This window comes from Marmota flaviventris, chromosome 7 (assembly GCF_047511675.1).
Source record: "Marmota flaviventris isolate mMarFla1 chromosome 7, mMarFla1.hap1, whole genome shotgun sequence".
In the NCBI taxonomy this organism is placed as follows: Eukaryota; Metazoa; Chordata; class Mammalia; order Rodentia; family Sciuridae; genus Marmota; species Marmota flaviventris.
In genome coordinates, this window is record NC_092504.1 from 65,315,864 (window position 1) to 65,387,952 (window position 72,089).

Here is a 72,089-nt window from a genome sequence, read left to right on the forward strand (position 1 = left end):
CAGCTTTGTGAGCCATGCAGTCTCTGTCCCAATTATAAGACTGTGACCATAGGCAGAAAACAGCCACAGGAAAACACTTAAGTAAATGAGTGTGGCCATCTTACAATAAAACTTTACTTATGGACATTGATGTTTGAATTTTACATAATTTTTGTGTCATAAAATATTATTCCTCTTCTGATTTTTTTTCAACCCATTACCTTGTAGGTCACACAAAATAGGCAGCTGGCTAGAATTGGCCAGCAGCCCATAGCTTGCTGACCCCTGACTTAGACAGCTGAAGGAACTGCTGTCATCCACCAAAGCAGAGTCCAGGGAAGCCAGTATAAGGGGACTAGAGATGGTATCGTGGGGTTGTATTAATCATGTACTAACATATATTTTGACATGGTAAAAAATCTTGCTGGCCAGTGAGAAAAGGATCCTCTGAGGGCCAGCCAAGACTACAAAAAGACTACAAAGCTCAGGCCAGGAGTATACTCTTTCATTTACAAGCCAAATATCTAGCTTATAACCTCCTCTAATTTTTTTCTTTTTCTTTTTTGGTACTGGGGACTGAACTTAGGAGCACTCAACCACTGAGCCACACCTCCAGCCCTATTTTGTATTTTATTTAGAGACAGGGTCTCACTGAGTTGCTTAGTGCCTCACCAATGATGAGGCTGGCTTTGACCTTGCTATCCCCCTGTCTCAGCCTCCTCAGCTGCTGGGAACCTCCTCTATTTTTCTAACTTTCACATACCAAGGCAGTATTTCCTGTCCTTCATCATCCATCCCAGCCCAGGTATCAGGCACCTAGAGACCACCCCACCAGCCCAGAGCCTGCGGAAATTACTCAAACTTGCCAGTCTTAAATGTGTACCTTGCCCTGCCTTTCCTTTCCTGGGGAAGCCTCAGTAAAGGCCATAGCCTAGGATTTCTTTTCATTCCTGCTGTCTCCTCGCACTGGTGTTTCCTCTGTGGGTCTTTGAGATATATCGTGCCACCTTCTTTTGAGAAATGTCAGTAATATAAGACTTTGAATGGTACTGGTCTGTGTCTTTACTCAGTTACCCCCGTAAATTAAAATCTCCAGGTACAAATGAAACAGGAGTGCCTGTACTCTAAGCTAGATCCAGGACTAGTGACATCAGTGTCACCATCCCCCATCCCCTGCCCCTAGACCTACAGAATCAAAATCTGCGGGTAACAAGATTCCCCAGGATACTTGCAAGGTGCTTTGCTGGTGTGGTTCAAAGCTTGGGCTCTGGAATTAGAAGGCCTAGCTCCAATCCTTGTGCCTTTCTTTAGCAATGCGGCCTTGAACAAATTACTATTCTCAGCAGATCACATACCTGTTTTTATACACTAAAAGTGGGTGTGATGATCACATAATCTTAGAAAGCACCTGGCAAGTATTATTTATTAAATGTTTACTCTGATTCATTTTTAGAGAACAAATGCCCATCCACACACTTTCTCAGCCAGTCACCACAGCTGAGCTACTGTGACTACACGCCCACCCACACCACAACTCCACCCCTATAAGAAAAAAAAGACGCCACAACTCCTGGCAGAGTGTAAAATATATTGATGACTGTAAAGGGACAACTTGGAGCCGGTTTGGGCCTGCTGAGATGATGCGCAGCATACATGCTGTTTCTGGAAGCCATGTCCTAAGGTTTTTCATACATCTGTTTTGAACATGGTGTTTTGATTTTTCATTAGCACAGACTACTACTCTACAGTTTCTCCTAGAGTAAATATATATAATGGTTGTTTGCAGAGCAACTACAGATTATTTAGATGTTTCCCAAGGTGAGCTATTTCACAAGTAGATCAATCATTGAGTTAACAGCAAGGTGTTTTTCATTTGCTTTGTTCACTGCTTGGGGGAGGAGGTAACTTCTCCAATTTATTCTGTTTACATATTTAGTCACCAACAGACTCCAAAAAGTAATGAAAAATCATAGTCTGTTAAAAAAAATTAGAATGTGATTATGCCATGGGTTTTCCTAAGACCCTTTAAATCAGATCATTTAAATTTACAATAAAAAATAAGCATCAACAACAACAACAACAAAAATACTGAAAAAATTTCCCCTCCCACCTGTCGAACACAGTGGTCAACTGTAAACAGCTCAGAAGGGCAAAGAAAACAAAAAGTCCTAGCAAGGTAAGTAGCCCAACGACAACACACTCTGCTTTTTTTCCCCCCTAGTGGCTATTTTCCTACCACAGTGTTGAGCTTCATTATTATATTAAATAACTTATACGGGTAAAAAGGAGTTTGCTAACCAGCAGCCAACTCAAAACCTTGTAGGAAGAGGGAGGAGAGGAATTTATAACACAGCACACGCTAAGGGCAGTGAAGTCCGCAGTCCAACCGGTCTTAGCCTTCTCTGGCAATACTGCTTGAGCTGAGGTCTGGGATCAAAACCAAGGGGGGGCTTTTCCCCTCCCTCCTCTCCCTTTTTAATTTAAATTAACAAAGAAACATGGGCTTCCTAACAGCCAGCGCTCAGCTGGGTAAGTTCCATTAGCAGCAAATGTTCAACCAAATAAAAAACACACACACACACACAAAAGAAAACTCCGTCCAGGTGCAGAGCTGTGATTCACATGGAAATTCCAGGAGATGAATCATGTGCAGAGCCGGGATCTTTAGAGAATTCTTTCTCAAGTGTCTTCAGCGAACATTTCAGTCTCACAGAATCTGAGTCAATCTGTCAGCTGTGGGAATGGAGTTTCCCATCTGCTCTGGAGTGAGCTCCCTTGCTTTGCTGACCAGAGCGCTCTCAGGGCTGTGGGGTCTTCATGAGTTTTCCTAGTACTAGATGCCAGAAAACAAAGGCCAGCCCCTCCAAAATCTGCATGATGCAGCAGCGGCGACAGCAGCAGCAGTGGCAGCAGAGGCAGCAGCAACAGCAGCAGGAGCTTCCGTGTGTTAAACTCTGCCTAAGAGGCTCGACCTGTGCAATAAAGTAAACCATTTAAGTCAGCACCCAGAAGACTATTAGTATTAGGATTAAAACATTGCCTAATATTAATTTTGTCTTTCCTAGGTTTTATTTTTTGTATTGGGAATGGAAACAGGGGTGATTGACCTCTATTCCACTCCTTTTTATTTTTTATTCTGAAACAGGGTCTCTCTTAGTTGCTAAGGCTAGTCTCACACTTGGGATCCTCCTGCCTCAGCCTCCTGAGTTGCTGGGGATACAGGAATGCACCATTGCACCCACCTGTCCTAGGTCTTAGATTCAATTTTATATAACCAAAACCTGTAATAGGATTGTGATCAAACTTTGAAGTCGTCTTTGCCCTTTAGGAAAATTGCTAGTCACTTAAAATAGTTTCTAAGGAAGATAGCAAAAGCTTTGTTTATACATAAGTGTAGATCTTGAGTGGTTTTATATTAAAACAAAAACCAAAAAAGCACAAAGAACATTCAAGATTAAAAGCTTAAAAGGTAGGTGCCAGTCTTATAATAGGAAAGTTTACTTAAGTAGATAAAAGCATCTTCTACAACACATTCTATGACCATTGGGATCATTTAAATAGTAAGTGACAAGAAAAGTGTCTGCCCTCAGAGGTGGATTTGTCATTGCCTTTGATGAATGTGTTTGGAATTAATGACTCTGGGAACAGCAAGAAAAGTGTCTATATACAAATATTTTATGAGTCTCAAAAAAGTTATATACTGAAAAGTTTTCAGGTAAGAACTATCATTCTAGAATATTTAGTATTTGCTTAACATGGAATTTTGTGAACTGTGACAGCCTAGTGTCTACTGTTTATCCTTTTGGTGGGTACTATGCTTTGGCCAATGCAGTAAAACAATGTCATTCACACTGCAGGAGCAGGAGCTGCAAGGCTCCAGGGCTGAGGCAGACATGAGGGGAATGACCTTGTGTTCGCCCTCAAGGGGCCTATCGGGTAGTAGGGAAAAAACACATACACTGCACAAAACCACACATAGCAACCAACAAGAAAAGAAGCCTGCCTCAGGAGTGTATGAGTGCAGGAGGAACTTTTTGGGGAGAGAAGGGCCAAGTAGGAGGGAAGCACTGGATCTAGATCATGACCATGAGAACCGACAGGATGTATAAATGGTGTGTGCAAGGCTTAAGCACAAACATGAAAGGAAGTTGTTCCTCAAGCCTCCTTAGAAAACAATCTTAATATGTAAATTAGTCTTTTATACCAAAGAATATATCTTCAATATTTATACACATATTTCCTCATATACCATTAATTTTGTTTTCGGCTGCTGCCAGTCCGCCCCTCAGTTCTTACAAGAAGTATTATGAGCACTTTGGAGTTGAGTACAACTGCAGATCTATTCCTGGACACAATGTAAGCCTGTACAGTTTCTTTTTCACCTCATACTTCTAAATTCTCCACTAAATTTTCTGGTTGCATTTCAACAAATCAAATGTTCAATGCTATCATGTACTGTGTATATGGCACATGGAGATATGGGAAAGGATTATGCAACTCAATCTTTAGTTTTTACTATCAAACCTTGGACTAATCAATCTTACAACCGATTCACTCATCAGTAGGAAGGTATCATAACAGAGAAACAACTAAACACAAGTGTTGGCAGGTCTGGATTATTTTAATGTCTGGATGCCACAGGTAATGCAGATACCACATATCCATTATGCATAGTCAATCTGTCCCCTGGATAATTTTTTTAAAAATCTTTAAGAAAAGTAATAATAGCTAAGCTATACCCAAGGGCTTTACCAAACTTGAAGTTTTTAAAAGAGAAAGGATGGATTAAGAAGAAAAAGTATGAAAGATGAAATTCACCTTAAAAAGGTTCATTTTTAGAGGAGTTATTTCCACATTTTATCTAGTTAGATTTGTAGACTTTAAAACTCATTTTGCATGTCAAAATATTAAAGAATACCACACATATCTTTTAATTCAAAAACAAAGTAATGCAAAATTTAAATGGAAATGTGACACAGACAGGCACAAAAAAAAAAAAAAAAAAAAAGAACTGGGGCATCAACCTAGCAGGACTATAATGTCCCCAGGACTCATGGCATTAGCCAGCCATTCTTTATGACCCTCTTTATCTGTGTCTGAGGTACAAGAAACATCTTCAGTCCTTTATCTATCACTTCAACTTGTCCTAAAGATAATAATTCCGATACCTCTGTACCTCATCCCTCCTCATTGGGAGGTACAAAGAAGGTGGCCTAAGTTTTCTTTTGAAACACACAAATCAAACATGCACAGAAAAAAACAAGTGTATCTTAGATATCTTGGTTCATGAAATCTAGCCTAATATCAAATATAATGTAAGCTCCCAACTGTCCCTAGGAGAACGAAAGGAAGAAGAGAAAAAGTACTTGTCAGCTCTGGAACATACCCAAAGGCACGCACTCCTGGAGCAGCTTAGTAGAAATACAGTGATAGCAATTTTGATTATATTATATGAGGCCCTGCACTGCTTTTTACCTATTAAAGTATCTCAGATTCTTTTTTGAGGGAGGTGGGGCATACCAGGGATTGAACTCAGGGCCCCTCGACCACTGAGCCACATCCCCAGCCCTGTTTTGTATTTTATTTAGAGACAGGGTCTCACTGAGTTGCTTAGCGCCTCACTAAATTGCTGAGGCTGGCTTTGAACTCGCGATCCTCCTGCCTCTGCCTCCAGAGCCTCTGGGATTACAGGTGTGCTCCACAGTGCCCGGCCATATCTCAAGATTCTTAAAATGCAAATGCTAACACATTTTGTGTGAAAATTCTAATGGGATCGCAACATTTTAAAGTATGAAACTCCTTATTTTATTTAAAGTCCCAGTTTTCTTTCTGAAACCAAAAAGGGGTCTGATATCCAGTTAGTTGATAAGTAATGGCCCCAACATTATCAGTGTTAACTGGTCCAGCATTAAGCAAACCAATATTTTGTTCATTTTTTAATCTCAGATCAAAAAAATATTTCCTGGTTAGAAGAACTACTCAAAGATAAAGTTTGAACTTCTGATTTTTTAGACAAAGAAAAATAGTTGGTGTTTTCTGTACCAATGGATAATTTCAATTCCTCATTCTATTATATTATGGGAGAAAGAAGAACAGAGTCACTGTGTATCTGCCAGTATAAAAAAAAATGTAAAGTAATAAAACTGAATTAGGGCAATGAAAATTCTAAGCCACAAAGATTCAGTTAGCAGGAAATATGGTGTAGAGGACTTGGAACAGGTGAGTGGGGACTTCCCAAAGAACACGTGTGGCTTTCTTCAGGTAAAGCTAACATTTCTTGTAGATTTGTATAGCAATGAGAAGCAATGAGACCCACCTTAAAGACTTCCATCTGTCTTTCTCTATATGATTTTCAGGTCCTTCACTCTCATAAGATGCCAAGTAGAGAGCTACAATCAACCAAAAGAGACCATGTGTCAATACTGGAGCCTGCCACTTATCCACCTCCATCTATCCCCCCTGCAACCGGACCCCATATTGAAGACAACTCTCTCTTTCAGATATCAAATTATGACTGAGAAGGTTCATTATTTCTTGAAGAACATATAACATCATTTTTGACACTCTCAGCAAAAACCTCAGGGCCTCTAAGCTTAAAAGACATTTAATTAACTAAGAATTCATAAGGCAAAAAGGTTTACAAAATGCAAACCACATAATTCTGCCATACACTCAGATTTATGTTCTTTACAATGAAAGGGGTGACAGTTCTTTCCTGGTACCCTCAGTTTTTAAACAACCCTTTACAGGTTTTCTAGGCCAATTTTTCATCCTTCTAATGTGTTTTATTTTTTAAATAAAATAGAATTCTCATCTGAAAACTTGAAAGGTTGTTACTAATCCTATTTATAGAGATTAGAAACAATCAAGTTACACTCTGAAATAGGTAATAGTCACTCGAAATGTTTTTCAGACATTACTGCAAACACTATCAATCTATGATAAGGAACTTCAGCCAATGGGTGCTATTGATTCCTATGATGTTAGGATATTAAAAAAGAATCAATAAAACAAATCCCCAAGTCTTATGAACTCTCTCTCTCTTCTGATAAATCTTTCTATACATATTCATTCACTTTTTCTGCCTTAATGTCCTTATAGTTTAATAGGTCAAGACATTCTTTTACTTCTTGAAATGGCTGGTGATAACAATTTACTGTTTGGGGTTTTTTCCTCCCCCACCCCAAATTACCTTGTCTATTAACAAAACACAAAACACCTCTTTTCCACTGAAGCAAGTCCAAACAAGAAAAAAAAGAAAGAAAGAAAGAAAAACATCCTCCAATAGCTTTCCATTTATGTTCAAAGCTTTGCAGATCAGGGATTTGAAAGGATTTAAATTTGGAAACACACTGGTTATGGATGAATATTAAGTGAAAATTTGTAGGAAGACATCATAAGGTTCTCTGTGCTCTTAAGCTGGGACAGATTAGAGGACTGGCCTCTAGTTTTATGCAGAATCAAGCATGAAACATTTATATGCATGTTTCCTAAATGCAGGATTTGGGGATGCTCAGTGTGGTTACAACTGAATGGCCTCACCATCTTCACTAAAGACTGGCACTGTGAGCAGATACTGCAGGATTTTCCGGTCCCTCTCAAATGGACACTCCACTTGTTTCCATGTCATAAATTCACTCACTTGTTTGGCCAGTTCCCAAAATTTCTGAAAGAGAGCAAAGGAGAAGAATTTTAAAGGTGATCATCAAAAATTATTAAGCCTGCAAGAGACAATTCCCTTTAAAATGCTTCCTTTTGGTTTTTAAGCTTCTGTATTACATACTTAAGAAATCTAATAAAAACTGTATTTGCTAGGTTGGTCCAGGTAAACATTCCCTTAAATAGTGATGATAATAATAATAATAATAATGCAACTATATTCTACTTGGTATTAATAATTTCTTATAAAATAATAGGGAAAGAGAAAGTTTGTTGTAGAACTACAGAGTCAGCTCTTGCAGCCAGGCCTGGGATGCAGTGCTAGAGAGGCCGCACTTCCCTCTGTGCCCTGATTTTTCATCCTACTTTATCATACTCACCTCAAAGTTGACATGGCCATTTGGGAGGCGGTTGGCACAGCCCTCATTGAGGAAATAAATATCTTTGATTAAGAGACTGAAGAATGGTATCACAATCTAGAGAAAATAAAAGATTCTAGTTTGTCTAGGTAAATAAACATTTAGCATCTCATCAAACAGTTCCAAGGATTAATAAACAACATTAACTGTGAGTTGCATGCAAGGCCACAATGAACTAAGATATAGTGCTTTGTACACCTTATGTGACAGCCACTTCCTCCCTTGCATAATTTTGCTTAAGGTGCAAATGTTAATATTAACCAAAACATAGGGAGAATAAGTGGTACTGGGAAATAGATGGGCAAATGCTTTTCCTATAGTTCTTCCTATTTCTCTCAGTGCAGAGTAACAAGTAATAAAATCTGAAAATTCTAGTTATAATGAAAAGAAAAAAATATCTAAATGGCACTCTTGCTTTTCATTCATCAACCTCTTAGTTATGGTAAAATCTTAATAGAAGAATTATCTCTGGAAAGTACTGAGATTTAAGGTGTGTGGCCCATCATTTATATTGCCACATCATTTAGATGTCTACAGTTTAGATAATTTTTTCCCCCTGGATAATTTTATTTGATCCTTGAGGGCATTGCTCAAGATAATGTGAGAGCTTATGGGCAATCATGGCTACACATGCCTATGGGATAAAGAGCCTGCGAATGAGAAAACAAGTTAGCACTTGCTGTCATGGAAAATCACCTCAGAAGTACCTGGTACAATATGTTGTGAGACAGATGTGCCAAAGTGAGGGAGAAATATAAATGTGTGAGTGAAATTCAATAACTCTCTACAATGAACTTTCTTTCTTCTTCTTCTTATATTTTTTTTTCTGATACTAGGGATTGAACTCAGGGGCACTCAACCACTGAGCCACATCCCTATTTGTATTTTATTTAGAGACAGGGATTGCTTAGTGCCTTAATTTTGCTGGGGCTACCTTTGAACTCGTGATCCTCCTACCTCAGCCTTCTGAGCCACTGGGATTACAGGCATGTGCCACAGTGTCCAGCTAGAACTTTCTTTAACAATAATTTCCTGCCTGAATTCTTTGGTTTGATGGAGTGACGTTTTACAATAATTAATCCCAAATAATCTTTAATTAAGTAACCTAAATCTTACTATACCCATTACCAAAAAAAAAAAAAAAAAAGAAAAAGGCTCAGATATAATAACTTCCACTTTCTCTAAAATGCCAACATATTTTTAATGATTCTAAATTTTCTACAATACAAATAATATACCAAACATATATTGTGGGTCTCTTATTTCCTCAAGATCATGGTTTTGAAGTTTCCTAAGCTCATGGCTCATGTGGTACTTCTACACCAAATAAACAGGAAAACATACCCCTGAAGTAATTTTAAAAAGGTGTTCATTATTTTTTTGTTTCACTGATTTCTGAAAATAAGCAAATTGAATCTTCAGTTTTGATAGCTCTCTTGAATATGCTTTTAATCATTTGTTTTTGTCTGTGAAGTTGCTAAGGCTGAATTAGTAAAGATCTCATTACCTTCTCCTTCTAATGTTACTGGCTATTTTTCTATGGTGTTAGAACTAAGACACCATCAGAATAATGATAAAAGTATACTTCAACAATCAACAAAAATTACTTAAGGGTGAGAAGTGTTGGACTCTGTCAGGCATCAGTTAAGAATTTGAAACCACCATTTACTGGTGGTGGTAAGAATTAGAAGTTGGCAAACTGTAGCCCCAATTTTGGATGGTTTAGGAGTCACATATTTTACATTTTTAAGTGGCTGGATAACAATCAAATGAATAATACCTTATGATACATGAAAATTACATGAAATTCTAATTGCAGGGGCGTAATGGAACACAGCGATGCTCATCCATCAAAATATTGTCTATGTTTGCTTTTAAGCTACTACCCAGGTGGGGTATGCCCGAAAATATAATGGAGATACATCATCATATGACAGTCACAGGGAAATGAGAACAAAATTGTGACCAAGATGTAATATTTGTACATTGTAATAGTTCTTAAAGTAAGAACTATATTCCTGTGCTCTATTCTTTGGTGCTGAGCTATGAGAGTCATGGGGTGTTAATCATTTATTTTCTCGCATTAATATATAAAATTTTTCTAAATGCAGGCCATGTGCCTCTAGCTGGATTATAAATTCTGGGTGTTCCTCATGTGAAGTTTGCATGCATGGATGCCTGCATGATTCTCTACTATTGAATGAGTTGCTCTCCCAAGGAATTGGAAACAGCCAATCTCCCTGAGAGTATTTCACTGTTCAGTTCCCTAAGCCCATGTACAATAAAGAAGTTTCACAAGCTTCTTCAACTTCTCATTTACCCAAAGATAATTCCCATCATATCTGTAGCCCTTAAATCTAACATAAAGCTAATGCAGTAAAAGTCAGAATATAAGGACTTTGGATTCCTATGAGCTAAGTGAATATACAGGTTACTAGTAGGAGAGAGAGTTTGGTTTTTAGAAGGTCTTGCCCATGATGCCTTTAGTGGAGGGACTTCTCAAGTTATATTTTCCAATTCCCTTTTTAAATGGTCTTAATTCAGAGAGCCAAAACTGTATTTTAAAGGTACTATTTTTTTTTCTGCTGGCATGCAGAAACAAAAGGTCACAGAAACATAGACAGAAAGGCAAAGGGATTGAAAACCATGTGATCCTATGAGGAATGGTTATAAACCTGGAGACATGATGGAAATGCTGTGAAGTATTATTTTACCTGCCCCCCTTTCCTTTATTTGTTTACTATATAGTTTAAGGTAAAAGAGAGCCAGAATCTAAACGGAAGATAACACCACCAAGCAACCTTCACTAACCATTTACTAAAACGAGGTAAGTACTTCTCAAATAACACCATGGCCAACATTGAGATGACTTGCCTTCCTCTGTAAGGAAATATGACAACAAAATGTGCCAAGAGAGGACCCTTAGATCCAGGGTAGTATTGCTTAAGCATAGACAGGGAGAGGATCATTAATTTCACAGACATCATCCCTGTACTTTTTTCTGCCACCTGCATATCCAATTAGTAACAGCAGGCCTAATGCTATAGCAACTAGCCTACTTTCTGAAAATAAATGACTTAACCATGGGAGGTAAGCTAATTCTTTTAAAAGAAAGGGTTACATTAAGTCAGGCACCTTGTGCAGAGCTTAAATGTCTGTTTTCCATTAAATTAAATTACTCTCTAAGGCTATTAGTCACCTTAACATATGACTTATTATTTAAACACAAGACGCACTACAAAATAAGCACTTTAGTAATGTAACAATAACATAGTACTATGTATTTGCAAAGTTCTTTAGCATTCCTCTTTCTCTATGTGTCAAGTGATAAAATTTCTATGATATGCATCTGTCTTAGTTATGAATAGGTAAAAGAAGCTCAGTAAAGTAGTTCCCATTGCATTCCGGTGTAAAATGTGGTGACTCTATCATAAATTACACACTGCTTTAAGTGCATACCTTTTCTCTGCTACTATGAGCAGTCAAAGACCTTTGTGCTGCCCCGCGAAGAGCTGTTCGATAATTATAGAAATTGCTGGAAGGGTCCATCTGATGCTACAGATAAAAGAGAGAAGAGTATTAACCACTTATTTCTCATCTATAGAAGTTTAAAAAAATCACAACTTAAACTAAACATAAGCAATTCAAAATAAGTTAGGGAACTCATTAGGAATAAGATGTATCCCTCTCATACACATATTTGTACACACAACACATTGGAACACAAATGTTTTCTTTTCTGATGTTTGGTTCAGTTTTACAAGCTAATATCAATTCTGATCATATAAACCTAAACCAATCTGTGTTGCTAACTCTTAATATCAGATTTAAAACTGATAACCAAGAGTCAAACCTCAACATTAGAAAATTTTCCTTTGAGGGTCATTGGGCTAGGTGATGGTTAGCCACTTTGTAGGGAATTTGTTCTTTACATTTGATAACAAAGCATTCAAAATAATTGAAAGCATACATTTTGCAAGAAGGAAAACAAATTTATTAGATAACATGAATAAGGCATCATATGAGATATCTAATGATAATTTCCAATTGGGAAAAAACTTGGGAAAGGATGCTTATATTTCCAAAGACAGTAGACTGAAAGCATCAATACACCAAGGGAATAGATGAATCAATGCGATTCAAATCCACATGCCTTGTGCACAATTCTTATCATCCTCACAATTACATGGGAAGGGCTTTGCACAAGTTAGCTACAAATGTTGAAAGAATGGTGAAAGAATATTCTGTGGGAATGAGGAAATCTTAACTGAGACACTACAGATAAATTAAATAAACAAATAAATCTAGTTTAGGCAAACTGGGACATAAACTCCTCAACTGTTCAGGACCCCAACTCTATTTCCGCATACAATGTGTTGTGATTGACAGTCAGTACTTCTCCAGTTAAACTCAAAATGGACACTCTTTTTATAAAAAGACTAGTCCAAAACCTGATTTATTTTCCTTTTCTGAAATCTGAATCCCTTTCTTTCCTTTTGGTCTGTAAGGCTTTTTCTTGTGCAACACTATCAGAGACGACAGATCGTACAAATGAATCCCACTTTCCAGGTATAAAACATTTAACAGTAAAACATCAGTTTCACTTACCTCAAGAATGTCAAACTTTGCAGTCTTCACTTTGGCCCAAGTTTTTTTTAGTCGAGAGACTGGGCTCATATTCATGCCAGCTTCCCATTTAAAATGCATGGGAGGAAGAGAAAATTGAAATAGAGATATAAGAAAAGCTATTCCAATTTATACTACTGAAAGTGTTCAGTACTAAATGTAAGTAATTGGATTCAACAAATTGTTAGTAAGTGATAAATTCTAGCTTTACAACTTTTTCTTGCAAATTCTCCTCCAGCCCAGAAGCGCATAATGATACCATTTGCTTTGAGTAGAGGTAAGCACATTTTTTTTTTTTTTTTTTTTGGTAAAAGGAAAAGTAGTAAACATCTTAGGCTATGCAGGCAATATGGTCTGCATAGTAAACTACAATACATTGTCATGTTATGGTGCATAAGCAGTCATAGTTAATTATATAAACAAATTTCTATGGCTGTGTTGAATAAAACTTCATTTTTGGATGCTAAAATTTGAATTTATATTATGTTCACATGTTAGAAATATTATATTATTTTGATTTTTTTTCAATCATTTAAAAATATTCAAACTACTCTTAGCTCACTAGTCATAAAGAAAATAGTAGTGGGCCAGATTGGGCCATGAGCTGTAACTTCCTGATCCCTGACTGAGCTTCCATCAGTCAGTGGTTAACTGGACATCCCTGGGAAAATTTTTTTCCTCTGGAACTCAGCTTATTCTTGTAGGAATGTTGAGTGGATTAATAAGATGATAAATGCAAAGCATGGATGACATGCTTTGACATTTTTTTGATGGCAGAAGAGAGAAATTAAGTAATTTTTTTTTAATTAGACTGTGAACCTTTCAGATTTCTGTCTCAGATAATCTTTCAGTTCACTGTTTTCATGGAGTGAGTCAAACAAAAAACAGTTGAAATCTGGCCAATATTTTTATGAGAGCAGCAAAGGGGAAATTATATGCAAACAAAATGGAATAAAGAATTAGAGAAGGGGGTTTTGTCAGTAATTCAGATTACTGAATTAAATTTGATAGATTCTCTAGCATCAAATTGACCCTAACTCCTTTGTTCTTTTATTCATATATCTACTGAGCACCTATAATGTGTAGGATGGCCATATAATTTGTCAAATAAACTAGTACATTTTTCAAAGAAAGGGTCATTATCAATAATAATAGCAAGACAACAGGTATAAACTAGAACACCTAAGACTTGTTATTTCATGTCCTATGTTTATAGAATGAATGGAAAGTAACATGGTCTCTGGCTTTAAAAATCTCCATGATATATAGAGTAGAAGGTTGGTATGCTGGAGTAGTAAGGACTGCAACTTTAAGTACAGGAACACAGGCAATCAGAAAATGATCAGTTCTCAGCTTTTACAGGAGAATATTTAATTGAAGATAAATTAAAAGTATTCCACGAATTCTTGCATACTTAAGAAAGATTAAGTATACTTGCTTGTACCAATTTGGCTATTTAAAACATTTTGAACATTCTAAATTTCAATATTCAAAAGTACATTTTTCATAAATAAAACTATTTGCAGATTTTTGGTGAACACATTTCACAATTTTATACATTTTGCTTTACAGAAATTAAGGACACATATCCACCAGAAAATACTCACAGATTATTGCCATCAAGGAATTAAAGTTGCCAATGTTGAAACATTCTCGAGCTACATCAATGAAATACTCAATCATTCTTGCTCGGTGTTTCTTCTTTACAGGCTAAGTGGAAAAAAGTATGGAAGGCAGTTATCCAACATGCAGGCCCACAAATGTAAAGAAAGTACGAAAAATAATCAAGAGCCAGAAGACAGAGAAAATTCATTTTCTCACCATGCAGATTTCAGTAGCAACCAAGTAGCTCAAGCGATTAAACCATTCCACATAAGCTTCTAAGTTTCGTGTTTTCTTCCGATCACTATAGCAACTCTATGGAGAAACCAAAGTGCGTGGGTAAGTTAGAAAAAAAAAAGACTAGACTGGGCTCTCATTTTGTCCAACATGGGGACTTGATTCTCAGTTTATGGATTAGGAAGGCTTTTTAGGATGACAGGAAGAAGGAGAGGAGGGAAGAGGAGAGGCCACCAGGACCATTAGCATTCTTGATTATTCTTACAGAAATACCAAAATCTCTTAGGTTCTGTGAAACCTGAGGTCTAAAAATATACTCTGATGCATGCATAAAAATACCCCTCCCTACCTGCCCAAGAAATTAAGTTACTTTGGGTAAGATCTGTCCTCAGAAACACAATTCAAAAGAAGGGTTCTGGCTGCATTCAAAAAAAATCTTGCACTGATTAATGGGATACAAATACCAATTGCTATCAACACAGGAAGGAGAGGCCAACAGGACAGAGGCCTCGAAAACCTTCTCCTAAAATTAAGCTGCTGAACAAAATTTTGGATCATCATGTATCAAGAAACAAAATATCTTCCAAAGATGATAAATAGAAGTCTACACTATCCTGGTCTTTAGGAGGGTGAGTGATACACTGTTCAAAGGCAAAAGAAGTTCATCTCATCTTGGAGTTCAAGGCCAAGCTTGAAGAAGTTCATTAACCCCTTTGCATTTTTTTCCAAAAGAAACAAACAAAAAAGTCCACTAGCCTTCGATTGCAAAACATATTCTTCACTTCCCGTACTGAGAGGAACTACTCTAAGGCCGGAAAACAGCTGTTGCCCCTACTCCCAGAGGGGACTTTCATCAGCGGGTGATGCAGTCTTTTTTGCTTTATAATTCAAAATGCTTACGGATGGAGGTTACTGGAAGATAAAATTCTTACATGTGTACACTGATTTTATATTCTGTGTCCAGTATTATTTTCTTAATGTGGGGGCTCCATCATAAACCTGTCATGAGGGAATCTACCTTCAAACAAGAGGCAAAGCAGGGAATATTGAAGATTCGTGCTCAGCAGGCTGGATGTATGTGCATCCTGTGTTTCCTGCCCATGCTATTGTTGAATCATGAGCACAGCATTGTTATTTTTATTTTTTTTCTGGCTTAATCTGCTAAAATCATTATGCTTTTATCTTCTACCTTCATTACCACAAATGCCTGCATCCACTTGCTATAAAGGGCTTATTACATTCCCCAATAAGGATAAAAGACAGGCTAAAAGTTAGTGATGGGGTAAGAATATTGTAAAGGCACTCAGAGATCTGGCTTAAGAAGAACTGCAGTGAATCACACATGGCTAATGAAAGAAAGAAACTAACTAACTAACTTCCTGATTTTAAAACCTAAAACAGAATAGTTTTAGCCTGGATGTCTTATCTATTATCATAAACTAAGGTGTTCCAGTTCTAGTCTTAGAACTGACCTCTAGATGGATAGATTACCTTGTCATTGTCCAAAGGGTCCTTCTGCACAAATGCCTGAACAAATTCTTCTGGCCCGATATAATTAAGCCTCTCCTGAAATGAAAATCCAGCATTATCAATAGCATTAAAGAAAATGAAAAGTCAACTCCTTCCAGTGGCTTTTGGCATCACCCCCATTTCTTAATGCAAATTATAAAATAAGCTTTTAACCCCCAATTGTTTCATTATCTTCAAGGTCTGAACAGAAGCAATTTTCTGCTTAGGTCAACGTTCTATAAGATAGTTGAAGACTGAGCCAGTCATGGAAAAATTAATTAGAGGCAGAAAATTAGGAAGGTCAATAAACTCTGCTTTTCATTTTTGTTTAGTGTTTATTTGCAAGTAAATTCCCAGAATATCAAAAGCATTCATATTCAAATGCCTACAAATCCTACTTCATAGATTATTTCCTATTTGGATTACTCTGACCTCTCTTGTGACATTATTGCTGGCAGATACATTGTCTGGTTGCCAAAGCAAACAAAACCTGTGGTTGCAAAGGGCAAAGATGACCAGGGCCTCACCAGCTCTATGTGAGTCAGCTGCTGGGCCAACGTGTAAGGGTCGCTGCAGACAGTAATGATATCCCTCTGTATGGACTGTGGCTTGGTCTTGAGAACTGTGAGCCGATCAGTAGATGTCGAGCTGATTTTTGCCAGAACTTCCTCATACTGGCTGAGGGCAGCAAGTTTACGGATGAGACACTGCATCATCTGCTGGACATTTTTCCGGTATGTCTGCTAGGGAATAAGCAAAGAATTACAATCTTGCTTTGCATGTCCTTTTTCAGTACTAGGCAGCCTCAGGGACTATGTCTGTGAGTGATTTTACCTTGAGATTGGGCAATCAACTTAGTTCAGCAAACCTACAGGAGGATTCAAATAGTTCTAATAGTTTAAAAGAGACACAAACACATCAAGTATCTTTCCAAACTTGAAGGGTTTAGTCATTGTTCTCAGGTTGCTATGGACAGTCCAATTCAGGTTGGGCCTTGAAAACACTATAGACATTACAGATGAGCTATCAAGGGGATCCAGTGTTAATGAAGACTACACACAACTAACTGCTCTCTGGTAGAAATGCATCTGTTTACTTTTGGAAAGTTAAAATACAGTGACCTCAAGTCAGAGCATCCTTTTTTCTTTCTTTTTTTAAAAAAATTATTCTTATTTGTTATATATGACAGCAGAATGCAATTCAATTCATATTACACAAATAGAGCACAATTCCTCATGTCTCTGGTTGTACACTAACTATAGTCACACCATTCGTGTTTTCATACATGTATTTAGGGTAATGATGTCTGTCTCATTCCACCGTCTTTCCTACACCCAAGAGCATTCTTTTTCTAACATTTTCTTTTAGGCCACTTTCTTTATTTCTCCATTCCTATCATTCAATTTTATCAGCCTGAGGACATGAAAACTACTTGACAGATTACTTCCCACTTGCCCGCCCACCCACCTTCCTGACTTTCACATGCACTGTGGAAGTGGATATTCATTTTTGGTATCTGACCTCCACTTGGCTGCTACCCATTTCTCTGGTGCTCATGAATCAGTAACTAATGTTCACAACCAACTCTTGCACGTGGCAGTTCTCCCCACAACGCTAATACCAGATGCCACTTTGTTTGCAACTTCCTTTTGCTATAGCCACAATACTTAAAGAGAAATTGGTTTAAAAAACACTGCAGGTGTTATAGAGAAGTGTCAACCTCTTCCCTTGAAAATACTTGTTACATCAGAGAAATAACTTCCCTACTCTTTGAGCACACTTATTCTAAGTTATGGAGTTCTTTTGGTCCTCCTTTTCTGGTCCCAAATTGCCAATAGTAATTCTCTTTCTAGTGGATTATGATGCCCATGTCACAGATAGGCATATGGGCTGATTCAATGTAAACTTGGTGCTAAGGTTACCAGCTCTCAAGGATGACAGTCCCAGTAAATCTACAGATGTAGAAAGGCTTGTTTATGCTTTATTGACCTTTTTAAATAATTTTTTAGTTGTAGATTGACAGAATACCTTTATTTTTATTTATTTAGTTTTATGTGGTATTGAGGATCGAACCCAATACCTCAAACGTGCTAGGCAAGCACTCTACCACTGAACCACAATCCCATCCCAGCTTTACTGACTTCTTAAAAGGTATCACAGTATCATTTGCTGAAATTAACTATCTGAAAATTGAGTGGCATTTACTGACAAGTATAAGAGCTACGTGTTTTTTTAAAGAAGTAATTTGGTTTAACAGAGCACATATAAAAACTTAGAGATATTTGCACATAAGGAAGATTACAACACATGGAGAAATGGTTCATGCTTGCATAGTCAAGGATAAAAAGCATGGCCTTCTTTTTCTTCTTCTCTACTTGTCATTATATATTCTGATGAGTTCTTTATGGTTGCCTATTAGATGACCTCATTTTTCTCTGCATTTGCAGATCATCCCCAAATGATGAAATACCTAAGTGTGTAAAGAATGCATCTTCAAAAATCCTATCTTTCAATCAACATTCAGGTTATCAGTTTAGAAGATGCTATTTGTTTGGGAATATATATGTCACTCAAGGAAAATGCCTCTTTCTTTGGCATTCCAAGCAATTTAAGGCTGAGTCATGGGCTATTTTCAATCCCTCATCCTGGCTGCCCTACCTCTTCTACTTTCGTAACATGGAGCTAACATTAAAACTCCAAGAACTCTACCTGAAGATGTTTCCTTTAGTCATCTGTCCCAGATGTCAAAATACACGTCTTCAGGAGAGTTAATACTACTTGTTCAAATTATGCAAACATTTCCCAGCTTATTAAGATAAATAATAAACTTTTTTGAGGTACTTTAGTTACAGCATGTACCATCCAGAGTACAAAACACACGTCATAAAGTTGCAGTTTCAGTCATTAAAGCCCACGTATAAGAGTAACCCACAACTGTCATTACTACTCTACCGAACACAGTTCAGTGTGAATAAGGGACTTATAGTCTTTGTTAAGGCTTTCTAAGAAAAATCATACATTTTCTGCATGAGAAAAAAGTACTTGCTTCCCACAAAGTAGTTTATGAAAAGAAAAACTAATTTTTTGACTACTGTGGAGCAGATGAGAGAGGACACAGATATCTGCACTGACATGGAAAGGTCCCCAGGACACATCACTGAGTGGAAAAGCAGGGTGGCAAACATGAGGCCAACACACACACACGCACACATGAACTATACATGCTGCTTCTATGGATGTGTGTATCTGTGCATGAATACATACACACAAAACTGACACCAGTTGTAGAAGTAGGATTGGTGAAACTTTTGAGTGCTTTGTGTAAATTGTGTTGTCTTTTTAACAATCAGAATGCATTCCTATATTACTTGATTTATTTTAAAAAAAAATTTCCCACAGTGGGATTTCTTGGATAACACAGGTTCAAGATATCTAAGAAAGAACTTTTCTCTCAGAAGACCACACCCACAAAAGAAACCCTCATTTTAAAATAGCATCCGTTATTTGCATCTCAAAAGATATTCCATGGGAATTCTAATTTCTACATCATGCACCTATCCTACTTCCCTTTCTGGGATCCCCATGGAAAACACTTGAATCAGAAATGACCGCCTTTGCTTCAGGTCACCACCTGAGGATATCAGCTGAGAAACAATGAAGCACAAGAAACAGCTGAGGGGGAGAGCCCACAGCTTGGGTCCACCTCCAGAGATTCTGATTGATTGATTTGAGGTACAGTCTGGGGAGCATGATGTAAATGCTCCTCAGGTGATTCTGACACACAGCAATGGGTGAGAACCCATGCTCTACTAGTACATCTGGTGAAAGATTTTGATTCTGCATTAATATTTTAGGTTTCTTTTTTTTTTTTTTTTGGTGGCAGGGGGAGAGGAATTATATATTCAGATTACCAGAGTGAGCAAAAGACACCACCAACACATATAGGGGGAATGTACACAGCAGGGTATAGGAGAAAGATATTCAAGTAACACTGTGGGTCTGTGTGTGCCTGTGTGTGAGCCTGCATGTGTACATAAGAGAGAAAAAGAAGAGAACACAGAAGATGTGTGTGACCTCTTTTAAGTTTCCTGCTTCCATTTGATTCCATTTGAGAAATCAAGCTTTGTGTTATTAAGCATGCTTCCTCACTGAGTCATGCATTGCTAAATATGTACTTATTCTTTTTTATAACTTCAAATGCCAGCGACAGTAATTACCTGGCAAATAAAGATAGAAGTTCTTATTATAAAGACCAGCCCCTTAAGGAAGAGAAAATTGCATTCTAGCCACTACAGTCATTTGTCATGTAATTCAATCATTAGTTCCATTTCATGTTTCTTGCAGGCAAGTCCTAATAAACCACTTCATTTAGGGCAAATCCCCAGGGGAGAAACATATTAAGCCAAATTATGTGGAACTGTCCTAGCAGATACACGAAAACCTGCCTAAATTATATATAGGGCACACCTGGCTTCACTGACTGCCAAAGAAATCCCTGAAGTCAGAGGCAAGAAGCAACAAGTTGCAACTGAAGCCCACACTCCTGCCACAGGAGGGAAATAATGTTTTCCTATTGTGGTAACTGATTTGCCTGTTCATTCATTCATTCATTCATTCATTCATTCACTCAAACACTGAGAGTCTATTAAATGCCATGGTGAACAACGAGGGTACGGCATGGAATCCAGTGAGAGCAAACAGAAAGTCATTACAAGTCACAGAATGCTATGAGGTACTCTGAAGGGAGAGCTGGTGACAACCAGGAATGGGAGTGGGCTAAGAGTGACAAGAGGAAGTCTATCTGAGGAGAGACACTTAAAGATATGACAGATAAAGGACTGCCAAGCAAAGAGCTGGGGAAAGAGCATCCATCACACAATTTGGGAGCTGGAAGGGACATTAACACAGGGCAGTTAATTGCATGATTTATGGAGATGAGAAAGGAGCAAGGAATTTAGGGGATTTGCCAAAGCACACTCAGATCAACCAGCTGCCAAGTGTAGACCTGATTTCTGAATATTGGATAAAAACAACCAAAGAAGCAGCAGGTTCCTGAGACACCCACCAACCTGACAAGGTGGGCACATCTCTCCACTCAACCCCTAGGTCAATCGGCTCCTCAGTTAGACTTGGCTTATTTTCCCATCTCCTCTTTACATGCTCAAATCCTGCTGAATTTCCCAATGTTTATTAAGAATGTATTATTAAAACAAGAGTGCTGACAAGAAGGTGGGTCAGAAGTCTGACTGGCCCTTTTCTTGGTGTTATGAAGCATGCTCTACCCAACTTTTGAATGGCTCAATCTTGTTCTAAAATAGAGACTAGGTTTCATTTGATTACAGATAGAAATGATCTCCCTCTCTGACACTCATGACAAGAAGGACTAAAAGCCATCCACTTAGCATTTTCAAATCACTAACATTTAATCTTAAAAATAAAAAAGGTTTTTAAGATGATTCTTTAAGGAAAAACTAAGTTATAATTTTCATGTTTTAAAAAAGCAATACAGAGAAGGCAGATAAGCTGACTGTCATACAAAGTAGCTACACACACTCACCTATAATGTAGAACTAACTGATCGAGGGCTCAGCCTTCATGAAAGAAAAAGCCCTGTGATGCCACCAATCTTTTGAGCAGACTGTCATAAACCAAGGTCATTGAGCCTGCACTGACCTTGCCAAGCTATCCAAGGGCTAACCCCTCTAACATAAGACTTACTATAAACTGCTCCATGAGGCTTAATGTTTGCCTCTGTGAGTAAGGGACCTATCAATACAAACCTGGCAGAAGCTGAGACAGGCAAACTGGCAAAATGATTACAATAGTCATAACTTTGTGAAATGACTCAGGAAATGACCCATTCAGCCTTGCAGAAAGCTATTGTGAGCACCCGACTTCAATATCATCTCATAAAGTAGAACCTAATGCAGGAAAGCCAAGTTCCAGTTTTTCAAGTGCTAAACTGATACAATTTTAGTTTGACTTCTTTTTTTTTTGCATTAGGGAAATGGCATGAAAACCTCATTATAAGGATTAGAACAGATCAGCGTTTTGTTAATGTTATCTTTACAACACCACTTAAAGAATGAGTCCTGCATGAAGTTTATGTGTGAAGTGAATGTATTTTCAGATGAATGAAACAAGACATCACTGCCACTGCTGAAAGTTTCAGCCACATTCTTCTATGTGAAAGGTTGTATCTTGCTGAAGCAACTTGTTTCCAGAAAGTTTCCAGCAACAACAGACACTACAAAGACATCCTTGCTCGACAAGCCTCAACACTGAATACCAGCCCTCCAGGCCTGCTTCAAAAAGGATAACACTAAATTTGTCACAACTAGTCAGCTCTTATCAAAGGCTCAATTGAGGGAAGTAGAATTTATGGAAGATTATCTAAGAGATTTACTTTCAATCTCCACCTATTCCAGGTCCTAGCCTTAAGTCAACCTCTAGCATCAGAAGACTTGGATTATTTTCTCTGTCTTCCTCTCCCAAAGAATTACCTTTGGTAACTTAGGTGCCAATCTCTGGTCTTAGTTTTATCAAGGAGTAATCATTATAAAGAGTTATATAAAGAATATCTCATTCTAAGACCCCTATACAAAAATCCTTATTGCAAAGTTTTTGTGTATTTATTTATTTATTTTGGTGGTATTGGGGATGGAAGCCAGGGTGTCATACAAGCTAAGCAAGTGCTCTACCACTGAGCTTTATCCCCAGCCCTAGGTTTCTAAATTTTTCCTCTAAAGCGTTGAGGAATTAGTACTTTTTTTTTTCTTCCCTGAAAATGAAAATTATATAACGAGCTGCATTTCCCTTTTATCTGGAACTTAAACACAACCCATAACAGTCCTTTCCAATCCTACTGGCTCTCAACAGTGGCATATTTGTTTTCTCCCTTCCCTGGTCCAGATTGTCTATTTCTATTTATGATTTATTAATATTACTTAACAACTGTTATACTAATATGCTATTTAAATCTATTAGTGCTTATTAGTATGCTATTTATTATCTTGCTAGCTCTGTCAAAACTTTTCAGAAGGAAGAGACATATAAGTAAAGTGAAATCAAAACACACTTGAAACACGAGACCTGGGCATGAATTCACATGAACATATCCCCAATTAATCATAAAACTCTAGATCACATTCCTTTGAAGTGGGATAGAATAATCATCCCCCCTGATATACCAAGAAGGACAATAACACACCATGTAGGGGATCTGCCCAAAGGTAGAAACAAAAGGAAGCATTGAGATTCTGAAGCACCATCTCCCACCCAGCTATGTGCTAAATTCATGTTACTAACCTCCTCACCACTGGCTATTCTGTGAGCCAGATCTTTTAAGTTTCTCATCATTCTTTCATCTCGAAAATCATAAGGAAATGTTTCCGTCCACTCTGTCAAGAGCTGAAGAATTTTAGGTGCAATTTTTCTCATCTGGTTCTAGGGAGAAAAAGCAAATATAGTTCAGTGATATCTTTCATCATAAATTACATCAAATAAATAATACCAGGGTCAGGTTAGTGCAAAAATCTTTAGGGTTGAAGAAGCAGTTCTAACTCCCCCATCCCACAATGTCCCTGCCAAGTGCAATTAACTTATGGCAATATCCAGGGACCCACCATGGCATTAGATTTGTGGTATCCTTTCAACCAATCCCAATTCCTAAGCATAGCCATGATATCACTCATGCTCTTCGTCTTGGGGATAAGCTGGGGTTACTTGAGGTAACCAACTTCACAAAATCTGAGCCATAGAGTTATCATGCCTAAGGAAAAAAAATATGAAGTTCAAAATGTTTCATTACCTTATCACCATCAGGGTCACTTAGCCTCTGGTGCTCAACACATAAGTGGCAGACTTTGGCCATTAGCTCATAAGGATGCATAAATAACCGAGAACTGAGAAGGAAGGTAAATATGTATGTCCTCTGTGGCAAGAGAAAAAAGTCATTGTTACATACTTTCTGAAATTAATATCTTTCTTATACATTATACACCTTATTTCATGAAGTTCTCTTGATCAAAGTCAATGTGCTACAGAGAGTAATGCCTATCGGAGTCAGACAGTAAGACAGTAGAAGATGGATTTCTCTGTTACCTCCGGATGTGTCTTTTCCCTCAAACCATACTAAAAATAACAGAAGTACAGGATAAGTTTGGCTCCTGAAATTATTCAGAGAACATTTTCACATTTATCCTCAGGGAGCTGGGATATCAAGTCACATAATTCACTCTAGTAAAGAATGAAATTCAGCCCAGAGAGAAATCTAACTTAAATATACCACCCATACAAAATATGGTTCTGTGTCCAAATATTATGGTAACTCAATTGAAACCAAAATAAAACAAAAAACAAAACAAAATAAAAAAAACCCACCTCCTCTACCACATTCAGCTCAAGAATTCTCCAGAGTGTATAGTGTGGTACACTGAAGCATTTGTGTCAGAACATTTGAAGGCAGGCTTTTAGGAAACCTATTTACTTGCTCAAGGGCTAAGCAATTTGATAAAGCACAATATTACACTATATACTTTTCTTTAATCACATTGTCTCCCAAGAAGCCAGTAATGAAGTGGTGCTTATTTGTTATAAGAGTTTCAGACTCCCAGTGAAAAGAGAAATTCCATGGGTTTTTTCCCCCCTTAGGCACCTTTAGTAGCTCATAAATGCTTGCAGGGCTGAACAAGGGATTCCTTTTACTTTTGATTACAAGTTTTCCCTGTGTGGTAACATATCTGAAAATGCTATGTAACAATTCACACACAGAGAGATAACTCAGTAAGAAACATCATGATGAATTACAGTGGCATGCACAAACAATTCTTTGCACATCAATGATATTCATTGTATTTATAAAAACTAATGAATGTGGTCTCTAGCTATTTTCGTGAAATCTCCATCAATAACTAGCTGCTGAGTAAATTTCATTGTCCTACTCAAATCAGTTTTATAGAGATAGCTGTTGTACAAAAGAGGGGGGGGGGAATCACTTGCCCCAGAAAGAAAAACCTGCATTTGACTACTGTTGCTGGAGCAAATCCTCAATACTGTGAATTTCAATTTTCCCCCCTTCACTCTTTTGGAATTACTGCAAAGATTGAGATAATATGTAATGAATTCCCTATACTGAAATGTACCATCTATACAAGTGTAGGTTATTAAGGTAAAACAAAAGCAAAAATGCTATCTGATGTCCAACTGATAAATCATTGCATCTTGAGTATATATCATCTTCTCTCTTCCAAATACTTTCCTACTTTTCTCAGATAGTGATGGTATTAGACATAAAAAAGGCATTAAATATCAAATGCTGGGAGCATCTAATGTTCGCTGGCATTTTTTATTAAGGTGTATGCATGAATCAAAACATTATAGATACTTCATTCAGGTGCCTACAATGTAATTCATATCAGGCTGCCTACAATGTAGTACCTCATCTGAAAAGAAACTGAAATGGAGACTACACCAAAATCTGATCCACACTCAGGCTCGATTTGATCTGAAAGCATTCAATAATCAATATGCAATTTCTTATGAGAAAAATCCTTAGTAACCAATATATAATTGTATAGTATATATGGTCCCTACATATTATAATTTCTGCTCAATACCAAGGATAGGTTTCAGAGGAACATGAATACTTACATCTGGATAGTAATCCACATTAGGTACTAAGTGCTGGATAAGTGCTTCCAGAGACCCAGAAAGGAGGTTGTTGTCATGGTAATACAACCCTCCACAGCTGTCTTCTGCAGACTGATAGAGGTTTCGGTTGTAACCACTGCTGTCAAACATTGCTGAAAAGGGAGGAGTCTGAGGCATGCTTTCCTAAAAGGAATAAAAAGAAGAAAACATGGTTTCAGTAACACACAATATCGAGAAATAAAAAGCTTTAATAGACATTAAGCTTTAATAGTAATGAGGACAACAAATTAAAAAAAAATAATTTAGGTTCTGACACAGTATCAGAACCTACCAAGAACCAAGCTGCTGTTTTAGTACCACAAATATGCAAACTTTTGAGTACCAAGTCAATCAATCAAATGCCATAAAATGAATACACCAAAGGATCCAATCTGGACTTAAATCCAAGACTCTGGCTGTCATACTTAGATATCACTCCTTCACATTTGGTGCTGAAGAGGGGCAGGGAAACAGCTTGGATTGCTTTATCCCATCAGGGTATTTTCCTAAGGTAGAAATGTGTAGGCCTTGAAATTTGGCTGGGAAGACTCACACAGTGCTTGAGAGACAGCTGACTAGCACTGGACATACGGGGATGACACCAACACTGAAGCTGAAAAAACTACTGTGCACAAGAGGCTTAGGATCAAAGTGCACAGGGTGTGTGTTGTTTGTGTCTCCCTGTACCAAGAGCTGAATGCTGACTCCCATGTTTCTGAGAAGATCAGATGCTGCTGATTTTCACCCCTTTGTGTCAAATTCTCAGGGTGGGAGGTGTATATAAAGTCTCAGTTCTCAGTAAACATACAGGCTGAGGAGGCACCTGATTTGGGAACAAGGAGGACTGTGACAGTCCTTGAGATAAATTGCTCCTTTCCATCTGTGGGCCTTGTAACTCACAAAGCCCTTGTCAGAGGGCGCTCCATAGAGGCCAGAGGCTATTAAGTTATTACTTGGATTCCTAGGGACACAGCGCTTGGCCCTGACAACAGACTGGGGTTTCTGGCGGCTGCTCTGCACAATGGAGGCATTCAAGAGCTGCCGAACTGGGGGTTTCAGAAAGCAAACAATGAGGGGAAGCCAAACTCCAGGCCTTGGACCGACAGGGACAGGGTGTGTGGAGGCTGAGGGAGGACACAACCTGGGCTAATCCTTCTTTTCAAGATGCTAAAAGATATTTGCATCCAAATGGGGGTGGGGTGTGGGGCTTGGTCTGAGAAGTCACATCCATCACTCCACTAGCATCTGTTCAAGCCACAGTTAATGGAGGACACAGAGCATCACAATGTGTGCACGTGCCTGGGCAGGAGGGGGCCAGGCACAAATATCCACTCTAAAGCCAACCTGGCAGGTGGCAAACAACATCTAGGAAAAGGAACATCAAGAAAAATAAATAGAAAAAAGCTTCCTCCTGCATTCTATCCCATCCATGAATCAGCACTAAGGAAGAATTTAAAGGGATCTATGAAAAAAAAAAAAAAGCTACAAATGGGAAGAAAGTGATTCCTGAGAGCCACCCTGGGGGGATTTGTCACTATACCAGGGTCATGGCTGCCAAGCTCTTAACTTAGGTAGGTAGACATGGTCATCATAGCCAAAGGATCAGGGACAATGGAATGCAATGTTAACACAAATCCCCTTGGTTGGTAAAACTTCCTAACTCAACATTAACATTTTATTTACTTATTTAACTCAACATTAAGAGTGTAAAAGGCAATGGATAGAGTATACTTGTTCCCTCTTTAAATTGCCAGTTTTCATGAGTACCATTCATGTGTAACATACGCATTGCAAATGGGTCATCCTTGGCGGGAAGAAAAAAATCATTCCACCCTTGTCCTGAGAAACTGAGAATGTCCTCAAACTGGGAGGCCTGAACCTGAGAAAAGAGCCATGCCTTAAAGTTACTTCTATAACCTTGAGGGAATCCTGTCTGGATTTGGTTGCCTGTGGCTTAAAAAAAAATAGCTTTCCATGGTTATAACCACAGTGTTCTTCCTATACCGGATGAGAAGTAAAATTCCCTTGAAGTTGGATTTTTTTTTTTTTCTGCCAGGAACCATGAATTTTCCCTGATAGCTTCCCTTAGTTGTTGTTGCACCATTCTAATAAAGTGCTTTGCAGAGATGACTGCCAGGACTTGAGAACTCCAGAAAACCAGAAATTGATAAATTCAAAGAACATTCAAAGAGGCCATAGAAGTCATCTGACCCAGGCTACAGAAAATAGATTTCATTTCACTTTCCAAATGCAATCAGTTACAAGTAGTTCCCTAGGGGGTCTGAGGATGAGCAAGATTTGGAGGCTATAACTCCACAGGGAATAGTATTCCATGATTGGCAATAACTGCCAAATTGTCATGGATGCAGCCAAAGCCAATGTGTCATCATCGTCAGGTCCAAGCTTTTTTCCTCTAAAAATGTGCAAACTGAGACCCAGGAAGGTGAACTGGAATGACCAGGCTAACATGATGCAGCCACATGGTCTAGCACAAAGTGAGCAGAGTGGAACTCCCCTGTCTTGCACCCCTGCTGTCTTGGGATTTTCAGTAGTAAGCACAGACCCACAAGACAGCCACAGTTCACTCAGAGTTCCCTTTCAAAAAATCAGCACCAAAATCTACCAAGCATTTATACTTCTTAATTATTTATTCCTCTAGAGTGGATAAGGCCTCAGATCTGGACAGAATTCAGATTTAATAAAATCCTAACTTTGGCACTCAATAGCTGTAAAATCTTCAGAAAGTTATTTATGCCTGATCTCCAGGTATGTTTTCTATCAGATATTTTCAGTTTTACTCACCCCTTCCAAAATATAAATGACTAAAACAAACACACACCCAACTGCCTGTTTTCTTTATACCAAACTTCTTAGAACATTATTATTCGAGTCATGGCAAAAGGCTTCTGTATTTATCTTTGGAAATGTATCTCTCACAGGATTTCCTTGAGGAGGGACAAAACATCATCACTTAAAAACTCCCTCCAATGAGGTACCAAAAGGAAACACTGTAAATAGCAATGGGAGCCTAATCAAGGTAAAAAGTTTGCGGTTATCACTTATTACACTTACAAACCAATTGTGAGAACAGAGTGTGTCATAATATGTTTTCCAGTTTCGAATTAAGCTCAAAGATATGTCATGGCTAATCAGCTGGTTTCTTTTCCCAGGTGCCACTCTGACTGTTGAAATTGCTCACAGCAACAATCACCTACTGAGATGAAAGTCACTCAGGAAAAGGTAGCCTCTTATTTACATACCATGGGCAATTTTATCTACTTTGCCATATATTCAAGACAGCATCTTTTCAATTCCTTGAGCTCTTCTTGGTTAGTTGGTCTCACATTCTTCTTAACTATGGAATCTCCTGTGTTGGAAAAGGTCCCTACATTTCATAGGCCTTCACGTCTCTCAGTTCCCCTTAACAGGTTACTCTGGAGACCCACAGGGTAGTAGGCTCTGAGAATTTCATGACTCCTGTTTGTGTGTTTACTGACTCCAAATGCCTTTCTGGATTCTGCACCCTCCTCATGTGGCACATTTCCTCATCCTTTCTTGGCTGCGTAAGAAGCTGAAACCCAGGAAAACTTGCTTGGGTTACATATGAAGGCACAGAAAGGGCAGGGTTCCAAACCTGGATCTTCAGATTCCAGGTATAAAATTTATGACACCACTCATGTTCTACTCTAAATAGTCTTTGAACTTCTAATGCTTAACCATAAAACGAAAAGCCTGCTAGTCTGTCTCAAATTGTAGGCTATTAGAATAATTTATGTTTTACATGTTCTACATAAACCCCTGTTCCAAAGACATATTAATACCATTAATTACTCTTATTAAAAAGTCACACTGTCAACAGCAGTACTGAAGCTACTGACTTTGGCAATCAAAGCATAGTTCCATCTAGAAACAGCCTTCAGAGACTCTAACATGTACTTTAAAAGCCACTTTTGTTATCTTTAAAACTGGGATGCATGTAAACAGTCAAATTATAAGAAAACATGTTTGACATTTTTTTCCAGCAATATATGAAATAACAGAGCATCTTACAATAAACAGCACCTTTGATCCAATGAAGTTCATAATATTTGCTTGTATTTACTTTATGGATCTCCAGCAACAAAAATTTAATGAGACAAATGACTATGAGAATACCATAGGTCACTGTATGCATCACTCATTCCTGGATAATCTCAAACAAGTGGCCAGCCTGTTTTATGAAGGATTAACTGCCTGTGTAATGGATAAACTCAGCAGAATGGTACAGAAAGTGCTGTTTGTGAAACTTAATTTTAACCTATTAAGATAAACATAGTAGCGTGTTTTCTCTTAAGTATCTTCCTTCTGATTACCCACACCAGGAGCTATTGTTTGTCAGTATTACTTAGATTTGATGGACAGGCCTTTAGTTTTACCTGCTTTAAGTTTTAGAATTGAAAAGTGAGAGCCAACTAAATACTGGCTTAGTTTTTGTTAAGAAAATGCATCTCATCTCCAAAGTAGATATGAGAACCAAGAAAAGTATTTATCCCTGGGCTCTATTAATTCCAGAAATCACTTGCTAATGATTTCTCTAGGGGAAGAAGGGATAGTTCGAGGTTGCTCTTAACCTTTAGCTTCCATTCATTTTTTTTTTTAAATCTCAGTATAGTTCTGCTGCCTTCTTTATCTGCAGCAATGTACTACTTTCAGCTCTCACAACTAATATTTTCTGTCTCTAGGGTCCATAAGCTCTTAATTTACTTCTCTCTATACTTTCCAACATAATGTCAAAACCAGCCTCTCCACTATTCATCAGTCTTCTTTAGCACAAAGTTTGCCCAGCTCAAAGTACCTCTCAATAGGGACCTGCTAATCAAAAACTTTGTTTAGGAAACACTATTTTCCAAAATTAGAATGTGACAAAGCAGCAAGAACACTAGCTTAATTTACTGTTAAATCAAACTTCAAAGGAGTAAATTCCCTTGGAAAAAGAGATTTGCATGAGGCACATGAAAAACCTACTGACTATTCAAATCCCCATCATTAACACAGAATGGAGACTTTGAGAGCCAGGCTCACAAAGTTTCATTTGTAAGCCATTCCCCACCCTTCATTATATATTCTATACAGCCAGTAGTTCTTAACTTTTTAAGGAAATCACAAACTGCTTCCCTACTATCCCAGCAGAAATATACCAATAATATACTTTAAGGGAATTCTCTGATCCCAGATTAAGAGGCCTATGTGCTAATTTGGAAAGAACCTGGATATCATTTCTCTACCTCAAAGCAGGAGAACATGGTGAATCTGAAAGTTACCTTGCCCAGTACATTCAAGATCAGCTCCTTAGAAATCATGAAATACTTTTTTTTTTTTTCAGGTTATATCAAACAAATGGAGTTAAAATAATAAAAGAATGAAAAGAAATAAGCTTTCTTTTCTCCCCTAAATTCAGGCAGCATTTTGAGGTAGAAGGAGATACAGCTAGACAGTAGGAAGCCAGTTTGGGATTTTAAAACAATAATCTGAGCTCAAAGAAAGCTTCAGAGCCACAAAAATTAGTGTGCATATTAAAGATTATGCTGGAAAACTTTCCAAGAGGCAAGTTCCAATAGGAAAGTTATACCTGACCTAGGTAAAGAAGATGAATATTCTCTCTTAGCATTAATTTGGTAAGCTGAAAAGTTGGTTGACAGACAAGACATCTTACAGAGGCTGCTAATTTGGCCACAAAGATAGATCATGTTCTTCTAAGGACCCTGAAAAAGTTCAGCCCGACATTGATCCAGCAGCAAGGAAGCAGGCTCTGGGTGATTTACGGGATGAATGGATTTGAAAGGCATGCCTAATGGTTTCAAACCAACTAAAGCACCAGATGAAAAGCTGCCTTTTTCTGAACAGCAGACTGTGTTTGAATTAGCGGCTGCTTTTGCACAATGTAATTTATGATGAAGCAGGTGCACCAGGATAAGGTGGTTTCAGGTGACGATTCAAATTGGAAAAGAGGTCAAGGAAAATATGGGTGTGGGAACTAAATCAAAAGCTATCCTTCAATGTCTTATAGGTGCTTTGTAAATCTCTACCAGAATGTCATGTCAGCATTTCCTTTGCACTCAAGAAAATGACATAAAAAAATAAAGGAGTGCAAGAAACAAAAGGTTTTCTTTTCCTTTTCAATACACAGAGTGCAATATTTAATAAATGCAAGGCCTTTATGTTGACTATGGTATTTTAGCATCTGTTCAAATGCTGGACATGTGTCCCAATCCATAAAAAAAGGAAAAAATTACTTCAGTGGACAAAGCCCTCCTTATCACAACTGAACTTTGAAAGCATATTTGTTTAATGAGGAGAGGTTTAAAATTCTGGAATTACAGGTTCCCCAATTCCAATCTAGATCCCAAAGGAACTTTGCTCTTCGATGAGATGCACCTTCAATAATCCATTTCTTTCTTTTTTTCATTTGAACTTGTAGAGCCCTGAATTAGGAAGACTTCATAAATTTCTCCATCTGGTACTTTTAGGTACTTTCAGGCTCCTTTTGGCAATGTGAGACTTTAGCATACAAAGACTAACTGCACACTCCCAGGGTGTATACACCTGATTGTAGATTTGAGTCAAGGTGAAAGGTAGAAGTCCAACTTCTGACACTAGCTAAAACATAGCTTATTTTGATCTTGAAAATTTATAGAAGATTATTCTCTCATTTCTTTCATTAGGGGAAGTCACAAAGGCAGAGATTTTTAAGAGCATCTGTGGAAACTATAGAAAAGCTCCACCTTTGGCTAACCTCCTTGAGAAAAAGAGGTATTGTGTGGACAAGTCGACCCAGAGTAGACAACACACAATCACCTCACTTCTTTGGCATGTGAACAGAAAGTAACTAACTCCAAGATAAGTACATTCTTTGGAGCTGAGTTCCAAATACTTCGAAGATTTCCCCATTAAGAGAGGACAAAAGTCCATGTTTTTGAGTAAGGAAGATCCCATTTCTCTCCACGATGAAAGGCTATGTTAATTCCTGATCTAAGTTATAGGTGTTCATACAAGAAGTAAATCTACATTTTGCTTGATCTTTCCTGGATGCTACTTTAAAAAAAAAATTCTTCATTAATTCCTAATTGATAGAGGAAGGAATTGTGACTCAAATATTTACAATCTTTGGTTTCCTTCAAAGAAAAACAAAGCTAAGATTTGTTATCTTTTGTTTGGGGGAATGCTGTTAGCAGTTTATTAACATACAAAGTGATATTTCATGGCATATCTGAATAGATCTGGAAATTCATTTAAAACTTTCCCATGAAATGAAGCTTTCCTGTATGGGAAGTGAATCTAAACAGGCTGCCATTCCTGTGTATTAACTGCCTTTATGTACACAACTCCATGCAGTTCTTGAGTTTAACAGTAGATGGCTCCTCATGCCCTGCCTTTCAAATGGTTGGTGCTTTTTCAGCAATAACAGTTGGCGATGATTTAGAAAAGCAAAAGAAAGGCAACTAGAGTTCTGGGGAAAAAATATTGAGAAATTGGTGCCTATGATCATAGCATGAGCATGCTCATGCTGTACAAATGAAGACATACTGGCTAACAAAGCCAGTCAGTTATATTTCCAGATATCTTAGATGCCCATCTATGATGAGAATTAATTATTTCATTTTCCCAGAAGAACAAAAGTGATCTTCTGGATAATCAAAAGCATCATTGTCTAATCAAACACTGTCAAAAGGGTTGGGATCCTGGAAATGTCTCTCTTCTGCACTGTTCAATATAGTTGAAACTGGCCACAGTGATTACTGAGCACTTAACATGTGACTTGCGCAACTGAGAAACTAAATTTTTAGTTTCGTTCAATTTAAATAAACTTAAGTATAAATATCCCCATGTGGCTGGAGGCTATCACACTGACCAGTATGGATGTATGTAGATGAGTTGTCATTTATACATGACAGATCTCAAGCTAAACCATAGAATATCATATGGGGAACACTTCAATTAAAATATTTAATTTTCTAACCAAGTTAATGGAGCATGAAAAGGATCTGACACTTAGTGAGAGCATTTTAAAAGTAAGATTTTCTCTATATTTTATTATGTAATATGGTTACTTGGATAATTTTATTTTCTGGATGCAAGTTTTTTAAAAACTGCTTATCCCTCCCCTCCATTCTTCTCCTTTAGCTAAAAAGAATGGTATTGTTGGTCTATAAGCGGTTTCCCTTTCTTATAAGACTAATTTTTGCTTTCTCTGTGTTAAACTGATTTTCATATCAGGGTGTCCTAATAAAATTTGAATCAACTGAATGATTTCCAAGTATAAGTATATACATACTTTGAGAGAAAATAATAAATATATAAACTGATGAAAAAATGACTGATCAAAATAAAAATTAAAAATGTAGTGGATTATAATACTGACTTAACATTTATTTATTGGCCAAGAAACATTTATTGGTAATTTGTAATTTCTAATGTTCATACTTATAGGAGAAAAACAACAAGAAATTCAATAAAATATAGTATTTCTATATGAATTCATCAATAAAAAGAATTTCACTCTTCTCTCTTCATGTCCATGTACCCAGAAAGTAACTGAACACCAATGGCACATCACTTCATCCTTCACTGTCCACACTAACAGTGCAAAAGTGTGGAGAGAGCACAAAATAAAGCAGTTAAGACAGAGAGAAAAGGCATCCAGAAATCATGTAGCTCAACTCCCCATGTCAATATTACAGATGTTGCAGGTACAGGGAGAAGACACATGACCTGTTAGTGCTCCAGCTCCACCAGAACCCAAGTCTCCTCATTCCCAGGATGGAAATCTTCCCATAGGACTAGGCAACAACTGTCATTCTAAATAATAAAGGCTTGTACAGATCTAATTTTTGTAGATTTAACTGGAGAACCAAAAATAAAAAACAATAACAAAGACTACTATAGTTCTGAAAAAAAGAAAAGTATAAAGAGGAAATACCTGATCTCAACCACCACCACCACCAAGAATCCCCATAAATCTTTCACAGTAGGTTCAGCAGTACAATTTGCCTCTTTCAGATGTCCCAAAATGTTATAAAAACTTTTCCATTTATTATTTATGGCATCAGAATTAAGAGTCTCAGTCCTTGCACAGGGAGTCCTGATTCTTTTCCCAAGCAAGGCAGAGTACCCTCTTTTCCCCATCTCCTTTCCAGGGCAGTGCTCTCTTTATTACCCAAATGTTCTTCTCAAGTTCAATTCTTCAGGTAACCTTTGGAGACTGAGAAAGCTGAGCCCATGAATTCCTGTGCCACACTGGGGATCTCACCTAGCATGCATGGGAATACACTCCCAGATTCCTCCCTCAATTTTCTTACCATTTTTTTCTTTCCCCTAGATGGGTGGTATTCAATTGGCTTTATATAATCTATTGTACTCTATTTGCCAGTAGTAGATTTCAGACTATAAGAATGAAACATTAATAACAGCATAAGAACTATGTATTATTATGATAAATAATGAATGCATACTTAAGACTATATTAGATTAGGCAGATGCCAACCTGGGGAGGGGAGGACGATAAAGGCAAATGTTTTTGTGGTTATTCTCTTCTCCAAAAGACAGTATGATCCCCAGATATCAGGTGTGGTAGGTATCAGATAAAATGTCTGGTGGAGCACATAAGATGGAGCAAACTGAAAATAGGAGAAATAAGTTTTAAGAATTGAAACCTCCATTAGACAACTGGAAAGTAGAAGGCCAATGCTTAGGAGCCAGAAATGTTGCCACCTCTAGGAAAACAAAGGAGACTGACATATAGGGGAAAAATGCCCACAAGAAACTTGCTAGTCAGTGGCTGATGTTCTCATCCTCAAGAAAATCTGCTTGAAAGGAATAATACAGCACTGCTTGTGAACCATGACTTCTGTCAAAAGTGCCCTGGGTTCTCATAAACGGCCCCCACCCCCAAATAAAACTGTCATTAATGTTAGGGTTTAGCAGCTGCCATTCTTTTTTCCTGCTGTGAAAAATCTCAACGACCAAACATTTTTATTCCTTTTTTGAAAAAATCAATTCTACATTTGCTCTAATCCTCATTTGACCTGTTATTTCCTCCCAAATCTCCATTCTGCTTAATTTTAAACCTCCTTGTTTCTTAGTATAGACTGACCACCATAGTCCCAACTATGTTTAAATTAAGGCACAGTCATCACATGGCAAGCTCCAGCTCTGGGGGAAAGAATAATTATTCATCCCATCTGAGTCTGACTGTGCCAGACATCATTCAAGAGTGCAATACCCTGATCCCTGGACTCTTCCCCTTTATGCACCCAGTTCAGAGACCCTCCCAGGCCATGAGAGATCACCAGGGCTAAATATAGATCTACGCACACCAGCAGTTCCTGACCATCGTCACATGGTGGTGCTGACGAAGGACTCCTTGGAGACGCGTTCACCCAAACATACATACACAAATATGTGTACATATACAGCTGGATAACCCATACCCACCGAATTCATCTGTGAAAACGATACATCTATATTCAAAAAGATTAAAAATGCTACTTAGACGCAGTCAGAGGACTTAGCAACGTTGTTTGCTTAAACTGCGCCAATTTGCTTGAGGTAAAGTGGGAAGCAAGAGTCAAACCGTTTTGTTTTGGGTTTTTGTTTGTTTGTTTGTTTTTTGCACACACATAAACCCCAGCTCCCTATTTTGCCCTTTCCTTTCAAACAACACTGAAACTGTCCCCAAGGATCTCCCTTAAAAAGGAGCTTCTCTCATGCTGTCTGTCCATGAGGCGTCCACGTACCCCCAGCTCATGTTAGTATCGCTGGAAAGGTGTCCCAAGGTAATTCACCTGAGCTCAGACAAAAAGCAGGGCGGCTCGGTGGTTCCCAGGAGAACTTAACGTGAACCAAGGAATTAAAGACACTGAGGAATGAGAGTCATGACTCCTGTTTCCCGGTCCCTTCCTAAATCAGACCTTAGATTATACGGAACCGGTAACAAAAATAAACACCCCATACACATACAAACACACGAGAAAACTGGCCAGGTAGAAGGAAACAACCTAGGAATGCACAGAAAGAAAAGAGATTGGAAAAGGATGAAGGTGACTAGCCTCAGACAAATCTCAAACACTCAAGAGATCCTCGAGATCTCAAGAGAGAAAGCCAGGCGGTAGGTTTGGGGAGAAAGAAGCAAGGCACAACCCAGCGTATCCCTGCCCAGGTCCCAGCGGCTCAGCCTAGCACCTGTTGGGACCCGGTCAGTCCCAGGAGCTGACGGGGGCCGGGCATGGGACTCCCCTAGCCCCGGCTTTTCAGGGCTCTTAGGGTCAGCGCTCGCTCGCCTCAAGATCTCCCTCGGTCTCAGAGCTCAGCCGGCAGCCAGGGCGCAGTCTGAGAGCTCCCCATAGTCCCAGTGCAGCTCTCGGGTCTCCAAAGAGAGCGCAGCGCGCAGCCCAGTCCCGCGCTCACGCCGCGGAGCTCCGGTCCCGGGAAAACAGCCCAGCCAGGGAACAACCTACCCGCAGATGGACTCCGGGTCCTCAGCCTCCTGGCTGTTTGTCGCGCGCCTACAAATACGACCAAAGGACCAGGAAGGAAAGCGCGCGGGAAGAAGGGAAGAAAATCCGCCTAACCAGTCGGGTTCCTTGTTTATACTGAAACTACGGCACCAGCAGCCGCGCACACCCCCTTCTCGCTGAGCGCCCGCCTCCCGCTCCCGCCGCCAGCCCCGCCCCTCCCGCGGGCGCGGACCAATCACAGCGCAGCTCACCGCCCACGCCGCCACCGCCTCCACCGCCCCGGGACTTGCCAACGGGGCCCGCGGGCCCGGGGACTCCCGCAGCGCTGTCGCCCGGGTGCCCTCCCACGCTGCGGAGACTGCCAGGGCCAGCGCGGCGGTATTGGGACTCTCTACAGCGTTCGCTTCCTGCCGAGTGCACCTGCCCGGGGCTGTTTGTGCAGTCGTGTGTACGCATGTGTGTATTCATTTACCCGCGTACTACCTGTAAATACCGGCCCGACTCGTTATACAGTATCTATTAACATAATTATGAGCTGAAGGTTACTGTCCATGTAACTTTCAGAAAAGAGCCGAGAGAAACCACAAAACATTTGCTCAGCAAGTATTTACGAAGAGCCTGAGTGCTAGTATTGTGCAAAACGCTGGGGGCACACTGGTGCAAAAGCTGGCTGGTCCTTGCCATTATGAAGCTGACCGCGTAGACGAAGAACGTTAAGCAAATAATCACCCAAACACGGTATGAAATTACAACTGTTGAAGTTCCACAAAGGAAAGGAACCTACTCTGTGACATATGATTCTGGAAGCAAGGTGGGGAGGCTAGTGAAGGTTATGTTGTCATGGTAACCACATACTTAAGGCTACCATTGGCTACTTGATAACTATTTTAGTAAAAAGGTAAAAAAAAAAAAAAAACCCAATACTTCACCTTATACACATGAAAGAAGGCTGAGGGGAAAATGATGGCAAAAGAAAGAGACCCATAGAGAAAATCTACGTGATCAGGAGACTTTTGGCAGCCCTGTGAGCTTAAGTAGTTCTTCTGCACTTAAGTTTATCCACAAAACAACACTATTCATTGCTATCCCATAGGGCTGAAATTGGGATTATTGAGATCGAGAAAACATTTTTGAACGTGGTGCACGTTCTCTGTCTCTCTGCTTCTTCCTAGGATGGAAAGAGCCACCTTGAATCTCACATTGCCTCTTCGCGGATTCTTCCCCTTTAATTCCTTCATTTGAGCATCCTCTTGCTTCTCTTTCTATTATACTCCCTCTCTCCTTCTGGGTCTACCTTGACTCACTAATTCACTCTCACCGACCTGAGCCTTGGAGTTAACCTGTCTTCTCTGCACTTTAAAGAAGACACCAGACAGCCAAGGGAACTTGGCAGGGCAGCCCCACTGTGTGGTTGTGCTGGCTGTTTGTTTTTCAAGCTCAGTTTTCTGTCCTGGGTCTGTAACAAACAAGCCATGTGATGTTGGGCAAGTCACTTAACTCTCTTGGGGTTCACAGCCCTGTAGCAAGACATTAAAAGGGCTAGATTAATTCAAGATTTCATAATGAAACTAGTTGATATATCCTTTGTAACCTCTGGGTGTATACAGTAGCCCAGAAGACTTTGCCCAATTTTACTGACATTGTTTTTTCCCAAGCAAAAGATGTTTATTTTGGATTCTCAAAATGTAAAATGGGTACTGTGGTAATATTGACTCAGTATTTTTTCAAACCACATTCCCACTCCCCCTTTCTGGTAGATCCCTCAGCATCCCTTCTAGCTGTGGACCCAGGCATTTTGAACCCTGACCCTGTCTCTTATCATAAGCACCTATAATATCTTAGAAAAGGAGCTGAAGGACTAAGGAACCCAGTTTACTCATCTGGAAAGCAGCACCATAATAATCAAAGTAACTCTTCCTATGTTGAGAGACTTAAAAGAGCCAATACATGAAATGGTTGAAATAATATCTCTCAGAGAAGCCTTCCCTGACCTCCCCACTTAAAACTGTAATCATTCCCACCTTGTTTATCCCTTCTTTGTTGTTCCCTTCATAGGATACATCACCATTTAACATACTGTTTATTTTACTTATTAATGCTTCTCTCCCCTCTATGAATAGAAACCCCATAAGAGCAGGGTTTGTTAAGCAGGGTGTGGTGGCACACACCTGCAATCCCAGCTACTTGGGAGTCTGAGGCAGGATGATTCTAAGTTTGAGGCCAGTCTGGACAATTTAGGGAGATCCTGTCTCAAAATAAAAAATAAAAAAAGGACTGGGGACATAGCTCAGTGGTAGAGCACTGCTGTATTCAATCCTCAGTACTAAAGAAAAAAAAAGATCAGGGTTTGTTATTTACCTGCTGTATTTCCAGTGTTTAGAACAGTAACCCACAGACAGGCATTCAATAAATACATATTGGTTGGATAAAGAATGAATAAATAAGTGAATGAATGTTAAACACTCAATAATCAATGTTACTACTACATCTTAATTATTCTCTATCATGAAAAAAGATTCTTTCCATTCTCTACTTCTTCTCGTTTCTTTCTGGTCTTTGGCTTCACTAGTTCAACTCCTATTACTATAAATAAGGATAAGTTCAATAGTGGTCACGTTGATGCAAATAAAGCCCTGATGAGTAGTACTTCATTCTAGTATTTAAAAATAGCCACCTGTTCTGAGTTTCTACTATATCTGAGACTCTGTGCTAAGGATTATTTTTCTTTCCCAATTCTCTCGTACTCCAGGTGCACAAAATCGGGGCAAGTATCATGACTGATCCAAGTCCAACTTTCTTTATTTTATTTTAATCTCTTTCATTTCCCATCTAAAATCCCAGTTTCACCACACTGTATTTAGTGTGTTTTTCAAACCATCTTTTATGAACAATGATGGTATTGTTTTATGTGAATACCACGAGTGTATTTACCTAAATGTTATTGTGCAATCCTCTCCTGCTGTTTCTCATTGTTTTCCACCCAACTTACTTTTTGATCAACTATCCGTGTTGACAAATGTTCATATCATTCACTCCGTTTACCCACGGTTAAATGTTACACCATATCTGTGTTACACTTTTTCCTTCCTTTCATTACCCTTAGTCCTCACCAAAACCCTGAGACATAGGTTCTATTATTTGCATTTGTGAGAAAAAAGAAATGAGGCTCAGGAAGTTAAATAACTTGCCAAGACCAGTTAGCTGGAGAAACTATGATTGAACCCATGCATCTCTGACCAATACTCCTATTTTCTGATTTCATAAAATTGTGTTAGTTACTGTAAGATTTATGAAATAATGTTTAAAACTAGAAGATATGTGTTAACTAAACTAGAAAGCAGTTGTTTAAGAAAAAAAATGTTTATTATTTGTCTCACACATTTTTTCATAGATACAAATTTACTATTATTCATGATTTATGATTTCCTTAAGATACTTGAATCTTTAATAAAAACATCATAAAACATAACTATCTTCAAATATTTAAAACTCTTCATGTTAAAGAGGAATGAGGCACCAGAACACCAGATAGGACCAAAGAGGAAAAGGTATGTAAGAAAAACATTCAAGATGTCCCAAGTGGAACAGCAGCCCTTTTCAGCATTGAACTCTCTTTCTCTCTCTGGATCTTAATGTGCCTTATGAAATGGACAAGTAGCTTCCCAAAATACTCTAACACTTTCTCTCACATTCATTTTCTCATTTTCACTCTGAAACATGAATATAAACTGTTCAAGGTTATGAAACCCTAGTCCCAGTTTGTAAGTGGAAAAACAACAACAACAACAATAAGCATTGGTCATATTTATCTATCAACAATCAATCTGGAACATTGTCCGGGCCTTCTTTCTTTCAAAGCCAAGGAAGGCAAACCTACTTTAGATAAGTATAATACACCCTGCCTCTCTGATATGTTGACAAAACCAAGTATGAGTATTTCAGAAAGCAAAAACATGAAGAATGATCAGATGCAATTTTGAGAAAACCATTTAATAGTTCCTAAGCAGACTATGTTAATATGACTTTAATTTGTTAACTTGTCTTATAGTATCTTCAAAAATAGCCACAGCTTCTCTGGAACCCTATAATTTTTAATAGGTAAGAAAATTTAAGAGAAAAAACTTTGATACCTGGAGTACTGATCATATAACAAACTATTTTAGGTTAAAGAAAAATAATTGCTATTTCATAGAAAACAGATTTAAAGAAAGAAGAAGAAAATCTAACTATCCCACTTCAGAATAGGAAAAATCGCAGTGGTATGGCTAATCCAAGACAGAGATATTGAAAAGCCACAGTACTCATTTCTTGGGATCCTCTTTCTTTGGACTCTCTCCCTGTGGCTACAATGAAAAGATGAGTTATTATGCTAAAGTCTTTAACAGGGCAGTTAGACCAGCTCATCTTCAGACCTTAGAGAAAAAAATCCCTTATTTTCCCCTTGCTATTTAGTATGCTTCTCCATGACTTCCCTTTCCTCATCATCTGAAGGCCTAGAGCAAAATAAGGGAAGGAGGCTGCTACGTCATGCTTTGGTTTCTTGACCACTTCCTGCTTCTGACCTGGGTAAAAAGAAGTCTGTGGGCCAACCTAGTTTACAAGGACACCATGTTGGACTGGGACAGTAATATACTATGTATATGTTTGTCATTGACCTCTGTACATACTGGAACATGATGAGAAAGTTGACCAAAGCAGGACATGAAGATTTAGATATTTAAGATTCCAAGTCCCTTCCCAGTGCCATCAGTCCTTTGATAGCTATAAAATGAACCTACTACTCAAAAGGGATTTTTGTATTGATATAAGAGATTGTGTCAGCCTGGGACTGGTAATCTTAATAATAATCCCAACATTTATTAGTTTACAATGTTCTTTCACATCCATTAACTCACTTAGGAATAACATTAGGTATGTGAGGATCATTCAGTTCTTACGTTCGTCATTATAGAAGGAATGTATTTTCCTTTACTGGGATCACTAAAAATATTACAGATAGCCATCCATTTAAAATTGCTAAGAAGATAGTCCAAAATGGAAGGGAATTGAGTAGAAAAGATAACTTTAGGAAGTTTCTCCCACATGTTTATGTTGATACTTTATCAATGTCATTTTTTTTTTTTTATCTCTGAGACATTAAAGTTGCACAAAAGAATCTAACAACTGCATGGAAAATTCCACCACAGATAGAGTAGATTTTCAAGTTCCCTAAAAAGATTTTTAAAAGTTTCTATCCCTTTATTCATGGATGAGAAATGTTGAAATGCAATTTTACTATTTTTCTTTAATAAGCACTATTATTTCATTCATTTGCCCATTCGTATCTATTCTTACAAAGTAATTATTTGCACTGTGCCCAGGAGATATATTGATAATTGAGAACTAATATAACTTGGCTGTATCATTAGGTCATTGGACAGTCATCCTCTTCAGTGTTTGCATAATGCACAGTAACTTTTCTTTTCTGAACTAACAAAGAAACATTCAATAATCTTAAACATGCATCATTTTGATTAGATGTTTCACTGTTTTGTGTAGAAATTCAACTACATTTAACATAAGGTTATTTAGATATATTTAAGTAAGCATTCTTCATCTTATAAAATTTTTATAGTAAATAGTAAATCTATATTTCTCTACTTGTAACTTCTCTCTCTAAACAGTTTTTTTTTCTTGTTTTCTTCTGGATGAGTTGATCTTATAATGAATTAAGAAAAAGATTTATATCTGATAATCTTAGAGCCTTTCATTTGTTAAATCTGATTATTTTTCTAGTAGATTTCCTCAGTTTTAACTAATTATCTATCAATCCATGTCTCAAAATATTGAGTGAAAAAGAAGAAGGAAGAAAATTAATCATATAACAATAGAATTTGGGAACTGGAAGAAATATTAATAATTATTTTGTAAAATCTTTCCCCATCCTATTCCACCAACAAAGGCATTTTTGAGATGAAGTAATTGAGAAAGTGAATGATCTACCAAACCTAACAATAATAGTGAAGTTAACACCAGTCAAAGAGTTCAGAAATAATTTAGGAATTGTAGTAAAGCACTTGCCCAGCATGTATGAGACATTGGGTTTGATCCTCAGCACCACATAAAAATAAATAAATAAAATAAGGTATTGTGTACATCTACAACTGAAAATAAAAAAAATAAAACAAAAAAAGAAAGAAAGAAGCCCAGGACTCCAAACACTGCATATGAATTTACTTTCTAAGTATTCCTACAGGGGTTATTCTATGGAGCTACTTTGACATTACAGAAGCACAATTTGTTTTCAAATAGTGATGACAAATATTCTCAAATATCTTTTGATAAAACTGAGAAAGGAGAATTCTCTACATATTGCTAGTACCTTTTATTGAAATTCTCTAAATGTTGCTAATGCTATTTCTTATATTATTTGCTATTCAAGACAGTACAATAGTAAATTCTGGTGGCTTTATCACTGAAGCAATCACAGTCTGGACTACTAATTAGTCTTCATAAAGTTATATTCAAAAGTCATGTCAGTCAAAAGAGCTTCTTTAAGCTGGGAGTGGTGATGCTTGCCTGAAATCCCAGCTACCCAGAGGCTGAGCAAAGAAGATCATGAGTTGAGGACTGAGGAAAGTGGTGAGACCCTGTCTCACACATATACACAAAAAGCTTTTTTAATTAGCACTTATTGTTGTTATTATAAAAGCACATACCTGAGGTATTTTCTCTTTCATATAATAAAATAACTAATTTTCACATGACTATGTCATCTTTTAAAAATATTAGACAATTTCACTAAAATATTGCTGTGATTTCTGGATGATTCTGTGAAGTTTTAACTTGTAAAATGTCCAAACATTTATTCTGACATATGGATAATCATTATTTCAGTAGAAAACTCAGCATTCCTGTAAGATATGTTTCAATATTGTTATGGAAAAGCACAATTATTAAATATATTTTCTGCACCCAAAATGGAACTGATCCTATGATTTAACTGTATGTCACCAGAGATTTGGAGGGATTCTCTGCTGTCTCTGGTAAGGGGCAGAGGTGGAACTGGGAACAAGAGTCAAAGGTGACTTGAACTTTATCTGTAGAATTTTGTTTCATTTTATTTTAGGTAAATATTTCTTTGTTATCATTTTGTGTGTTGTGGGTACACAGGAGCTTATACTTTTTAATTTTGTAAAGGTCTCAGAGAAAGAATTTTGTAATCAAGACAGGGCTATTTTTCATACAGCTGTACTATCTGATCTTAAACTTCCATATTTAAAACTTATGTTTTCAGGCAAAAATACAGACAGTTATTGTTTCATGTTTTCCTGTTGACTGATTAGTCACATTTATGAAGTGTAACTATTCATCAGAGTTTCAGATAATTTTATTGGTCCCACTGTGCAAAACTATAATATGTGATATAAATGTACTGAGGAATGTTACACCTCTCACATAGTGTGTCAAATCAGCCCTCTCTTGCTTTTTGAGGTGATTGTGAGAGTCTGCTCTCAGACAGTGATGTGCATTGTGACTCACAGTTAACACATAAATGAGCTTTGATTCTTGACTAAAACCTACTTTAAAGTTAAATCTCTCACACTAACACCATTAGCATATGATTAATGTTTCCAGGGCCTAGAATTAACCAGTGATAATTTTAGAATCTACAATTATCCACATAATTGTCTCCAATTAGCTGTCTCTGAAGAGTGGTCAAGAACTGGAAGAAAATCAAGGTTGAATCTGGATGTGTCTCCCTGTTAGTGGACTGGCCCGTTTACCTCAGCTCTGTTTGTGAGATTGAAGGAATGGATCTGGGATGAGGAGCTGGACTGGAAGGACACAGCTCTTGCTTAGAAAGGTAGAGTTTGGAAAATGTTATAAGAAAAGAAAACAAAATTTTCTGACCTAGATCTTGCTCGGTCATTTAAGAGGTTATCTCTTAAGTGCATACAGAGATAAATCTGAGACAGACCAAGGCCTTTTCTACAGAGGTAAGAATTTAACACCGCTCACAAAAGAAAATTCATAGCTAAGGACAAAAGAAAATGTCTCACTATGGACAAAGTTCCATAGATGAATAAAACATTTGTCTTAAGTTCTGTTGATTGTGTTATTTTAAATTTTTGTTTCTTTCACAGTGCTAAAGATTGAATCCATGGGTGCTCTAATACTGAGCTACAACCCTAGCCCTTTTAAATTTTCATTTTGAGACAGGATTTCACTAAGTTGCTCAGGCTGGCCTTGAACCTCCTCCTGCCTCAGCCTCCTGAGCAGCAGGAATTTCAGTTGTTTGCCATTCTTTTTTGTTTTTTTTTTTTAAGAACACACAACAGATTCTTTTTTTAAATACTCTGTTTTCAAACACCAGCTGTTATGAGAGACAGTCACAAGCCCAAATTTTCTAGCTTCCAAAATACTAATAAGCTGTATTTTTCCTCAAAATAGTTGACCTAGGACTTACTGTTTTGGAAACATCTCTGAATAGATGCAGTTTTGATGGGTCTTGTCCCTGCTCTTGCATCAAAGCTAATGGCAGACACATTGATGCCTTTTGATTCAGAAAACACAGCAAAATGAAAATGAACCTGAGTTTTGTTCCGTCTTCCCATTGGTGAGACAAAAACATATATGCTGTCAAAGCAAACTCTTTAATGCTTATCACAGTGACAGAAAATTGAGGAACAGCTTACCCAACAATCAAGGTCGATAAAATTTTTACAGGAATTTTTTAGTTTCTTTCCTCCCTCCCTTTTTCTCCTGCCCTCCATTTCTTCCTTTCTTTTCTTTCTTTCTTTTTTTTTTTTTAATCTGCAAACCACTTCAAATCTGGGAATAATCAACTCATACCTCAAGGAAGAGGAAATGTTTGAAACTTTTTAAACAGGAATTCTTTTAGGAAGAATCAACCAGCGTATTGAACTAAGGTGTTTGGAAAAAAAAGGCCAGCAGGACTTGTTCCAAAGCACATAAAATGAGGGAAGAAATCAAAACAGGACAACTTTGTCTTACCCAGGAAGCAAGAGTCTGGCAATATTTCACTCTAATCAATATAGGAACAAAAATTGCTTCTCAGCCTTTTGGCTAAGATCGAGTATAGTATCCATTCTTATCAGCTTAAATATAGGAACAAAATAAAGATGATCCTGAAGAACTTCTTTAGAGAAGCCAAAGTCTCAGAATCTTCGTGTCCGCACTGTGGTAAATTGAGAGGGTGAAACTACCTGATGTTAAAAGGTGCTTTTCAATGATCAAATGCTACTTTGCATTAAGACCACTTTTTAATTGTGAGTCTTCAGGCTAGTTCCAACTGGGTACCTGTACAACCAAGAAGCTTGATGAGGCCTAGAGATAATAGACCTACCTAAACCCACTGATGGTAGGGAATGTGGACATAAATTTTCTCTGGAGCTCTGTGCCTGTATTCTTACAAGGATCTTTGTGGTGCTTGAAAGAATCCCTGGGGAACTGCTTTCACTTCTCCCTAAGGCTCAGGTCCATGCTGGATCCAGTGGCTGCAACTAAATCTACTATAACATAGTAATACCTTTGCTTTGGGTCTGTTTTACCCCAAAGTGAGGTTCAACTTCAATGGTGGGAGGTCTATTTCTGGTATTAATCTATATTCAGTAGATATGCATGCCATATAGAGTAACCAACTGTCCTAATTTAACAAGAATCAGCCTGGTTTTAGGACTGAATACCTCCTGTCTTGGAAAAATCTTCACTTCTAGGTAAACTGAGATGGTTGATCACCTGAGTTCCAGATATTTACCAAGAATCATCTGTGGGTGTCAGGCACTGGAAAAGGATTGAGAACCCAGTGAGAACAAAACAGACAAGGTTATTACTGTCATGAGGCGATCATCCTGGAGACAAGACACATTATAAAAAGAAATAAAAACCCACCAGTGGTTACAGATGACAACTTCTGTGGGGATCTGCTTAGAGGGTGTCTGGGTGGCTTCTCTTAGAGTAAGATCTGAAGCATGAGGAGTCAGCAATGGATGTTGCCAGAAAGAATTTGCTCTAGTTCATTTTTTAAGAACAAAAACACACTTCAAGAAAACCTTAGGAGAATTTTAACACTCTAAAATTATCTTATTTTGCAATTTATATACTTACTAATAAAATTAGATTTAGAATAGGTATCTTATAAGAATAATTGAATAAAAATTACATGCTAGCAAAGACCTTGTCTCTAACCCTGATGCCCACAATACTTGGTATATAATAGCTGCTCAACATCTAATGAATAAATAAATGAGTGAAAATATTACTTCTCTTTGATCTATTATATACCTCCCGAAAATTCACTTTCCCTGAGTTATTGCTTTCAACCACCCTATCCATACAGATGAAATTACAGATTGCATGGGTCATGGAACACCCACCCATAAGCTTCAGACCAGGGATAATCTAGGCCAGTCTGTGCCTATTGGCTCAAGGAGAGACTTTGTAAGTCATTTCCTTTGCCATGTAAGAGCTCATAAGATGTTAGGTGCTCTGCTACCCAATTTGAGGTGAGCTACATTTCCGGGTCTTCAGCCTCCAGAATTATGATGACCTACTTTTAAAGATGGGTTCTGGTGTGACTAGTGTTAATAAGGCACAGAGGTGAGATCTAACAATTTTACTATTTCTATTAGGAAATTTCTCACCTCCTCCAAACCAGCACCTTCTTATGACTCTCTCACTTCCTGACAACTCAGCATGTAACCACAGAGCCTGTGTGACCTCCTAACCAAATCTGTTGCCTACATCCAATCAGTGGCCATATCTGTGTATTTTGTATCACCTAAGTTCTCCTTACCTTTCTTTGACATTTCTGGTCCCACTATATTCTGAGATATGACCACCAACTTGAATGTTATGTCCCACCACCACACATAGATAGGTACAGGTATAAGATTAGACTATCTCTGATATGTGGCATGTCAGCAACTGTAATTGCTCATTTGCTTGAGGACGAACTATATTTAAGCAGTCAAGATTCTCAACCAAATTTTAAAAATATATCTCTTATTTATGCTTTTTTGGGGGATGGGGGCTACCAGGGATTGAACTCAGGGGCACTCAACCACTGAGCCACATCCCCAGACCTATTTTGTATTTTATTTAGAGACGGGGTCTCACTGAGTTGCTTAATGCCTTGCTTTTGCTGAGGCTGGCTTTGAACTCATGATCCTTTTGCCTCAGCCTCCTGAGATGCTGGTATTATAGATGTGTGCCACTATGTCCGGCTCTTATTCACATTTTTACATATGCAGTAATACAATTGAGTGGATTACCTATCAAAGAAGAAAAAAAAAAACAGCCTAAGTTGTTCTATTCTAATGATTTTCCTCATACTATTCCTCTTATCTAGAATGAACTTTCATAGTCCCCAATAAACCATAACTGTTTTTTCCTAACTTTTAGAGACCTATTGAAAATATCTTAATTTTAAGTTCTAGAGAAAATTTTTAAGTACTTGGCACAGCCTTAACAAATGTATAATAATGGCCATGTGACTAATGAATTAACACTAACAAATATGTAATTTTGAATGCTAGTTGAGCTCTAAGTTTTAGGGATTCAAAACCATGGTCTCTGATGACAAGTTGGTAATTGCTGGATGTGATTGAAAGATCCAGTATTGGCAATTACTTTAAACATGAGGATTGTTTGTTTGTTTTGTGTGTGTAAGCAGGAGTCATTTGTAGCCATCTGAATTAAATTTAAGGAAAGATGGGGAATGATTACTATTTATTGAGCATTCATTATATGCCAGATATGATGTTAAGTGCTTTCCTTACATATCTATTTAATCTGTGTAGCAATTGTGTATTATATTATCTCCAGCCTCATAGAAGAAAAAACAAGTTGAGAAAAGTTGTAAAACATTGCTTAAGAACAAACATCTAATAAATGGTAGAATCAAAATAGGGGTCCAGCTGGGTTTGACTCCAAAGACTAAGTTTTTGGTGTCACAGGCACATTATAGAACAGACACATGAGAGATTTATATGGACTAATATGGTAAAATAAGTCTGAGGAAAAACAAAACAAAACAAAACATGTGTGCTTTCCATTACCTCACAAGTGGTTATGTCACAGGAGGGGAAGTGCAATGCTATATAATGACCAAGATCACCCACAATGGAAACAGGAAGAACTTAGTTCAAATCCAGGGTCAGGAAGAACTTGAACAAATTGTTTAATCATTCTAAGCTTCAGTTTTCTCCTTTATAAGATGGAAGTTATCCTTGTTTTAAAAATGAAATTAAATCATGCATATAAAGTTATCAGTACAACATTTGGAAAACAACTCAATCAATGGTAGTTAATTAAATATAATTGTCATCTCTAATATTCAGCAGCTTTTTCATACTTCATATCTCAGCCTCTTTCAAACTCCTTTAAAAAGTGTGATTACATTTGCTTGTCTAAATGTGTGATTTCATTTTGTGTTGTTGGAGAACCATTTGAAAATTGTAGGCATCCTTAAAAATATTTTAGTGTGCATCCCCTAAAAATAAGGACACAGATAATATCATCCCTTCAGAAAAATCAACAATGTATCCTAATACCACCTAATTTCTACTACGTCTTTAAATTTCCTAAATGTCTCCAAAAATTGTCCCCAAGGATATTTTGAGCCAGGAAGCAATCAAGATTTATATGCTATATTCGGTTGGTGTTTTTATTCTCTTTTAATATATATTAACCCTCACTCCATTCCTGATTTTGTTTTTCTTGACATTGCCTTTTTTGAAGAAGCTTGGTCATTGTCTTGGAAGCAGTTCCACTTTCTGGCTTTGTCTGATATTTTCCCTTGTAGTGTCATTTAACTTGTTCCTCTATCCTCTGTGTTTAATCTCTAAATTGGAATGCAGGTCTTAAGATTTTGTTGCTTTTAAGTTGAATATTGTATCAAAAGTGCTTTAATGTAAATGTTACATACTTCATATTAGATCCTGTCAAAATTTCCATGACCACTTCCTCTTCAAAATATTTTGAGTTTCCTAGGTATCTCGGGTATGGTTAGACCAGTGGTTTTCAACTCTGGCTTCACTTAGAAGCTGTTGGGGAGTTTTAAAAAATATTTGCTCCTGAGTTACATCCCTAGAGATTCTTGGCTTGAACAAAGACATTGGTATTTTTGTAAAGCTTCCCAGGGGATTCTCCTGCATAACTTGGGTAAAGAGTGTCTAGTTTAGACTATAAGCTCTGAGAAGGTATGGCTTTCTTATTTACTACTACATATTGTTTGGCAGAACATCTAGCTCATAATTACTGCTCCATAATACATGCCAAATTAAATAATGTTCAATATATAGATAACCTCATTCTCCTTTTATATTCTGGCTTTACTAAATGATGTACTATAAAGCCAATATGTTTATTTTATACCATGTTTAAAGAAATCAGAAAGGGCTACCAATTTCTAAATATCTGAAAACCATATATTGATTGAAAAAGAATTATTTTCAAAATTCTTTGGGAGGAAAAAAGAGCAAACAATGATTTAGCTATAGTGTTATATCAATTTGGTTGTAGAAAATTCTCTTTTTTCTTATCAGTTCCTCCAGTTCTTATTCAAAGGGTTGATGAGATGATTCCAAAATTACTTAAGGAGGAAGAAAAAAAACTGGGAGTTTGTTTCAGTTGTAAATTGTTGTTTCTTTCAAACATATTGAGCAAATTTCAGCCATAGGGAGGAAAGCTGTAGAGAGAAGAAATTTGGGAACAGTTATACTTCTATTTATTCAAATCCAACTAGGGCCAAAGAGTCCTCTGTATAGTCCATGAGTGCTTGCCACCACTAACCACTAGTATCTTCAAATAAAAAGGAGATAAGAATGGCCACCTTCCACTAAAAAAGAAGCCTATACCAAAACAAACTTAGTAAACAGAGATGGTTCACTTGTTCACTACACTGCTACCAAGCAAAAATCTCCAAGAGGAAATAGCAAATGATAGAAGCACATTGTCTGTGTCTGAAACAACTTTTGCACAGATGAAAAAATGCTTTCTCCCACTCATAATAGTAAAATTATAAATTAAAAGTGTTTTCTTTTCTTTAACTCACGAGATTGGTACAGATCTACTGTAAAGGATTACAAAAGTAATACCTTTTGATCAAGCAACACTAGCTAATGAAAATTTTCCTACAGATAGTACTGTATTCATCAGGTGGAATAAGACATGAACACAAATATTCATTCCCTCATGGCAAAGATTAGAAGAAAACTAAATATCCATTATTAGAGAAGTTTTGATACATTCACAAACTCAAAACATTTTTTAGGTATAGTAGAAAATAATAAGGAAACTAGGTATAGAACATTATGTAGAAATAAGAAGGAACACTTTTTTTGAGCTGTATTATTTTTATATTAAAAAACTTGGACAGATAAATAAGGAACTGGTGAGTGGTTAGCTATTTGGGAGAGGAACACAATATGAGAGACAGGAAGAATTTTTTTTTTCCACAAGACACCTTTTCATACTTTATCTTGTTTAAAATGTGTGAATAAGTCACAGATTCAACATTTAAATATTTTTAAAATGTTTTATCAAAAGTCCAGGGAATGCATTTTATTTCAAAAGAAAGCATTCCATATATTCTCATAACCTTCATTCTTTTTTGTGGAGATTCAGAATCAATTCTTTCACTTTCCAGTGTCGCTAAAAATGAAACTGAAATTCTGCATTCTTCTCCACACCCAATCCTAAAACCTGGACTCTGAAAAAAACTCTAAAGACAACTTCTCAAAAATTTCTAATCTTGAATTTTGTTGTTCCATCAAATTTTGAAGCTGTAGATTACATTTAAGTATACATGGTTTAAAGGTTGCACTTGTTGTAAAAAGACCTCAGTTGAAAACATCCAACCCAAGGCTGATACTTATACAATATCAATTATGGCATTAAAGTAAAATTAATCTTTCTCTCATGGGAGCTCCCAACGCATAAGAGCTGTATGTGTGTATGTGCGCACGGATATGTGTGTAGGGGATGAGTGATTTACACACTGATGAGGAAATTCCATCTAAGAAAAAGAAGGGATTCTTTCTTGACAGACAAATCTATAGGATGAAAAGTCACTCTGGTGTACTCATTTGCCTCTTAGCATCTGCTACTTGGGGTTATCACTTATTTTTGAATATGTAGTCTATGAACAAAAGAATGAGATTGTTACTAAGTTACTTGCACTTTGCTCAGCTCAATGCATACAACAAGTGCAACCTAAAAGTCTGACAGACCACAGTAAAATATTTCTGTGTTCTGGGGTCACTGTGACCTTGCTGAGTCATTCTCCCCTTGTCTGGAATTTGGAGTGGTGAATTTCCTTATGTGGAAATGGAATGTCAGTGCCTACCTCAAACATCTCACAATTTTGATAGTATGACCAAATGATACAATAAATATAAAGATTGTGGAGAGTGTACATTGAAAACATTTCTAGTGTCACTGCCATTATGACATAGATATAACAAGGCAGAGGAGCAAAGTAGTAATCCCAGACTATGGCATCATGGTGAATAGTTTCATTTTTACAGATGAACAGCAGGAATCCAAGAAAGGTTAAATAACTTGCAGAACCTCAAGAAACCAGTCAGAGGCAGAAGTGAAGGCAAATTCCTATCCAGATGTTTTGATGGAATGTCTCAATTTTCTACTGTTTTACTTCTATCACCTGAGCCTTGGGAGCTCATGGAGTATGTGATGAAGGAGAAAGGCCAGGTGAGGACCCTGGTCCTAGCAAGGCTGGAGAGACACTGAAGAAATGACCAGAGAAGGCCCAAAGCATAGTAGTGTATTGGTCACATGCTGTTTGAGATGGTTGTAAGAAGAAGGAGCGCAGGGGTGGAGGTTCTAGAAAACTTTGACTATGCATTTTTGATCTACTGGGGTCTTTAGAGCTTTTATCTCACCTAACCATCACAGCAGTCTAATTAATGCCTTCATTTTCTCATTGAGGAAATAAGACATGAGGCAGTTCATAGGTGCCAGGGCCCTGATGAACTCGGGGTCAGTGTGGCTGGTCAGGCTCCTGATGGCTTTGCTTTATTTCATAATTACTGATAAAGATTGCCAAGGATGTAGTCCTGTGGGAGTGTATTTTGATTTTTTTTAGTGAATATTTATGATATATGTTCAAAGATTTTAAAAAATAATTTATCTTTGCTAAATATTTTCTTTCTGTAGAGTGAAAGATTAGTACAAACATCAAGGTGGATTTATTTTGGGTGTTTCTGTTTGTTTGTTTGAGAGAACATCTAAAGCTGCCTCTTTAACACCTATCAGAAGGACCAAAACAGGGGCTTTCAGTTAATGAGTAAATACTATCACATAGTCATCTTTCAATGAAAGCAACCTGGTATACTTGATTTATTTATGCTAAGAAAGTTCCCGAATAAAGACAATATCTAACACATATACAATATTTTCTAAATACCATGCACTGTTCTAAAAGATTGCACCTTCATTTAATCCTCCTGTTTGAGGTGAGTTCTACTATTAACTCCATTCTTCAAAAGAAACTGAGGCACAGAATGTTTAAGTAGCATGTCCAAGATCAACAGCTAAAGAGTTGTCAAGTAGTATTGTGTGTTGCATATTGTATGACATTTGGAATATCTCTTCACCTAGGACTTGATTGAATAAATGATTTTTCTGCCTAAATTAAACTCTCAAATTCTAGAATTAGATAGAATTTATTCATTAATCAAATCATTCTGTTATTCTTTTGTCCACTATGTATTATAATCTTACTATATAGCAGCTTTAATAATGGCAAAAATAGACATGATTTCAGCTACCCTGGTACTTAAGGGTCTGGGAGCAGTGAGGATTTGGTGGGGTGGTTACTTAATCATCATACAAAATTACAAACTCTCATAAGAACTTTGAAGGAGAGCTACAAGATGTAATACAACTCTGTAAGAGCATTTAAAGATGTATATATATCCTGATTGAAGGCAGGGATTCCTGAAGGGTTGAGCTTTGGACTGGGATTACTAAAGTCCTCAAATTGTTCAGCATTTCTAAACCTCAAACCTCACCTGTAAAATAGGGGTAATGGATTGTGCTAAAGTCTTAGTGAGATAATAAATGCAAAGAGGCTACCCCAGCACTTAACAAATATTTAATAAATCATAATTATTGACCTTGTTACTATTTTTCTCATCACTCCTTAACCAGTATCCAGTTGGAGTACAGGATAAAAGAAACACGGATTTTGAATAATAGTGATCATAACAATAGGGAAAGGGAAAAAAGAAAATATTTTGAAAATATGTGGATTTTACTTTTGAAAAAGCTAGACAACCCCAGCGGATTTTATTTTTTAAAAAAATATAGCTATTCAGTAAAATGAACAGCATAAATAAACAAGTTGGAAAACAGATGCATATGGGAAAGTTAATGCTTTGTTAATATTTTTGCTGACATGCTCAAGATTTTGTCATTGTGTGATTGTCTACTGATAGCATGTTTCTCTATGTCAAGTATTTCTTTCAGCATAAGTCCAAGATTGATTGATTGATATGCTATGTCTTTTACCCAGAGCTTAATATTGCAGCTTAATATTGTAGGAGAAAGGGTCAGCTTGAATGTACTTGTGTGTTCAAGGGCAATGCAGGTAGGAGTGGAGAACCTATAGCTACAGCCTAAACTCACAGGGAGTTTTAACCTGATTGCTTTCTGCTTCAGCTTAGGGAGAAAACGGAAGAAAGCCTGGTGAGTTAAGTTTCCATAGAATTGTACTCTTCCCTGAAATGTGAGGTGTCTCTAGAAGAATCCCTCTGGGATGGGTTAAGCACTTCTGCAATTTTTTTTTTTCTGGCAGAAATGTGCTTATTTCCCCTTGGGAGGATCACTTCAAAGGGTTAGAGGGTTCAAAAGCCCTGGGGATTCATCCATGTCTGGTGTTACAGTGTTTGAGGTCTGAGCCTTGGGAATCCTGAGCACACAACCAGGCCATCAGGTAGGTGGCATGAGTACATTCCTACCCTCACTCCATAATCCATACCTCTTCATGGGGGAAGAGAGAGAAACTGTTCAGGATGGAGTGGGAGGGTATGGAGAGTGGGTCCTTGGGGAACTACCCAGGACCATCACTTGGTTCAGGCTATGTCTGGAACTCAGGTTCCACTCTGAGGCAACCCAGCCAGTTTTGTTTCCATAGCAACAGGTCATTACAGCAGCATCTTTCAGGAGTTTAGTTGACTCAGGAATTCTGTGAAAAACTGCCCTGTCTCTGATTCTTACACTCTTACCCCTGATGTTTTCCATCAGTAAAACATTTGGTTTTCCTTGACTAGCCTAAAACTAACAAAAACAATGCTCCTAACCTCCCCCGTCTTATTCCTTCTGGGAGAAATTTTAAAACACAAAAGGGAGATATGTTCCTGGGGATGGTAGCACACACGCCTGTAATCCCGGTGACTTGGAGACTGGGGCAGGAGGATGTGAGTTCAAAGCTGGTCTCATCAACTTAGCAAGGCACTGAGCAACTCAGTGAGACCCTGTCTCTAAATAAAATAAAATAAAATTTAAAACAAGGGGCTGAGGATGTGACTCAGTGGTTAAGTGCCTCTGGGTTCAATCCCCTGTACCAAGAAAAAAAAAAAAAGGAGGTATTTTACAAGACGAGATGTGGGACATTGAACATACACAGCCTAAGAAGCCCCGGTTTACTTGTCATGTCCCCTCTAAATATAATAGTGTTTTTCTTATCACCAGGAGACAATGGAGGAGTCTCCCGTCTCCAGGCTGATTCTGAGGGGTCTTGACCTTTCACTGAAAAGATAAATTTTGTAAAGATGGGTTCCATGAGTCAGGTAATTGGACCACTGCAGTTGACCACTGATAAACAACAATAGTATTTACAGTCTCTCCTCTTACACACACACACACACACACACTCACACACACACACACACACGTTCTCTCCCTCTGTCTCTCTCTCTCTCACACACACACACACACTCACACACACACGTTCTCTCCCTCTGTCTCTCTCTCTCTCACACACACACACACACACACACATGTTCTCTCCCTCTGTCTCTGTCTCTCTCTCTCTCACACACACACAAGTTGGAGGCACAGGTCGGGGAGTATACAGACCTGTGAAAAGAAAAGACAGGAATAGAGCTTTACAGGTATAGAAGGCAAGAAGCAGAATCACTGTGGCAAATCTGGATCTAAGAGAGACTGTTAAAGGCAAGATTGTTTCCCAGCCCCTTTCTCTAGAAGCCTAAGTGTCCCCACCATGCAAGCAGACAGGCAGAAGCTGGTGAAGTTACATGGTGACATTCTCCTTCAAACTCTTTAAGCCTTACAGGAAAGGGCATGTCTTTTATTCCCCAAAATTAAAAACAATGTGTTTTTAGTCTATTTCCTGTGTACATTTATTCCCTTTTGTTTTTTCTACCACACCTAGCACATAGGGAGTAGGAAGTAAGTAGTTGTTGAATAAAACTATACTATATGGAAAACCGTGTGTGTGTGTGTGTGTGTTTCCAGATAACCAGGGAACTGACTCCTGCTGCCTTCTCAGGAAAGAACGTGAATTATTTGCATCATGTCAAGAAACAAATGATCTATTATATTTTTAAGGTCCCCAGAAATAGGAAACACCTTGTCTATTTTCTGACCTGTGACTGCTATGTCTGAAGTTTAGCTCCAGAAATAAAAAGAAAATATCTAAACACATTTTTTTAAAAAAGGACCCTCCCCCAGTGCTGTTCGCTGCCACCGTCTTTTCTTCTCTGCTTCCTCCTTTTCAGCTTGACATCCTCTCAAACGCTACCTGACAGACTGCGGCAATCACCCCGTGAATGTAAGTAATTTCTCTATTGACAGCCTCCCATTCTCTCTGACATCTGCCAGCACTCCCTGACACTTGAATAAGCATTAAGACATTAACAGTCTGGCACAGGTTTAAGGGCTGGAATAGCAATGCTTGGCAGGCCTGCTACACAAAGCCACACGCACAGGGACCCCCACTCATTCAACCTCTCTGTCCTTCTGCTTGGAAAACCTAGCAGAGCCCCACAGTAAATGCCGATTATTCGCTCGACTGCCCTGGCATTTTGGTGTCTCCTAGAAAGGCCAGATCCTCCGTTAAAAGAAAAGAAGAGAAAAACAAGAAAATGGGAGCCAGTGGAAGTGAGAAGAGAATGCTAATACAAAGGCAGGTCGCTGCTCAGTGGGATGAGTTAATATTTTAAAGGGATTGACTTAGAATAAGAATCAAAGTCAAGCTCCCCTAACTTACACCGGGAACAATTTGCATCACGCTTTTCTTCTGCTAATATCAAATTCTTCCCACATATGAGCTGGCAAGTGCCATCTTTGTGCCAGGGATTTTTGAAAGCCAATTTGTCAGACCCACATACAGAAAATTATTAGGAAAGAACAGCACGGCAGAGTGTGTTCACTGCTAGGATCTGTTCGCTGAGAAATGGCAAAGCTATTGACACACATGATATTCAACCCCCAAGTGAGTCACAGGGCTGCCTCCGTTCTATTCTGAGGAGGGCTTGTTTGGGATCAGAAAACTGTCATCCATGCAGGTGATGCTAAAATTAACATTCACACAGAAGGGACAAAGCAGTTTTCTGGGAGTGGGACACTTTTCTTAAGTGAAAAATGACTCAACAGGATTGCACCTGGAAACGAAAAGTTAAGATAGGTCTTACAATAGTTCAAGCTAGTCTAATCAAAGGACCAGGCAAGACTCTGTGGCTCATGACTCCCTTCACATCTTGGGGAGTTAGGCCAGGGCCACGTCACGTCACTGAGAGCAACTGCTAGTTGCATAGTGATTCCTTCCACAGACTATTTTTCTTTATTTCCCTGTTGTCTGGTCTGAACCTGGGGTCATTATGTCTGATTTGTGAATTAGCAAGGGAAAGAAGCTCAAAAAGGATATGAGACAGTCCCCAAATCCCATAGGTGGTAAGAGGTGGCAGCACAAGTTGAACCGAGGTCTCTACCCCAGGGTTGATTTCACTCCCATTGACTTCCGGCCCTGGGGAGCTTAGACAGAATTACCAGAGGCAGGGCATAGTGAACCTGGAAGAACACTGACTGCCCTTCCAGAGCCCAGAGAGCTACCCCCCATGACTGTGATTAGGCTGACAGATCAGTAACTGAATAGCAGCAATCTCTGCCCCAGTCCACAGAGGCTGCTCAGCTGGGCAGCATATCCTCTGCAGGGCCAGCCAAGCAGGGTGGGAAGTGTGGGAGGGTGGGTGATCAGATCAAATTAAGTGCCATTTCTGAATTTGCTGGTTCAAACCTTGAATGTTTTAAGATTGGGGGCTTTGGAGTCAAGGGGACATGAATTTGAGTTCTGTCCTTCACTAGCTATGGGCTGGGCAGTTTAATTAACTCAATCTCAGTCTCTTTGTTAGTTAAATAGTAGTGACAATGATATCACCTTCTTAGGCTTTGTGAGAGCTAAAGGAGCTGAAGTTTTGACAAATGCTTAGTATAGTAAATGCTCACAAAATAAATGCTAGCACACTACTACTAATAGTGGATATAGGTATTCATGTGAAGCTCCCATCTTTCCAGTTGTTCATACAGAATCTCTGAATTTCCTGTAGGAAGATACCGTTGTTATTGATAAGGCCCTAGTCTTTGTTTTTTGCTTGATTTTGTTTGGGGTGGTACTGTGGATGGAACCCAGGGGTGCTTTACCACAGAGCTATATCCACAGCCCTTTTTATTAGTTGTTTTGAGACAGTCTTACTAAGTTGCTCAGACTGGCTTTGAACTTGGAATTCTCCTGCTTCAGCCTCCAAAGTCACTGGGATTACAGGAATGTGCCACCATGCCTAGTTCAAGGCCCTCATCTCTGTGACTCAACTGCACTCTTTGGATGTCTTGCAGTTACTTCAAATACATGCCCCAGCCAGTTCTTCTTCCATTTAACCATAATATTTGTAGCAAAATACTACTGACAGTCTCACCTGTCTTCTGTGCACCATATTTATGACCTTCTTTGTCCTGCAGTTAGGTATTATTTTTCACTTTCACAGATGAAGTCACTGAGCTTAGAGGGGTTAAACAACCAGCCCAAAGTTTCACAACTGTTAAATATCAGACCGCACTTTGAAATGCGAGTCAACTTCTGACCTACTCTATCCTTCTCTGACCAGAGGTAAGGCTGCAAAGCACAGGAGCTTTGGTTTTCTCCTCTCCTTGGTCTCCCAATCACACAAACAGGAATTCCTCTCCTGCTGTTCCCTGCCAAGGAAAATTTTGACATCTTGTCCTGGCTTTACATCCACTCTGGCCAACCTAGGTCAGAGTTGCTTTTCCATCTGCTAGACATCAGCATGAACTGCTTTTTGAATGTTCCTTCTCTTGAATAACCTCCAAACCCAGTGCTCAGCATGTCCCTAAAGAAAACTTGCAAGGACTCCCCACTGTCTGCGAAAGAAAAATGGTACTGTTCAGACTGACAGTCAAGATCTGCTTCCTCCATAAACATACTCTTCAGTTTCCAGGTCTCTCTTTATGTACTCGATAGAATGCAGGCACCATGAGGGCAGAAATCTGAGCCTCTTGATCACTGTTGCATCCCCATACCTAGAATCATGCTCTGCTTATAGTAAGCATTAAATATGTGTTGAGTGAATGAATGAAATATTTTTCCCAGATAAAATGAGCCTACTTTCCATCATGTTTCACCAAGGAAACTGAAAGGTATAACATCTAATTTTATTTTTTTTAAGATGTTGTATATTTTTAAAAAATGAAAAAAAAGCCAAAACAGGATTCTTAAAATTTGCAGTGTTTTAGAGGATAATGTGTATTATGTTATGCTTTTAATGTTTATGGCCCTATCTTCATGATTCTTTTCCTTCCCTCCATCTGCCTATCTTATGCCCAACCTGTTCTTCAAAAACTCAACTGATAACTCCTCCACCATTTTTTTCTAGGATTTCCTCATGAGAATAAGAAGAAGAATTTCCTCTTCTTCCTGAAGCCTCCCCACAACAATTTGACTGTAGGTTCACCTGTGTCTGTGACTCATCACCTTACTCCACACATTTTAGGTGTCCACATCTTCTCTAGGTTTGTGAGAGCAGGTCCATCATCTGTTTCTGATTCTCTCTCTATCCACCCCATGCCTGCTGCTTTGTGTCATGAAAAACCCACAGATGCTCAATATCTATTTTTTTGAATAAATAAATGAATCTGTCAATGCAGGTAAAAATAACAGATGGCTGAAGTCTTGGCATTAGGCATTAGGCTGATTTTCCCAGTTGGGAGACGGCATGGGGGAGAGGGAAGCTCTGTCTGTCGAGGGTTCACAGATGAAGGCAGAGATCCTGAAACAGACAGGGCCTGTGGAGTAGGTGGGTCTTGAGGCACACTGTTTGGGCTCCGATGTCAGCCCTGTCTTTTATTTGTTATATAAACTTTAGTCATCTGATTATATTTTTATCTACCTCATAGGCTTTGTACTGAAAATCAAATGTGCTAATAAATGTGAAGTGTGGTTCCCATTGTGGTAGATGGGAAGATGGCAATATTGTTTCAAATATTTAACACACACACACACACACACACACACACACACCACCTGTCTTATTTATTTAGAGCCATTACAACAAATTACCATGGTCAGGGTGGCTTAAATGACACACATTTATTGCTCTCAGTTCTAAGGCTGGAAGGCAGAGGTCATGGTGGAGTCAGCAGGAGTGTCCTGATGAGGGCCTTCTTCAGGATTGCAGGCCACTGACTTACATTGCATCCTCAGATGGCAAGGAGAGACTGAGAGCTTCCTGGGGTTCTTTAAGAAGAGTTCCAACCCCTTTCTTGAGGGCTCCACCCATGACCTCCTCACCTCCCAAAGGCTCGGCCTCCTCACACTACCACATGGAGGGGCAGAATGGCATCAGATGAGTCTTGGAGGGGACCCAAACTTGCAGTCCTCTGCATTATCCCTGGCTGTTGACACCTGAGTTGCTATGTTCTCTCCTTGTCTGTGTGACTTGCCATGACTAGTGGCTTTTGAGTGGCAGTGGCACATGCCATGACTGAGCGAAGGCTTTCTGGGCTATTGTGCCCTTTCCTCTCTGCCCAGTTCTCAAATTGGGTCTTCTCGTCTGCCCTGGATCCTTTTCTCATTTGCCCTTGCTTGGCTTGCATCAGGACCTCATCCTTGGGCTCTTCAAGGCATTCTGCCACCAGCGATCATCTGACTGAGTAGGAAGCGTGGGTTCCAGTTCCAACTCTGCCTGTGACTGTGGTCACAGGACTTGTTCTTTCTGAGGCTCTGCTTCGTCATAGATGATTGTCAAGGTTCCTTTCAGTTCAAAGAAGTTTTCAAGCCTACAGACAAGCAGCTCCTGGGATCTTCCATATAAGTAAACAAATTCTCGCTCTAACACTTCCAAAGATGGAGTGTTTGGGGGGTGGGAGGGCCTCAGCTTCACAGTCCTTTTCTCCCTTCACAGGATTTATGTTAGGTTTTAGCCATCGTCAGTGTTTAAGATAATGACATTGCATGTCACTCTCCCCTCTTACCACCCCACCGATAGTAAGATCACAAAAGTCTTATCCAGAGAAAAAAAGTAGTTTCTTAGAAAAGGAGAAATCATGTTTTATAGGGGTGATGAAAAATCTTTGGCTGGCAAGTATGTCTTTAACTTAAAGGACTTAAAATAGAAAGCATCCAGGAAGAAGGTGAGGCTGCTGTGGTGGGCAGAGCTTGGGCTTGAGAACCAAAGCCCTTGGCTGGGTTCCAGCTATTTCTGCCATCAGTCATTCAGGTGACCCTGGGCAATGGATCACTCATTTTCTGGGTTTCGACTTCCCTATATGTAACAATAAAGGATCTCCAAATTCCTGTCTAGCATGAGCGAGTGTTTCATCCCTATGACTCCATCAAAGTTAATTGACAGGGTTGTTTTCTACAGGCATTAAGTGGCGGTTCTCTTAATTTGTAGATTAAGGGAAATAAATGAAAGAAGGGAAATGTTTACAGGGGAAGCCCAGCCCACACAAATCTTCTGAATTGCTAATAAATTTTGATCCTAAAGGAGGAGTAAAAGAAAAAAAAATTTGATTTGTAATCATTTAAGCCTATTTGGTTTGCCAGAAGAACAGGTGGCCTAGTGTCTTTGCCTGCCCGCCCATGGGAGATTTTCTGCTCCAACAAAGGAGCGAATCTCTGCCATGTTCCTCCCAGCTCTGTTGAAATGTATCCATGGTGTGGCTCAGAGCCTCAACACCTCAGCCAGTGGGGTCTGTCAAGTAGAGGGTGGCTACCAAAGCTGGCCCTCCCCCATTGGTGTATTGTTGGTTTTAGAGACCAGGTCCTCCTCCCCTCACGTTGCCATGTGCCTGGCCTCGGTGGAGTAGACAAATAACATGGCTTCCAGTCCACACTTCCCCCTAGACTTCCACACCCCTCCCTCCGCAGCCTGGCCACTCTGGCTTATGAGCTGAGATGGCTCCAAGATCAGCTCTAGTACACATACGACCAATGTGCTCCAAGAAAAGTCCCTAGGGACTCCTCCCCACACTGGCTTTAAAAACATGTGGTCCCTCCCACATGGAGAGGGGACACACATTTGTGAAAGGCCACCCCCGGCCTCAGAAGGGCACGTCAGAACACAGGTTGTGAAGCACAGGTGCCTGTTCCACTCTCCGTCATGACAGCCTGTCTGGGGCACAGCTGCTGTACTTGGATCTCCTGTGTTCACTCCCAGGCCATACTTCCCCAGCATCACTTACAGACAATTACAGAGTTCCATGGGGGTGTGAGAGCTGGGCCATTCCCACCTAAAAGGGGATTCCTTAAATGGGCATCTTTGGTTCAGGGACCTTCCATCAGGTCAGCCCCAACTTTCTCAGAACTGCACTTCCATCTGAAAGTCTTTCTACCCAGTCCTTCCCTCTGTTCTTTCCAGGTATCAGACCTGCCTCATGAGCCTTTGGCTCCCCCAAATATTCCTGCTTCTTCCCACTTTACCCTCGACAGGCTCTTCCTACAGTAAATCCGTTATATATATATATATATATATATATATATATATATATATATATATATATATATAAATCAAATCCCACGTGGCATCTGCCTCCTGGAGAAGCAGGGTGTTACATTTTTGCAATGTGTGGCCCACTGTATTATCTAGGGTCCAAAAAACAGAACAAATAAAATATATCATCTGTAAAACATGTGTGTGTGTGTGTGTGTCTGGCTCGTGCAATTATAGAGACTAAAAAGTCCCAAAACTTAGAGTGGGATGGAGACTCAAGAGAGCTAATGTATATAATTCCAGCCCCAAAGCCAATGGGTTCAAGAGCCAAGAAGAACTGATGCTCTGATTCTGATGATTAAAAAAAAAAAATGGATATTTCAGTTCAAGACAGTCAGTCCCAGAGGAGTTCCCTTTTCTGCTGAAAGGGTCAGACTTCTTGTTCTATTAAGGCCTTCAACTGATTGGATAAAGCCCACCCACATTAGGGAAGGAAATCTGCTTCACTCAGTCCAGTCTACTAATTCAAATGTTAATCTCATTATAAAACATTCTCATAGATACACTTAGAATAATATTCAGCCATACATGTGGGCACCCTAGGGCCCAGTCAAGATGATGCATAAGATAAACCATTAAATCCTTGGAGTCCAATAGTTAATCAGTGGTATCACTTTTGCTAATGGAATGAATACAGGTTCTCACATTATGAGTTGCACTTATATCTGTTTCTCTAAAAATTATGGATGCCTTGAAGGTGAGAATAATGTCTTACTCCTTTCAGATCCAGAGTACACAGTGCAACTTCAGTAACATATTTTTTGAGTTCTAATTCTGTGCTATGCAGAGTGCTAGGGGTACAGCAGTGAATAAAATAGGCCAGGACCTTGTCCTTAGAGAGCTCAAATGTAGGTGAGAGAGATTTAAAAAAGAAAAAAATATATGATATTGTGAAGAGGTTTAAGAATAAAGCAGGACAAGGGATGGGGAGGGAGGGAGAAGTGTCATTCTGTGTAGATCCTTGAGAAGGCTTGAATAAATACCCAAACAGACGAAAGAATTTATGAATAAAAGTATTGGGAAGGTTGAGCGAGTGTGCTGGGGCAACCAGGAATTTGGAGCAGTGGAAGGCCACCTCCCCGGTCCGGGGCATCAGCTCAACTAAGTGTTAGTCCTCAGCTCTGTCTTGTGCAGTATCCTTTCCCTCCTTCACTCCCATTTCTACAACTTTTCTTGGAGAGTGAGTGGGCACAGAGTGCCTTTTCTTAAGGGACTTCCTCATTGGGGTAAGTTTTAAGTCAACTTTATTACTACATTGACCTTCTTCAACATGAGGGCTTGGGGCCAGTTTCCACTTCTGAAGAAATTCCTCTAAAAGTGGTACTCTGGAGACTCTTCAGTAAATGAAGATAGACTTGGCAAAGAAATTCCAAGCCCACAGGCAGATAATTAGGAGAGATTTTCAAAGCCTAGGGGGAAATCAAAGACCATTATGTATGTATGGTTTGCACTAAACCATTTTATTACAAATTGAGCTCCATACAGCTGTGCAGCAGTTGGAAAGGAAGAATGAACTTCTAAGGAAAGGCTAAAGCCACATGGATGCCAACCTTCCAGTAGCCTACAGGAGCCACACATACGTCATGTTTCATGGCTTGCCATGAGTAATTTCAAAAGCCAAAATAGGTAGTTTTGTTGCAAGTTTCAAGAGAGAAATGATGATGTAGCAACTGAGGGCAGGGGGAAACACCAAAACTTTCCTCTCTCTTAAACTTCTCTATTCGATTCCTCACTCTTGATGGGGATGTAGTAAAAGGAATAAGATTTGTGTCGAGTCATCTAAAGCCTTTGGGAAACTTGGCAGAAGAGTCTGGACTTGAAACCAGGCAGGCCTAGAAATGTAACTTAATTCTGTGTGATCTCAGGAGAGTTATTCAGACTCTCAGAGCTCCACTTTCCTTGTCTGAAACTTATCTACTGTGAGGAGTTGTTGTGATTAATATGTGAGACAGGGTGAGAAAAGTGCCCAGCACATGCTAGGTGCTCAATGAATAATGGGAAGGAAGTTAATAAGAAGTTAATAAGAAGCTCAAAGAACTTTTATCATAGTTTCTCTTGTTATTGCTAATAAAGATAATATCAAAAAGTTCTTTGTCAAGAAAAGGGATCACAAATGTCTTTGCTAAGCCTGCAGTAGGACCTAATTTTATGATTTTTGTTGGAACAAAAGAATTATGGCAAACTGAAGGGCTCTGTCCCATCTAAAGGGGGCAGCTGAAGGATTTAAACCTGATAGAAGAGGTATAAACACATCCACCCTCCCCATCTAAAGGTAGCTACTGGAGGGCCTGAGCATCATTTAAAGGGGACAGTTGGTATTTAGCTCTATCTGGAGGTGGTGTAGACTTAGTATTGGCAGATTTTTTTTCTTTTTTAAGAATCCGCAAATTTACATTTTTATGTGAAATTTCCAGTCTCATAAAATGTCTCATAACTTAATTAACAAACATGTAGGCCACAAAGCGTGTCTGCAGGCTGGATGTGGCCTGTGGGCCGCCGGTTTGCAATTTCTGGAAGACACACATTCCACAATAATGGTCTCATTCCTTGTATAGTAAGTTATTTTAGTTTGAAAAATAATTCTTCAAATAGTTCTACACAGAGCAAAGAAGTCAACATATAAATAAGTCTCTTCCTGTATATTTCTTTTTCTAGGAAATGAAAGGACAAAAATAACCTCAAGAACCTAGACTGGAGTTCCCAGTTACTTCCTCAAGACTGGGCTGATCACTCATTAGCATGCATAGTGAGACAAGCTGCTCTCTGCCAATATAGCTGTTTTCAGGTTGTGTGCCTTAAAATGTGATGCTCCCGCACACTTTCCACGACAGCACAGAGAGGTAAGGTATTAATGAGCATTCCACAAAATTGTTGCCTTCAGATCTTAAAAGAGAGGGCAGAAAGAGCTTAGAAGAAATTATTTTGGTTTTAAGTGATCTTCCTAAAGGCTTCAGATGAGCTTTATAGCAACAAAGAATGCTCCAGAGGAAATGCCAATTGGAAACTATCAGTGGCTGAAAAGTATTTTAATTAACTTGTTCCACTCCATTTCTGAGCTTACCGCAGAGGAAGAAAAGGAATCTTATTTCAATATCAAAAGTTACAGAGAGTGTTAAGCTCCCATTTTTGATTGACAGCCTCCTACACCATCACACACCCTAAAAGTAGCAACTATGAATTTGGACTATTTGTAAAACCCACGAGGTTTCTAGAGTATGTGACAATCCAGATATATGTGCCCCGTTCATCCACAGAAGCCGTTTCTTGCTGAGGAAATGTACTGTGACATCCATTTTGATAGGTAACAGGCACATTAAGATAGAATTACCTCCGTTAGAATATGACTGTGATAATGACAACAGGAGGCCCTTAGACCAGAACTACTGTAGGACATCAGTAAGAAACATGCTCCGTTCCCTTAATGACACAAACAAGGATTTGTTCAGAATTGGCTGGGGGTAGTTGATGATTGACACCTCTTCCCAAGGTGTCTGAGTGTTGAGCAGCCATATCTTCACTAAATAATTGCTCAACGTGTAACTGTCTAAACAGTGCTGGGCAATTATTTGGTCTGAGGTCTAACTTTGTAAATTGGCAACCTCAGTGACATGCAACACAAGTTAATCACCACAGTCCTATTCATTCCAGAAGATATAGGATTTATTTCCCTCTGAAAATATTAGGTTAGGAAATACCAATGAGGATCTATAAAAGGGGCAAAAAATTATTCTATCAAAATGAAGTTTCAAAGATTTGTTATAAAAAATTAAAAGATTCTCTTTTTACCAAGAAAATTAATATTTTTGAAGTTAAATTTAGAACTTGATACACACACATATACACACACACACACACAATAAAGGGAATTTTGATAAGGTACATAGAAGCCTTTGAAAGGCAGTCACTAAAATAAAATAATGCTACCATGAACGAGACCATCAAACAGAATTTCTATTTGAAAAACTCACCTTCAGTGCCTTCCCTTTTCCCCCCACTTCCTTTTTGTCTCCTAAGACCCTCTCTCTAGCCTCATAATGGCCCCAATGGGATTGACAACATCTTCATTTGAGAAAGGCTTTCTGGAAAGGATGAGTCAAATTTAAGAGAGTGTGAGTTGAACTTTTTGCAACCATGCCCCCTGGGCTTATCATGTTCCCAAGATATTTCATAATCTCAACTGGTCAACCTGACAGTTGACTGGGATGGCAGAATTCCAAGGAAAGCTACAGCTGTGGTTTCCCTTGAAAGAGCACCCCCACCCCCTGACAGATGTAAGTACTTATTTTCAGAGTATAATTTAAAAGGATGGTCAAGACACCACTTTGCAAGGTCATAAAGATCTGCTTGCCCATTTGGGTAGAAGAGGGAAAACAAATTCTAATTGGAATAGCAGTCATATTTCAATGCAGATTATTGCACTCTACTCAAATATCTGCTGTCACTTCAATTAGAATCAATGGTCTTCTTTCTTACCAATCCCCTCAAATGTGTAGGTTGCTATGACCTGACAAGAATGTATTAATTTTTTTTAAATAGAGATAGATACATCACAGCAGGAGGCTAAGTGATAGAGCTAACAGTTAATTCTTGCTTCATTAAGCCAAGCCAAATAATTCTCTTTAAATGAAGAAACCCATCCTGCTTCCCAGTAAATATTCGGTATTGAAGCAGCAATGAGAGCTCATGCTATGTAAACCTTGCTTCTCTTTAGGGGCTCCGCGGGCATTTCCACTAATGCCCCACTAAGAAGCATTTGAAAATACTAGATGCGCAAAATAATCTTGGTGAAATCGCTTCTTAGAGTTTGTAATTTTAAAAACGTGTGCGCTCACTCTCTTGATCAATCACGAAAATGCTATAATCCTCTATGGGCCTCCCAGCTGTTAGTATGAATTAGAAAGTTCTACAGAATAATCTCCACAGGTCATCTCAGAGAAAGTGCCTGGGTTTTTCAGACTAAGTGCACATTGGATATATAAATCATTATCACTTTGGGGTTGATTAGAAACGGGCAGGTATTTTGCAATCCTGGAAGTATTTGTATGCCTGTGGCAACTGATTAGCGATTTCAAATTAGTAGCTTAAAATTAAAACAAGCCTGGGGTTAGAATAAAAGGAAATAGCTTTTCTAGGTAAAGAAAGCTTCAATATCCCCAGAAAGCCCCTTCCCTCCCCCTCATCCTTTCCCTTCCTCTTATTACCCAGCCTCAGATTGGTTTCTGTCAGTTGGAGAACTTACATGGGTGTGACTGATCATGTGAGTTTCCAGATTTCAGCAGGAAGGAGAAACAGTGGGAATGACTAGATATGGAGATGTCAGTCTCATGAATTTTTCTGCTTCTCACAAAAAGGGATTGAATGGTTCTCAGGGACATTGTCCTGCAGTGGGACAGCCTGGCTCCTCCTCCCTTTTGTCTGCTGTGTCTTTGGAGAGGCAAGCTGCCTTCCACCCAGCACACCTGCTGCACAACACCAGGGTCTCCCATTCAGTGAGGATCAGAAGAGAAAGAAAATGCCCAAGAGAGGGAAAAAGATCAAAAGAAATATTTTGTTTCCAGGGTAGGTATGGCCACAGGAACAAGGAAGTAGATAATGTGGTTGAAGTTTATAGGTGGTGGGGCTGGGGAGAGGGGGACCTAATTTTTAACAAGGAATTTTTAAAAATCTACTTGTTATAGTTCAAATACAGTTTGTTCCCTCCAAAATTTATGCTGAAATTCATTGTCATTGTGGCAGTGTAGGGAGGTGGGGACTTTAAGAGGTAATTAAGTCATTAAGAGGGATTAAAGCCTTCTCAAGGGAATAGGTTCATTCTTGCAAGAGCAGGCTGTTCTAAAGCAAGGCCACCTCTCCTGTTTTATCTCCTTCACATGCAGCCACTTGCCTGCCCTTCTGCTTTCCACTACGAGGTGAAGTGGCCCAAGACCCTCCCCAAAGCAGAGCTGCCTTACCATGTTGATGGTGTTTGGATGTGGAGTTTGTGAGAGCTAATTAGTATCAGATGAGGCCATGAGGTGGGTGGGGGGGATGCACTGATGGCATCAGTGCTTTCTAAGAAGATGAAGAGAGTTAGTACTCTTGCTCCATGGCACACGTGATCCCCTTCATCATGTGATAAGGCCTCAAGAAGGCCCTCACCAGATTCTGGCACCATGAATTTGGACTTCCCAGGCTCTAGAACTGTGAACTAAATAAACGTATTTTCTTTAAAAATGACTCAGACTAAGATATTCCATTATAGCAATATAAAATGGACTAAGTCTTTTGCCATTTTGCCTTCTTGGACTACTGAGCCATGATTTTGTTTGGGAAAGTGTTAGAAATTAAACCCACACTACTATCTTAGTTTGTCTTCGAAAGTTAAACAAGAGAGAAAAGAAGAACAATCTGGGTCTTTGAAAGACCTTTTTCCAGACAGGCAGTAGAAAATATGCCTTGATATGCTGGCTATCTCCCCAAGAAGTCTGGGAACAAGAAGTTTGTCTAACTCAGAATTTCTTTGTTAGTTAACTAATCTGGTGAGGTTTTATTTCCCTAACTATTGAAAATTATTCTCCTACTGATTCCCTTTATGTTTCCATGTTACTTTTGATAAAAAGAAGCTGTCCTCTGTGCAATTTTAAGAGAAAGATAGCACTTTCATTTTGTAGGAAAAACTATTTTTTTCATCAAGTTGCCAACTAAGAACATATAGTAAACATTTAAACTCTCTAGTCTTAAAGATTACTGGCACTGTAAAACATTCATGAAGAAAAAAAAAAAAGAAAAAGAAAAAGCTCTGACATCAGCAGATGTATTTCCAAATTTCGATTCTGCCACACAGTGACTTTGGGCAAGTCATGAAACTTTTGTAAATATCTGTTTGTTCATCCCTAAAAGATAAGGCTAGTAATAAATCTGTTGCAACAGCTCATATTGCTCTAGGTAACAAAAAATAAATTGCATCAAGGCAGAAACTATGTATTCATTTTCTTCCTTTTAATTCAAAAAATGCCTTCAGGAGACTCAGTTTAATTGGCATCTGCTGTGTCTTGAATGTGTCTCCCTACAAAATTAAAAGGTTCTTCGGCCACAGGACTCCTCTCTTAGGAATGGGATCAGTTATCTTTATAAAGGGCTTGATGGAGGAAGTTCATCCTTTTTTACCTCTCTACATTCTACCATATGAGGATGCCACATTCTTTCTTTTTAGAAGGCACAGTATTCAAGGCACGTCTTGGCAGAAGAGACCCATGAACCTGACAGACCATGAACCTGCCAGCCCACAGATAGTGGACTTCTCAGCTTCCAGAACTGTGACAAATAAATTTCTGTTCTTTATAAATAACCTAGTCTGTAATATTTTGCCGTAGTAGCACAAATAGACTAGGACAGTATCCTTAATACTACTCAGTCCAGCCAGCCCTGTAGCAGGCATTATGACAAATGACAAAGAACCGGAAAACTGAACCTATGTCTCAGAAGAACAGTCCTTCTATTGAGGAGAGGAAATATATAAATAATATGAACTAGCAAACAATCAGAGCACATATACACAAGTTATTAGATGTTTTGGTATAAACAGCAGGTACCAAGAAAGAGGATGAGAAAGAGATGGTTTTATTTAGGCCTTTATTACATATAAAAATCTTAGTAGCAAAAGACAAACTGCTATAAAAATAAACAAATCCATGGGACTTGCTTAATCAGAAGAATATGGTTTAAGATTTGAAGGTAGAAGTGAACAGAGCACATGTCTTCTGGAAACTAACCTAGCCGGAGCGGACAGGTTCACTGAGGAATATGGCTCGAAAAAGTATATTGGGACCAATTGACAGAGCCTTGAATATTAGCTTAACTAACACAAAAGAGAATGAAAACAGAATTTTGGAGAGGATTTTACTATTCAGGGTCAAAGTTTAGTTCTGGAACTTGGTTGGACTCAGGGAGTGGAGGTGAGTTGGGTTGTTTGTGCTTACCGAGTGCTTCCTTCTAAGGTACACACTCCACGTCGAACACTCCTCTACCCACAGATGGTTTGATAAAACCAGTTTACCTATGGGTGGTTTGATCCATATTAACTAAACTCAGGAAAGACTGGTGCATAAAAGCCAATTTAATTAATTTCAAAATTTAGAAAGTTACAAATAATCATTAAAATGAGGGTGGTATATGTATATTAAATAACTCAACTTTTCTAGCTTCTCTCGAATAGGAGGATAATTCTGGAAAATGAAACCAATATCATAAAACGTATTGATCATCCATCGACTGAGTATTTGCTAAGCCTATACTAAGTGAGAAGCACTTTGGTGAGAAACTGCAGGGTCCTGCTGAGATCTGACAATGGTTTATGACATCGGAGATGGAAGAAGTAGGCCTCAGGAGATGGGCTAAGAACAGAAGACAAGATCTAAGACATGAAGGACTCTGTATGTTCTGTGAAGGAGCACAGGTGTCTTTCTTTCTATAATCACAAGGCCCTGCAATATTTCAATAAATTTGGAAAATTTATTAATTTTTAATTATGTTATTTAATTTAGTACAGCATTAATACCTTGGTAAGTGGTCACAATGTTACCTACTATAGAATACATATTTTTGCACCAATGATGCTACTGGGTACTAAGTTTTGAGTGTAAAAATGAACCACAACCTGAATTATCACTGTTATCTACAGAAGTTCTTTTTATAAACAAAGAAGTTGGGGTTATACATTTCCAAATCAAGGAACAGATTAAATCTAAAGTAAAGGGAAAAAGCAAAATGGAATAAAATTAGCATTAGATGAATGACAGTGATATAAGTGGATTTGTCTATCAAACGATGCCTCCTTACAAAGT

General features: G+C 38.5%; 1 protein-coding gene and 1 pseudogene across 2 annotated transcripts; one reads left to right on the plus strand and one right to left on the minus strand.

Annotated features, from left to right (window-relative positions):
- Positions 1-1,547: 1,547 nt before the first annotated feature.
- Positions 1,548-37,327, minus strand: Rasgef1b (RasGEF domain family member 1B). 2 transcript variants are annotated; one of them, XM_027939852.3, is made up of 14 exons: positions 37,214-37,327; positions 25,683-25,865; positions 23,842-23,964; positions 23,340-23,477; positions 16,559-16,771; positions 16,014-16,088; positions 14,505-14,600; positions 14,291-14,393; positions 12,666-12,745; positions 11,517-11,612; positions 8,019-8,114; positions 7,522-7,645; positions 6,296-6,368; positions 1,548-2,951 (listed from the first exon to the last, which is right to left on the minus strand). In XM_027939852.3, exons 2-14 carry the CDS (start codon positions 25,857-25,859, stop codon positions 2,927-2,929), a joined length of 1,419 nt encoding a protein of 472 aa, XP_027795653.1. In that variant the 5' UTR covers positions 25,860-25,865; positions 37,214-37,327; the 3' UTR covers positions 1,548-2,926. The 2 variants fall into 2 exon arrangements, with proteins under 2 accessions (XP_027795653.1, XP_027795652.1); XM_027939851.3 differs by having other exon boundaries at positions 16,559-16,774.
- Positions 37,328-46,262: 8,935 nt separating this feature from the next.
- Positions 46,263-46,385, plus strand: LOC114096374 (U2 spliceosomal RNA; annotated as a pseudogene).
- Positions 46,386-72,089: the final 25,704 nt, after the last annotated feature.

Excerpts from the sequence above, each read along its gene's own strand:
- Rasgef1b (XM_027939851.3), bottom strand. The coding sequence starts at position 25,859 with ATGCCTCAGACTCCTCCCTTTTCAGCAATGTTTGACAGCAGTGGTTAC. Across the intron at positions 8,115-11,516 it reads CTCATAGTAGCAGAGAAAAG|ATTGTGATACCATTCTTCAG; the intron begins GTATGCACTTAA and ends TATTTTCTCTAG. Across the intron at positions 2,952-6,295 it reads GACAGATGGAAGTCTTTAAG|GTCGAGCCTCTTAGGCAGAG; the intron begins GTGGGTCTCATT and ends TTTATTGCACAG.